This window comes from Tachysurus fulvidraco, chromosome 1 (genome assembly GCF_022655615.1).
Source record: "Tachysurus fulvidraco isolate hzauxx_2018 chromosome 1, HZAU_PFXX_2.0, whole genome shotgun sequence".
In the NCBI taxonomy this organism is placed as follows: domain Eukaryota; kingdom Metazoa; phylum Chordata; class Actinopteri; order Siluriformes; family Bagridae; genus Tachysurus; species Tachysurus fulvidraco.
In genome coordinates, this window is record NC_062518.1 from 35,215,615 (window position 1) to 35,287,501 (window position 71,887).

The 71,887-nt window shown below is 38.3% G+C and overlaps 5 protein-coding genes and 1 long non-coding RNA gene across 9 annotated transcripts in view; 3 read left to right on the forward strand and 3 right to left on the reverse strand.

Moving 5' to 3' along the window:
• The window catches only part of LOC113640340, a 12,316-nt gene extending 11,257 nt beyond the window's left edge, over positions 1-1,059 (forward strand). Inside the window, exon 6 of the long non-coding RNA XR_003440031.2 lies at positions 825-1,059. This is a non-coding gene — a long non-coding RNA (uncharacterized LOC113640340). The remainder of the gene's footprint in view (positions 1-824) is intronic.
• slc8a4b (solute carrier family 8 member 4b) overlaps positions 1-14,156 on the reverse strand; it is a 71,774-nt gene extending 57,618 nt beyond the window's left edge. Inside the window, exons 1-2 of one of the 2 annotated variants that reach the window (XM_027142797.2) lie at positions 13,656-14,155; positions 12,708-12,849 (exon numbers count right to left, since the gene is read on the reverse strand). The gene's annotated coding sequence lies outside the window, so the exon portion shown is untranslated. Of the gene's footprint in view, positions 1-12,707; positions 12,850-13,655 lie in introns of both variants that reach the window. The other variant, XM_027142799.2, reaches the window with a different exon arrangement.
• Positions 14,157-20,232: 6,076 nt separating this feature from the next.
• Positions 20,233-27,405, forward strand: cct7 (chaperonin containing TCP1, subunit 7 (eta)). Its single transcript, XM_027142775.2, has 11 exons — positions 20,233-20,378; positions 21,684-21,837; positions 21,971-22,077; positions 22,167-22,345; positions 22,533-22,704; positions 23,067-23,231; positions 23,405-23,593; positions 23,813-23,910; positions 24,517-24,649; positions 24,767-24,973; positions 26,765-27,405. Exons 1-11 carry the CDS (start codon positions 20,373-20,375, stop codon positions 26,987-26,989), a joined length of 1,635 nt encoding a protein of 544 aa, XP_026998576.1. The 5' UTR covers positions 20,233-20,372; the 3' UTR covers positions 26,990-27,405.
• Positions 27,406-27,582: 177 nt separating this feature from the next.
• Positions 27,583-43,181, reverse strand: hspa12b (heat shock protein 12B). The gene is made up of 13 exons (XM_027142774.2): positions 42,779-43,181; positions 41,613-41,681; positions 39,151-39,245; positions 38,453-38,577; positions 38,090-38,276; positions 37,786-37,890; positions 35,348-35,464; positions 34,607-34,784; positions 32,186-32,272; positions 30,089-30,193; positions 29,175-29,433; positions 28,752-28,855; positions 27,583-28,662 (listed from the first exon to the last, which is right to left on the reverse strand). The coding sequence occupies exons 2-13, from the start codon at positions 41,656-41,658 to the stop codon at positions 28,001-28,003; spliced, it is 2,070 nt and encodes a 689-aa protein (XP_026998575.1). The 5' UTR covers positions 41,659-41,681; positions 42,779-43,181; the 3' UTR covers positions 27,583-28,000.
• Positions 43,182-53,983: 10,802 nt separating this feature from the next.
• LOC113640321 (polyadenylate-binding protein-interacting protein 2B-like) lies at positions 53,984-64,713 on the forward strand. Its single transcript, XM_027142759.2, has 4 exons — positions 53,984-54,147; positions 63,078-63,238; positions 63,567-63,746; positions 63,976-64,713. Exons 1-4 carry the CDS (start codon positions 54,141-54,143, stop codon positions 64,030-64,032), a joined length of 405 nt encoding a protein of 134 aa, XP_026998560.1. The 5' UTR covers positions 53,984-54,140; the 3' UTR covers positions 64,033-64,713.
• A 1,157-nt stretch (positions 64,714-65,870) lies between these two features.
• nagk (N-acetylglucosamine kinase) lies at positions 65,871-69,716 on the reverse strand. Of its 3 annotated transcripts, none has more exons than XM_027142756.2 (10): positions 69,591-69,716; positions 69,213-69,297; positions 68,603-68,701; positions 68,325-68,466; positions 68,117-68,227; positions 67,907-68,019; positions 67,735-67,822; positions 67,520-67,617; positions 67,324-67,402; positions 65,871-66,568 (listed from the first exon to the last, which is right to left on the reverse strand). In XM_027142756.2, the coding sequence occupies exons 1-10, from the start codon at positions 69,617-69,619 to the stop codon at positions 66,375-66,377; spliced, it is 1,038 nt and encodes a 345-aa protein (XP_026998557.1). In that variant the 5' UTR covers positions 69,620-69,716; the 3' UTR covers positions 65,871-66,374. The 3 variants fall into 3 exon arrangements, with proteins under 3 accessions (XP_026998557.1, XP_026998559.1, XP_047672813.1); XM_027142758.2 differs by lacking the exon at positions 69,591-69,716 and adding an exon at positions 69,475-69,548; XM_047816857.1 differs by lacking the exon at positions 69,591-69,716 and adding an exon at positions 69,480-69,516.
• Positions 69,717-71,887: the final 2,171 nt, after the last annotated feature.

Consider the following 71,887-nt stretch of genomic DNA (forward strand, 5'->3'; position numbering starts at 1 on the left):
ATCGGGTACAGGGATTGCCGCCATGACAGGCACCGGAGATCGTTCCTCCCAATCACGCCCCTCCAAGTGTCACTGTCACTGCCCACTTGAGCATTGAAGTCCCCCAGTAGAACGACGGAGTCCCCGGTCAAAGCACTTTGCAGCACCCCTCCCAGAGATGCCAAGAAGGTCGGGTACTCTACACTGCCATTTGGCCCATAAGCACAAATAACTGTGAGAGACCTATCCCCGACCCGATGGCGCAGGGAAACGACCCTCTCATTCACCGGGGTAAACTCCAACACATGGTGGCTGAGCTGGGGGGCTATGAGCAAGCCCACACCAGCCCGCCTCCTCTCACCGTGGGCACCTCCAGAGTAGTAGAGAGTCCAGCCTCTCTCGAGGAGTTGGGTTCCAGAGCCCAAGCTGTGCGTGGAGGCGAGCCCAACTATCTCTAGTCGGTATCTCTCAGCCTCTCGCACCAGGTCAGGCTCCTTCCCCCCCAGCGAGGTGACATTCCATGTCCCTAGAGCCAGATTACGTGTCCGGGGATTGGGTTGCCGAGGCCCCCGCCTTCGACTGCAACCCAATCCACAATGCACCGGAACCTTGCGGTTCCTCCCGCAGGTGGTGGGCCCATGGGAGATCGGCCCCACATCGCTCCTTTGGGCTGAACCCGGCCGGGCCCTGTGGGGTAAGACCCGGCGTCCAGGCACGCGCATGCAAGCACCAACCCCGGACCTGGCTCCAGGGTGGGGCCCCGGTTGCGCCATACATACATATGTAAATACACAATTACCTTGCTACATGTACATGTCTTCATTGAATTGAAATTGTATCCACAGGACGCTCCTGCTATGCTGCTGTTTGATTCATGCTCAGTCTGGACCGCAAGATTGTGAACGATGACATCACTACTCTCATCGCTGCTGTTTGCCTAATGTTTGGCAGTTACTGCTGTTTCAACATTCAATACCCTTCTGAACTGCCGTCAGTGCTTGAATTCCCGCACAGGTATGTAAAGACATCAAGGTGTTTTTTCAACATCAATCCCGAAAAGGGCACAAAAGTTGTGGAAAAGAAGAACAAAAAGCGACTCCAAGTGAACCCAAGAGTCTTCACCCTAATCTCTGACCTTTCTGATCGTGAGTGGCAAGAGACTTTGTAAAGGTGGCCTGCAAATGGTTTCCAAGTTTAAACTTTATAAACATTGAAATGTTAATGACTTGAGTTTTAACCACAAGTTTAATGGTAACAATATACTATACTCTGTAAGCACTTTAGTTCTGTTCTGCTTTAGAAGTTCTTACTGTAAATGTTTATCTGAAACTTTACCTACACAGTTTAAAGTGGCATTTAGGTAGCAGAAATGTTTTCAGTTCTGAGTCAAAATTTTACTTCTGTAAACTTAACTGTATACTTCTGTTAAAATACAAGAACAGAAAAAAACTTTAATATTGTTTTAAATGCCTGCCCGTCTTAAAAAAATACATGGGACCACACTGATGTCTGAGTCTATTAATATATTTTGATGGGTTTTGATGATTTGATTTAGGTTTGTGTCCATCAATTAGAATGAAAATACTCTTAATAGTTTTTTAAAGGTATGATTATGAAAAATGGTTATGAACCGTAATTATTACAATTTAAACCCTGTAATTTGACAGGTATAAACTGCTTTTATAACAACATAAATATTGATTAGACAATTATGAACTGTAAACAAAAAAATTTAAATCCGTAAAATATACAGCACAATGGGTGAAATCCTGTACAACCAATAACGTTCCGGGCAATAAAAAAAGTTCAGGCAACCACAGCTGCCGTTTTTTACCGTAAATTGTACGGTCTACTTTTTACAGTGTACAGGTACATCAGCAGCCCATGATTACCAATTCTCAGTCTAGTTCTCAGGAACATTATACTACATCCCTGCTTCTTGTCTAGAGTGAGTGCAAAATTGTTCCAACACACTGACACAGAGACACACACTGTAGCAGACACGCTTATCCAGAGTGACTTACATTCCATCTCATTTTATACAACTGAGCAATTGAGGGTTAAGGGCCTTGCTCAAGGGCCCAGCATTGGCATCTTGATAGATGTGAGAAATGAACACACAACCTCCAAACAATAATCCAACACCTAAACCACTAGGCTGCCACATCCAATAGTAATGAGACTAGTATGTGAATAACTACCAAAAAAAATTCTAAAGCAGTTAATCATATGCTGTACTCACTATATAAAATGCCCATGCATGTGTGTATATGTGACTGAGATGATCTAGCCATAATATGTTGGATAATTAGTGTCCATTCAAATGGCTACATGATTTTGTAAGAGTATACATAATTCTGCATGTATATCTGTTATTGTCATATCCATAGTCTATGCATGAAAAACAATTTTTTGTGACATTTACAAATTATTTTACTTTTAACATGAAAAATAAATAAATTCTCTGAAGCCGGTGGCACTGACAAGATGATATGATATAGTCTTTTATTCCAGGCTTGAGCCAGATACAAGCCCAGGCCATGTGGCATACATAGCTATTGATTATTGATGTTGCAACAGCACTCTGACATGCTTCTTACTTTTTCACAAAACTAAAGGAAGTAGACATTATTATTGTTATTACATTGGAACTGTGAGAGAGATGTAGCCGTGATAGAGATGGACAGAGAGAGGAAGAGAGAAAGACCTGCCCACCAACATTTGACCATATATTGTAGATTGCTGTTTTAAGATGAATCTTTTTTAAGTAAAAGATGCATGTCTTCAGGCTCCATGGCATGAAACACTGAATTCCTATTTACAATTCATGTAAGTTAACACTTAGCGTGTTCATAATCCTTACAACAGCCTTGAAAATGGATAGGATTGCACAGACATGTTAATATTCAAATAGATGAGAAATGTAAGGGACAGAACAGAGATCAATTGAAAGGGCAGATGGATGAGTGGAAGAAGCACAAGTCATAACCCTAACCCCAACTTTAATTTTCCGTGTATTTTTAAGAGGGAAAGTAAAGGTTATGCATGTCTTCTGTCCTTCAAGTGAATGCACATGTTATTTTGTGTCTATCTCTCTTTTTGTTTTTCTTTCTAAAAGGAAAGGGCACATTATTGGAACCTGCTGAAAATGAAATGACTCACTGCCACCACTGGCTCACCAACATCCCGCAGTAAATCCGTTCCAGTACAGAACAATGCATATCACTCAGTCATTCACTCAGTAATCATATCAGAAAAGAGCTTAACACTAAGGCATTTTCTCAGTAATCACATCTCCCAAATTCAGAATTAGCTCTGAAAAACAACCGCACAACCATATCCTAGTGTACAACTGAAGCTTGATGCAATATTGTGCTGCGGATAATAAAATATTAGCTGTACAACACCAATAAAACAGCTTCATGCAACAGTAAACTTTATACTTCAAAATCTAATAAAATAATTTTAAAATCTTTATAGTTCAAATAATTTGAAGGGTGCAAGAGGTCAAACCAGAGGTTAAACGCACATCAGGCTGTCATTGCTTTTCTCATTTATATTAAACCCATCAAAATTACTCATTCTATATCCCCATAAAACTTCTCTACTGTTTTTAATAACATTCAGAAGTGAAGAAGTAAGATTTCGTATGTATTAATCTTGACCTCTGTATCATTTCCAACTAATTGATTTGTCCTAACTGATATATATCCGTGAGTGTGAGACCTTGCTGTCAAACAGTCTACAGTATATAATTAAGCAAAAAAGTAACACAAATGAATAAAACAAAAACAACACAGGAAATTGTTGGACCTGTCTTTAGCTGTCCAGCAAAACTGAAGTCACACTGTGTAATGTTCTTAAAATGAATTTACAGTAGTGGTTACATTCCCATGTGTAACGATAACTTAAGCAAATTAAACAAAATAGGCAGAAATCTCCTCTACACACAAAGCCTGCACATAACACAAGTGAATTTTTAAAGGCTCACACAAATTTCAGAAAACATTCCACCAAAAGAGCCACAGATACACAAAGGATAAAATGTGCTGTGTGTGGTTCTTTCACTTCTCCTGTCACTAACCATAAAATGATCCCTCTTGGCCACTTATAGTATCATTTCATGTGAGGTCAAATCAAGTATAATACAATTTAGAGTTGTGTGTTTTCCAGATTAGTCATATCCAGTCTCCTTTATTTTTTTCTGATTAATATACTGTATAAAATGCTTCAGACTGTAACCAAAGAAATGACCTACAGTCTTCTGCAAAGTGTAAGCCTACACATTATCATGGTAATTTATCCAAATGAAGAAATAAAAGCTGCAAAATAACCAAAATTATAACCATAAAAATGTGATTAAGGAAAGATGTTGGCTTTTCTTGCTATTCGGAACACATAATACATGTGTTCAGCCACTGGGCTGCAGTGGGAAAAAACAGAGAGAGAGACACTGAAAGCAACTTCCTCTTTGAAAGCTATAATTGGAGCTCCTGATTGTGGAGCTGCCGGTGATGTGATAGCAACACACAGCGCTAAACGCTGCCTTTGATCATGCTAACCCTTGCGTTTGAAGCTGAGAAGCTCCCATCTGACAATCACGCATGCACACACACACACACACACACACACACACACACACACACACACACACATACAGATACACCAGGAGTGTGCAGACATGATTGGTTTAGGCAAATAAAATTTAGATACTTTAATAAAAAAAAAATTTAGTATATGCTGCACAGTTTCAACAATTAATTGAAGGGGCATGGTTTAGGGCTAGGCACATTTAAATAGCCTCAAACTGAATTACAGCAGAGAAGAGTGTGTCACCTGGGATGATTAAAGAAATACTCAGTACATCGCATTTGAGGTGTATGTGCAATTACCATGAGCTGAAATTTTGGGGTTTTACTAAACAACAGAAAGCTTATCATTGGGACCTTTTGTGCAGTCTTTGAATTCGTTAGCACTTAATTTTGCCAAATCCTATGACTATTGCTGTGAGTATGATGCAACTGTTGCAGGGTTCAAAATTTATTCCACCCAGACACGTGAAGCCAACCTTCACTTTGTGTCACTGTGTCACTTTGCAGTGAAACACACTCACTAGAAAGCACGGTCTGCCTTCTTCCACATACATGAGCACAACTGGCTAGTAGAAAGAGAATATGCCTTTATTCTCAACCAATTGTTGCTCCTAATATTTACAAACTCGTGATCACCTGAAGATAGAATACAGAATTTTCAGTTGCACCATTCAGGAGTTTAGTGACGTGACATACGGCTAAGTATGGTGAACCATACTCAGAATTCGTTCTCTGCGTTTGACCCATCCAAAGTGCACACACACAGCAGTGAACACACACACACCGTGAACACACACCCGGAACAGTGGGCAGCCGTTTATGCTGCGGCGCCCGGGGAGCAGTTGGGGGGTTCGGTGCCTTGCTCAAGGGCAACTCAGTAGTGGCCGGCCGGAGACTCGAACCCACAACCTTAGGATTACGAGTCAGACTCTAACCATTAGGCCACGACTTGCCCCAATGTAAATGGATTTTCAGTTCTTTTCTCAGTACACGAAAACATGTGTATATTCAAAGTAATATACTGTATATTCAAAGATTTGTGGACACCTGGTCATCACACCCATATGTGGTTCTTCCCCATACTATTGCCACTGTTGCTGGAAGCACACACACAGGATTCCCTTGTATTCTGTAGCATTACAGTTTCTCTTCACTGGCACTAAAGGGCCAAACTTGTTCCAACATGACAACGCTCCTGTGCACAAAGCAATGCCAATGAAGACAGGGTTTTGGTGTGGAAGAACTTAAATGTCCTTCACAGATCCCAGAGGTCAACCCTATTGAACACCTTTTAGAATGAACTGGAAAGGTGACTGGGCCCCAGACTTCATCACTTATGCTCTTGTGGCTGATTGAGCACAACCAGATTCCAAAATCTAGTGGAAAACCTTCCGAGAGTGGAGCAAATTATAACAGAAAATGGGACCACATCTGGATTGAGATGTTTAACAAGTAAATATTGGTGTGACAATCATGGTCCACAAAGCTTTGGTCATTTAGTTTAGTGTATGCTACAGAATAGTTGGGTAGAGATTAAATTAAAAAACAATGATATTTATTTCTTTAAGTGGCTGTTAAGATTATGATGGTGATACATGATTAAGACTCTTTAAACCAGATTCAAATGTGTAAAATTTCCTAAAACACTAGTGCAAAAAGAGTATTTTGGAGGTAAATAGACAATAACATCTATATTCTCTTCTTTGCTTCCATTATCTTTTTTTGAATACAATTCTTTATTTATGATTTTTGTACTACATTGTGTCATAAATTTGAGTTGTATCTAGCTTATTTTAAGAAAGTCGTGTGAAAGCTGCCAGTCTTGGTTGCTAATATCTACTGCTTAATTTTAATAAATTTTTAAGACCCTGCCATGGCTTCCAATCATAACGTCATTGGCTAAAAGCCTCTAGTTTAGCAGACAGGGCTTATAGATCTGAGATGAAGCCCACCCGGACAATCATCAAGCTCACTCGGTTGTGGTTTTTTTCATCTAGCCGATGTATGTGTGCAGAGCTTCTATACTGCTTCACACTGTCATCATGACTGAGCAAGGAGCAAGAAGACTGGTCTGTCTGTCACTTATTCACACACACACACACACACACACGCACACACACACACACACACACACACACACACACACACATATGTACAAACACACACACGCACACACACATACATACAGGCCAAAGTGGCATTCAGCCAGGGGTACTCTGTGACACATGGGGGTTTTATCGCTGCAATAGTGTTTACAGACTGCTACTGTCAAAAAAAACATATGCTTTGGGGACTTAGAGTCTGTTTCTAATAACATCTCTCTCATTCTCTTACTGTGTCAACCCCATGGCTTAGAGCAGTTTAACAGGCAATGGAAATAAATTATCTCACTTTAACTACTGTGACAGTAGTTCTGGGGGGTATAATCGTGTGTGTGTGTGTGTGTGTGTGTGTGTGTGTGTGTGTGTGTGTGTGTGTGTGTGTGTGTGTGTGTGTGTGTGTGTGTGTGTGTGTGTGTGTGTGTGTGTGTGTGCACATGCCAGTCAGTCTAAACAATCTTGTCTCCACCACAGAGCTGTAAATGAGCATGACCTGAAAGTAGAAGAACACTGCACTTCAGCTACACACATCCTTGGACTAGTGTGAAATTAATTAAAAGACCAGACAGATATTCAGTGCAACCTAAATGAAGAACCCCTAGCAGAAACATCCATCCACCATCCTTCTTCTTTTACCTCACTGTATCCCTTAAAGTCTTTCCTCTTATCTCACTCAACATAGTCCCAGTTTAATTCTGGTGCTCTCCACTCTATCCGTCTCTACTCTTGCAGCCGTATAACCACTATACAAATCACACCCTTCCGTTTCTTGCCTCTGAAGGACTGCAGTTCCAAATTCTCTTCATCATCCACCCTCGCGCTCACATCCATTTAATCAATTCTCCCCTTCCTTTGCTCCCCTTCAACCTCCAATGGCAATCTTTTCCAGCTTTAATCATCAGTACTCCTTGCTCTATTGACCAGATATATTATTTAGATTGCAGTCAATATTACATTTCATTGATTGCAATAGATTTTAATTGTTTTTCTAAAAGTGCTTTGAAGCCACAGCAGCCCCTGATTGCTAGAATGATGTCAGGTACCAAAGTAGTTGAGCTGCAGGATTTAGATGAACAGTAGAATGAACAGTGAATATTTGATTCCACTCAGCTTGTTGCTTATTCAGTGTTATAATAAGCTGGTAATGTGTCATGTGTTCGAAATACAATTGTAAAGGTTTATCTTGTCTAAATAGGACATATTAACAGAAAAAAACATCAGCTGACATAAATCGAAAATTTGCTGATTTTTTTATTTGCTTAAAATCAGATGCATTGTCTCCTTCTCTGTGTAAATAGATAGATAGATAGATAGATAGATAGATAGATAGATAGATAGATAGATAGATAGATAGATAGATAGATAGATAGATAGATAGATAGATAGATAGATAGATAGATAGATAGATAGATAGATGGGTGGGTGGGTGGGTGGGTGGGTGGGTAGATAGATAGATAGATAGATAGATAGATAGATAGATAGATAGATAGATAGATAGATAGATAGATAGATAGATAGATAGATAGATAGATAGATAGATAGATAGATTGATTGATTGATTGATTGATTGATTGATTCTACAGGAACTACCTGTCCCTTGATTTAAAGGAAATATCTGCCCTGAAATTAAACACTTTTACATGTCTAAGCTTGCTATTTTGTTGGTTGGTGCTGTATGTTCACTATTTCCAAGAGCTTTTGTCCAGAATACAAAGCAGTTAACAGCATTTTCACACTTCCCTGAATAATTGTGTCTACACTCAAAAGCACTTCTAAGCTGTGATTGAAGCATTCCTTTCTGCAATTGAAGCTTGATTGCATGTTTCTATACATCACTTTTGTTCACTCAGGTTTGCAAAATGGTAGAGAATAGGTTCATCCTTTTGTTGTTTTTTTTTTTATTATTATTATTATTTTCCTGTTGTACCAGCACTTAAATAGTGAAGAACAGCACTTGTGACATTCAGGGCATGTGGATTGTGCAGAAACACCAGAAGTTTTTTAGTCATGTAGGCAGCAAACAACAGATTTTTTATGATGTTCTCTGTGAAAACACACAGACTAAAAATGTGCTCCGGTGCTATGAATGTCTGGTTTTAGCTATCAATAACCATAACAACCTTTTCCCTTGGCATCACAATAGTAAAAAATTGAGCTTGGATAGCTTCCACACATGATGGGAACTACACTGCGGTTTGGGAGAAGCAAGACCCAGACTGTTGACCAGGGATCTATTCTTTAGAAAAAAACATCCATACTTCACCGATTTAAAAAATTCTGGGCTTAAAAGTCCATGAGCCCCCAGAAAATGTGCGAAAACCACCTAGATGATGCAGTTGATGATGCACTCCACTAGTAGAGTGGTGATGGGATTAACATGAAAAATGAAGCCCAGAAACGTTATCTGTTTAAACCGAGCGATCAGATGAAGGGGTAAATCCCACTAGAATTACTATCAGAAATGAGCTGAACAACATTGTAGGCAATGTAGGATTCCACTAACCAAAGTGAACATAAATCCACATATTAATGAATCTAATAAAGTGATTAATCACAAGATACAAGATCACAAATCTTGTAGCTTACATGTTATTCTAAATATTCTAAAATTATTAAATCTAGCAACATAAAATCTAAATTGTAAAAATCTAATTATAAATAGTGTTATTCTGGATAGATTTTCCTTTACATGACAATATCCCATTGTATATTTACTCAAATTTTAAAGTGGCTCAGGGGCACGGGTGCAGAAATGTCTGCTTAGTTGTTAACCCCTCAGAATTTCAGTGAGTGGTAGAAAGTGACTGCTACCTCACACAATGCTCTCTTAGAATGCTGGCTATAGTGATCTCTGAATGATGACAGCTGCAGTCCTGACAATTCATTCTGTAATGCAAGCCTTCCTTTGCCAGGCTCCATTTCCTTCTACCATCTATTTTAATTACTCCTTTTTTACCCTACAGGCCAAATCAGAATGTGCATACATTTCCCGGCACACTTTCCATATTAATAAAACATTTGGCATTACTCTTAAATAAAGAGCTTAAGGTGGAGACATTTGTGGAGTGGTCCCAGTTCATTTCAAATCTAGCATGAAACATCCATCACCCAAAAGCAAGGCTTGTTTTGGTATACAATATAAAAATTAGATATTTAAAATAAAATAAAAAGAATGACAGAATCCACATCTTCAATAATTTTAATACAGTTAATACTTAATGGTTCAGTGTCATTAATTTTTATATTGGCATTTACATTTGTATTTGTTTGTACAGATCATCATGGTATCTTCTTTTGTCTGGAATTGGATTTGTGCCGATCCACAACTGTTTCTTACTGTATGTCTAAGCTGAGTTGCTTCAGAAAAAAAGATACTGCATGCATCCCAGTATGCATACTTACATGAGTCATGTGTTCACAGTGAAAATTCAAGAAGTGAATTCACAGTGAATTCACAGTGAAAGTTCAAGAAGTGCACATCAAGAACCCAAAACTAAGTATGGAACAAAATGCTTGCAGCTTTTCTTACATAGCAGAAGAAGGGCGGTGTTACCAGGTGCTGACACATCTTTACAAATGTCTTTTAAATAAGCTCACATTGTGTGATTTATTTTAAAAACATTATAAAATTGCACTGTATTTTTTAAAGCATCGTGTTTGTGGTTTGCCAACATCATTTGCCAACACCTGGGGAACGGCTTATAATTTCTGTTAGTAAATAAGCTTTTTGAGATGATTCTACTTTCCTAAAATTTACACACTAGAAAAGTACATAGTGTTAAAGTACATAGTGTAAGTGTATAGTGTGTAGTAGGTAATCTTTCGGTACACTCTCTTCACAAAAAGAGTACATACTTTTATAGACTAGAATAAGTACGTGTATTGGGACACATTAACTGCATCTTATGCTAGGCCATGCACATGTGCACAGTCCATGTACTAATTATAACATAACTTGCCAATCGGTAGCTTTGAAAAGGCATTACATTAATTTCTGCAATCTTCCAAATTAATGTTTAATGAAGCAGTCTGCCTGCTATATATAATTTTATCCCCCTGGTATTAAAGCTTAAATAAATCTATCTCTATTTGATTGTTTTTTATTACCGCTGATTTGATCTAACACAAAATGAAATGTATGGAATTTGTGTAGCTTTCATATGGCCTAACTTTGCTAGTTAATGTCACAATATTGACACTACAAACATAAACCTATTAATACTAAAACTCGTTATAAAAATTTCTCTAAAAAAGCAGTACTAATTGTAGCTAGCCGATTAGCTACATCGATATTAGCATGCTCCCAGCTTCTGACTCAAGTTATGCTATGAAGAAGCAAACAGAAAGTTTGGATAGATGTTAGCTGCTGTTTAAATGAGTTAACTTGTTACTCACACAAACTAGTTTTGTTAACAAATTAAGAATATTATGCTACCTGTACTGTAGCTACCTGTAGCTAGTAATTCCTATTTAAATGACCCAACTAAATAAATTTAATAGCATGGCATTAGCATACATAGAAATGCAGAGTGTGGTTTTACCAGAGTTTCAACAAACAAGTTGGTTTTACTAGAGTTTCAACAAACAAGTTTACAGAGAATTGTGAACCTATTTATTTACATATGACATCATGAATAAAGAAATTCAGCATTTCTGCATATGCAAAGTATTAGGCTGGAACCTACGTGAAGAAATACAACATGAAGAAGCAACCAAGGGCAGGGAAAGTTTTTATAGACTATCCTCTATGAAGGCTTTGAATTCTATCTTTTTCTGATCCCTCCATAATCCAGTCATTAAGAGGGGATCTACTTCAGGCACTACAGACCCACTGGCCCATACACACACACACACACACGCACCAGCACACACATCAGCGTGCATGGATGCATGTGTCTTCCTGATACCAGAGTCATCTGCGTAGCGTACTGAATATATTACATAATACAGGTCAGCCTTCAATTCCACTGTGGATTATGAAAATCTGAAGCGAGACACTGTGTAATAGAATGAGCGGAAAGGAAGCAAAGTTTGATAAAGGGAGTTTGGACAAACAAGCAGAAAGGTTTGAAATGGATTTAGGTCATCAAAGATTTTAACTCATGATTGAGATGTGTGAAACATGAAATAAATCCTTCAAATAAATCAAACTGTAGCCTATTACCAGAGCATCCAGCTGAATTATTCATATTCCCCCGAACACTCAGGCCTTTTACTGGTGCAAAGAAATATGGCTAATGGTCAGTATAAAACTCAAAATTAATTTCACACATGACAGCACAACGTTTTTGGGAAGTGAAAACATACACAGTGCAGTCCATTAATAATCGGACAGTGATAACTTGTAGCCCAGCACACTGTAAATGAACAAATCCAGATATAGAGCAGATGTAAGCTTAATTTGGAATTTGTGCACTTGATGGGCTCTTTTATACATAGTTTGCCCATTTCAAGGGACAAAATTTTTTGTACAAAATTGTAACATAATATTAAGTAAAATGTCAAGGCTGAGTACTTGATTGCAAAATCCCTTGCAATCATTGCCTTCCTGATGTCTGTGTTATTAAACTGTCACAGACATCACCAGACTCAGAGTGGTTTGCATGCTGATGCACTTCCAGTCCTATAATACAAGGGCTTTATATTTTTTGCAATGTTTTGTATCATTTTGTCCCTGGTACACTGTATAATTGCCCATGATTTGGCCCCATAGTGATTTCAGTAGTATTTTCCATACACCATCATGAAGGAGTAGAACTTTAATATATCTCTTCTCACATCAGAATCCACCCTACTGACAGTCACATTATTAATAAAAACTAACTGGTGGTATGCATTAGATTATAACCAGTTCCCTTTTTAAACCGGTGCTCATTTGTGTATAACTTAGATAATGACACACAATTAACATGAAAGACATGAAGTGTATAAAATGACTGTAATTTCTTTTCATATTCATATTATTTAACTTAACTTTTTATTTAAGTGTAAAAGTCATGTATTTGTTCATGTGCCTTGTAAAGTCAGTATGGCTTACCCACTGTTGGTCTGACAGGAATCAAAGATCCTCTAAGAGAGGTAATGGCAATGGTCTCTTCTGTGACTCAGGAAAAGAAAGCCGATGCTAGGCATTCACCATGGCTGGGATTTCTCCCTCACTAGGTTAGATTCCTCTTATCCTGCAGCATGCACAAATTAACAGCTTTGTTCTGTTATTTGTTCTATGAGAATAAAAGCCCTTATTTTCAGCTGTCATTAGGTCCATCAGATGACCTATTTATAACTTGTCTCAAGTGACTTAATGATGCATATTTCCTAAATTGCACACTTGATTATTTCTAACCTTTTTTATCATTTAGTTGTTTGGTGCCAAATCATGGAATCTGCAAATAGCTGTCATTGTCTTTTTAAAGATCACGTCAATGTACAAATCTACAAAGTGTCTATAGCTTTAAAGGATGATCTGAAAGTGCAGTCATGTGACAACAGGTCCATCAGAGCCATGACACCTAATTCCGTTTAAACACTGATAACACCATAACAATGGTCATGTTAACACTGAATTAAGTGAGTGACTGAATTAACTGGTATAGTCTTTCATTTACACCCACATAGTGCACAATAACACTAAAGAAAAAACACTAAACTACTAAATAATGCTTTCTTTGCTGTGCTAGTAAACTTTAGTGTACATCTTTTGTCAAGCCTTATAGTGCATATATGTTGGGTACCTTTCCAAACTGTGCACCATTGAGGGCACCACATCAGCCACATCACAATTAGTTGGTGCTGTTTGTTTTATTTTTTACATGAAAGTGTAACCAAAGGGAAAAGGAGTAGAATTATTCTCAGGATATGAACACTTGTTATTGCAAAAGGAGTGACTCTCAGTACTACTTCGTTTCCGAAAATATCCATAATACTATGGTGATGGCTGTAGTCTAACGCACAGATATTACACCAGTCCAGCAGTTTAATAACCTACCGACTGAATCGGGTCAGAGATCCACAGGAGAGATCCTCGGTGGTAGATCACCTGTCTGTCTGTCGGTCCGGTTCCTGATGTCTACCAGCGAGCTGGACCGTTAGAGGAAAAGAAAAGCGCGCTGCTGGGGTCCATGGCTGTTAGTTATGAATGATGCTTCTCTGTGCGATCTGTCGCTTCACGTAGAATGTGAGCAGCAAGGCAAGATGATTTCTTCTCCGCTGCAGGATCGATGCCCTCTCAATAACGCGTTCACCGGGTCTTCTTCATCAACAGCCGAGTGACAGAAAGCTCCTGTCGCCCTTTTAGAGCCGAATTTAACTTATGCAAATAACTGTGTGCCTTGTGAAGAAGAGCTTGAAGCTCAGAGGAGTAGGAAGCAGGACACTGAAACTGAAGAGAGTGGGAACTGAATCTGTGTGTGTGAGAGAGAAAGAGAGAGAGAGGGGGGGAGAGAGAGAGAGAAAGAGAGAGAGATAGTGTGTGTGTGTGTGTGTGTGTGTGTGTGTGTGTGTGTGTGTGTGTGTGTGTGTGTGTGTGTGTGTGTGTGTGTGAGAGAGAGAGAGAGAGAGAGAGAGAGAGAGAGAGAGACAGAGACAGAGAGATTGTGTGTGTGTGTGTGTGTCTGTGTGTCTGTGTGTGTGTGTCCTTAATCTTTTATTTCTTTACACAGACGAAAAAAAGACGAAAAAAAATAATAGTTTATAACAACTGCAAGCAAATGTTAATTAATGAATACGTTTATTAAAATAAACGTTAATAAATACCATACAGCACTGTAGATCCTCACTGGTTTCACTCTGGTACTAAACATTTTGACATCTGTGGTCAACAAACTCTGTACATTCTTGGTTTTAATCTGATATTTAATGGTGATTATTTTTAATTAACTGCTTTATAATCAGTGACTGCTTTATCTTGGGCAGCTTTGGGCTGAATCTGGAGCCTGGGATTGATGTGGGATCACAAACTGTATGCAAGACCATACAAACACATTCACACACCTTTTCGCATCTAGATAGAAGTAATAAAGTTACCAACAGACTGACCAGTTTCTAGGAGGTGGAAGGAAACCAAAGAACCTGGAGGAAACCCATCAGCATCATTTACACCATTACATAACTTTATTTATTTATTTATTTATTTATTTATTTATTTATTTATTTATTTATTATTCAATAAATAAATAAATAAATAAATAAATAAATAGTAAGTGTATATACATGTATATGTTTACGTTGTCACTTAGTTAGTTAATGTTGTCTAGCTATTCAGCCATGTCACCTAAGCTGTATTGTTTGTATTGATCTATTGTTACCACCTGAAACAGAGGCAATTAATACTATAGCTGTAGACTTTACACAAACAATTCTTTAGTCACATACAACCATACTCTATAAGAAACTGAAATAATAAGTGTTGTAGGTGATATGCCCTCTTATTTAGTTTGCCAGTATGTGTTTTGGGTGTTGCCAAAATGAATATAGCAGATCCAGGCTACAACATGGCAGCTTGACTCTGTTGGGCATGTTTCCTGACCCTCTGATTTGAGTTGGCTTTTATGGCTCCATCCAGCTGAGAAACATAATGCAGACAAGTGGCCGCAACCTCATGGGATATTAGATCAGTGACAACCTGCTCCTGTAGACTGAATAACCAGTCAAATATTAACAAAGCTATTAGATCAGTGACACTCATCCAAATGAAGTCCTTAACATTCACTTTTCACTGTTTTAGTACTGGATTATTGGACCAGTAGAATAAAGTTGCTGAATGTGTAATTATCATCTGTTATATTTTAATTATTGAAAAATTAACCACCCACAACAACTAGCGCTCAAAATGTGACTCAAATTACAGTTTCAGCACCAATACAGTTTTATGTTCCAACTTTCATAAGGTGCTGTGTTTTATAATAGCTGCTGAAACATCTGTTCTGTGGCCACACAAATTGTGCTGATCCCAAAGCAGCAGTCAAGATGCCCTTGTTAAGAGAATATCATCAGGTTTGTCAAGTTGCACGTTTAATTGTAAAGTGTGACCCTTGTTGATGGGATGAATGATCTGGTTAAATCTATAACGTTCTGCCTGGAACGTGCTTGTATCATCAAATTACTTCTAAGGTAATGGCTTCAGTGATTAATGGATAACAATTATTGGCACTTCAACACTCTTTTACTCATTTTCCCACACATACACACACATAAAAACACACACAATCAAGGTGTTTCTAGTCATTCTAGATTCAAGTCTTTATACACATACACACATAAAGTAATGTAAAATCTTAATACACATACACATTCACTCTGCTCTTTATAGAATGAGTGTAATGATATGACAATTTACATTGATAACTACTGAATATAATTACATAAAAAAAAGGTGATTTGTTTAATAGTCTGTAGTCTCTACATCATTATCATTCACAAATGAACAGCAGGTATACCACAGATTCTGAGCAAAGTTGGTCGATTACATGGTATCACCAAAAACAAATCACTGCCTTATGACTAGAAATCATATTATACTGTGTGGATGCTTACACACCGACAGTGATGTGTATATCATCATGTAATAATGATATCAAATGTACAAATGATATCTGATATCATTGTGGTTATATGACCAAGTACAATAAAATGTCCATGCTTTTCCTTCCCATTTTATGTCATCTAAGTATGACAGAGAAAAAAATGCACTCAAGGATTTTTCTGCATACAAAAGTCCTGCTACCTTGTCTGTGTGTGTATGTGTGTATGTGTATGTGTGTGTGTGTGTGTGTGTGTGTGTGTGTGTGTGTGTGTGTGTGTGTGTGTGTGTGTGTGTGTGTGTGTGTGTACATGCAAATCCACCTGCCCCACAGGACAGCTTGTATCACTACATTTTCTCCGGGTGACTAAATATAGTATACCATCAGATACACATAGCATCCGTGATGGTGAAATAACTCCCATCTAGTGATAAACACGCCCTTTCATTACTGCTGGATGTGATACCTAAACACACTCCATTGCACATGGGCCACATGTGAAGATATGAAACCACACTACCACATTTAAGGACACACCAAGGAAGGGGGAAATGGAAATGGAAATAGGGGAGGTAATGACATAGGCTAAGACAGAAAGACAGAGAGAGCTCTGAGAGATCTCCCTGTAATTTTATAAGAACAGGGATGGAGGTCCTACAGGGTGGAACCTTCAAGAACAAGAATTTGCAGCCTAGAATTTCAAACAAGCAGTGTAGTATATAGTGCGCCTAGTGTGTGGGGTCTTATTATGGGTTAGCTTTAAAATGAATGAATTAGTTATATCAAGTGATTAATGTTAGCCTCAAATGCATGTCTTATATAATTCCATAATAGGGATCTTTTGATGCGTTCAACATCCAACTTGACACACATTGAATGCAGCTTGACAGTTTTCTGTGCTAAGTGCTTGCCCTTCACTCACAGAATGGAGCAAGTCAGATTTCTCAGCTAACGTAAGCTTGGACTCAGCAGTAGGTGGGTCGTCTGCCAATATATCCAGAAATATCTACGTTAAAGGCTACCCTCTGAAAGGGCGAGGCAGGCTGCGTATGTTTATAAATGCCTGATAATTGTATGTGTCTAAATGCAGTGAACATTGCAAGCTTTGCACTCAACCACAGACTGTAGACACATGAGAGAGAGGAGAGTGTTCCACCTCTACATCTCAAGCTACATTAACTAACCACAAAAACTAAAGTCTGTAGTTACACAGAAGAAAATAAGCTGTCTCAGCTTAGACATGGGGCAGAGATTTGCAGAAGAATATGAAGTGTACAGCCAAGGACATGAATAGAAAGTGTTTTATGTCTTTATGAGTCAAGAAAGTAAGTTCTCTTTTCACATTGTTATGATGAGTTGCATATTGTAAAGCAAAACTATATTCATTTTTTCCCAAAGGAGCAGTTGTGTTTATTCATCTATGAGGGAAAATACAATAAAATTTTATTCAACAAAAAACAATGTAGTGGGGAAATAAATGAAGGATTAATGAAGGGGGAGAAAATAAAAAATAAATAAATAAGGGGGTAAAGAAAAAAAATGTAAGTAGTCTGGTCCATATGAGGATAAAGACATATACAGTATGAACTGAGTAGATATGATATTTTTGCCCTTGTCAGATAGGGACACCAAGTGGACACTCAGGAAATTGGGAAAGATTTTTTACCTTAGTCATTGAGTAAAGTTCCCTAAATTCTCAGTACAGATATTAGACCAATTTTATCCCATCCATATAAATGTGCTAGTAGTTCATCTTTCTGGAAGATAATCTACAACTTTCTAATTACTTAATTAATATGTTTGAACTACATACAGTATTTTTTGATTCTAAAAAGTGGTGGAGACCCTGAACCCATCGCAGTGCACAATCACACACACTAACACACCCTTTCACACACTATGGACTATTTAGAGATACCAATCAGCCTACAGAGGACGTCTATGGAAACCAGAGTACACAGGGCATGCAAACATGCTAATCTATAAGCCATAATGTCCACAACTGTGTTGTTTTCTTTTCTTTCTTTCTTTCTTTCTTTCTTTCTTTCTTTTTTTAATAAAGAAAAGCATCTACAATAAGTTAGAAATCGTTTTCCTTTTTATCAGTTTGCCAGCTAGTAGCTGATCAGACTGATATTTGCAGGGCTGTCAAGTGTCACACAATGAGAGTGATCGTCACTCATGTCGGTATTTTATCACGTTCTCCCGCCACACGTCGTATTTCTCACGTAGAAAAACATATTGACTATTTATCATATATTTAATTTGACGCAGGGCCAAAATTGTATCAGTCCGCACCACTGTCTCTATGGGAACGGGCAGGAATAAGCGCGTTTCCTTTTTAGTCGAGCCTGACACTTAACAGCCAATCAAAAAAAAAGAAGCTACACAATGGCCAATCAGAAAATAGCACTATTGTATATGGGTAAGATTTAACGCAACAACCAATGGAAAAAAAGCAAATCCTGGAATTCAGCATCATCCTCGTTCACCCACAGAGAAAACCACTGGAGCTGCGAGCATCACTTCGAGCACAGAATAAGTCATGATCTCCTGCTGTAATGTTACAACAAATTCACAACTTGTTTGACACAAACAATGACATTTTGACTGCTGTTAGAGATGTTTCCCAGATAATCGGCATGAGTTTTTCAGAAGTGTCTGTAACTTAGCCAAAATTTTACAGCCTGTTCACTGACAACACCTGCTCAGAACAAGTAGTCTATTGCCAGTGGTTCTTAAACTGGGGCCCTGAGATGGTGCCAGGGGCCCCGGCTTAAATGAGAACACCCGCTCAGAACAGGCAGTCTAGGTTTTAGTGCTTCCACATTCTAATGCTGATGCCCAGAGGGTATTTTCGATGGTCAGTTTGAACAAAACCTCGACACGAAACAGCTTGTCTCTGGACGGGACATTGTCCTCAATCGTGACCCTAAAAATGGCTGGGCTTGAGCCGAATTGTTTTATATGGGAGAAACATTACAAATGATAAAGGCAACAAACACTTACAATAAACAAACCCGGTCATAATCTCTCTCTCTCTCTCTCTCTCTCTCTCTCTCTCACACACACACACACACACACACACACACACACAAATTAATAAATGGAAATTAAACAAATACTTTGTATTTGGTTAAATCATGGTCAGTGACCCTTACCAAACACAACTCCCCCATTATTGTTTATTGTTGTTTTTTTGTTGTTGTTGTTTTTGTTTTTTTGTTTTTTTTTGGGGGGGGGGGATTTGTATTTGCTTTTGCCCTGTATTTGTTTTTGTTTTTTTTACTTTGTGGTTAACTTTTGGGATGGATCTAAATCCAGTATGTACAAAAAGAAACCAAACTCGTGGTCAAATGTTAAGCCCATATTTACAGTCTATAAAAAAGCCATTTTAGAATAGTAGTTTCTATGCTGTTAAATGTTGTACTATTTTAACAGAGGTTACAGTTTGGTTAGTAGCCATTGTGGAAGGCCTGACTAATACTGTGTGACTGATATCACTTTAGATGATAAATGTTTTTTCAGACCATATTAAATGATATCTTCAACATCTCTGAGAAGGCAGTTGTCTACATAGATTCGCTGGTTACAATAAAAAATAAAAAACTTTCATGCTAATATTATAATATTAAATCATCGTGATCTTTGAGTCCAATACTATTACATATGATTTCTCGTCATTTCCCCCACCTTGTGTCCGTAGTCCCCTAAAAGAGGCTCCAGGTTCTACACGATTCTATGTAGGGATACAGAAAATGGATGGATGTCTGGACTATGCCACTAAATCACTGGAATACGGTGAAAGAGAAAATAAGCGTGTGCACTTGTTTTTAGGATCTAACAGCAAAACCTGAAAGTGTGTGTGAGATAGTGTGTTTGAGTGTTAGCGCGTGTGTGTGTGTGTGTGTGTTAAATCAGTGTTGTAACCAGGGAAATGAGGATATATTATGTGTTATATTTTGTACTATATTCTGCTAGTTAGTGGGAACAAAGCCGCTGAAAAGAAAATAGTTTACTTGTTATTTATATTTTATTGTAGTAACTGACTCGTCCAGTAGGTGGCTACGCTACACTAAGGTTTGCCAAACGACGACGACGAAGAAGAAGCCGCCGTTCTAGAGAGTTCCAAGTGCATTGTGGGAGCGTCACCCGGCACCGGTCTTCCTGTCTATTCTGCCAAAATGATGGTAAGTGCACCATCACGTCTATTTTATCTGCTAATCTTCCTCCATCCTCGCTGAGAGCAGCCCGTAACCCGTCTGTCCGTCACTATGTAGTGAAAAGACGTTATGTTCCCGACACCAGTGTGTTTATTTCCTGCACGTTGGACTGTATTTGTGTGTTTGTTGTAGTTTAAATGGCGCTCGCGCTGCGGCCGTTAGCTACAGCTTAACGGTTTGTCGCTTGCTGGCACGCACGTGCGCATGTTTGGCTCAATGTTTGTTTGTGTGCGACGTTTATAATAGTCCGAGTCTGTCGTAGAAAGAAAGAATATTGGAGTAACGGTGGGATAATTGTGTGTTTCTAAGCTGATGCTGTGATGTGAGAGAAAAGCCCCACCTCTTTATATAGCTACATGCTAACAGTGAATGGGTTGCTAACGGCTAATAGAAACACTGTCAGTTTCTGGGGTCATTGTTTTGTTGTTGTTATTACTGTTTACATTATACTTATACTTTGAGTTTAGTTGTTATGCATGTAAATAACACACACACACACACACACACTAGTACTTTTAAGTTATTTCTAAACTGCGCATTATGTCACATTACCATCTCATTATCTCACATCATTATCTCACATTATTCTCTCACATTATTGCAGGGGTTTTAAGTCTCTATTTTAGTGTAATGAAAGTATATATAAAGGTTTTGAATTGTTTTCTTGTCAAATCGTTGCCAAACTCACTTAACTGTCATATTATGATCATATTACACATCTTTTGTACCCAACATTCTCACACACGCCTGTTTTCATTCCTTATACAAAAGAGTAAAGCTTTTAAAATATTCCTAAACATTTAAAATGGTATGCTGTGGTCTTTCTGAAGTGTTCGTTCTTCTTACAACACAGCGATTGTGTGCTTTGGTTTTTTATTTGGTGAAATGTAAAAGAGACACAATCTGTCACTTACACTAGAGAAGATATAAAGTCGTCCCAGTTTCATCACTTTCTGCTTTTTCTCCCTGCAATCAATCCTGAAGAAGAGAAATTATTCTTGTCATTTTACAAACAAGCTTCGAAGCATAAACTTGTCTCTCTTGAAAACCTTTCTATTTAAAGCTTTTGACCATGGAGACTCGTTTCCTAAATGTTAACACTTCCTTACAAATTGCTTCAGCATATTAACTTTTTTCTTTGTTTTCAAACCTTTTTTATTAGTTGTAATAAAATTATGTGGAGTGTATACCGTACAAGTTACAAATTTCAGCATTTTGTCTCTCTCCCTTGCTGTTTCTATTGCTAATTTGTTTATTTTTTCCTCTCCACAGCCCACACCGGTAATCCTGCTGAAAGAGGGGACAGACACCTCCCAGGGTGTCCCCCAGCTTGTCAGCAACATCAACGCCTGTCAGGTGGTTGCCGAGGCCGTGCGCACCACGCTGGGTCCCCGTGGCATGGACAAGCTCATTGTGGACAACAGAGGTGAGAATGAGATGAGGGGAGACAATTTATTTTCGCTTGCCATTGACAGAAGAGTATCCAGAGTATTGTGACTTATCTTCAGCTAGTACTAAGGCAATGATGATGGGAGTGCTGAAGTTCTGTGTGTTTACAGGTAAGGCCACCATCTCTAACGATGGAGCTACCATTCTGAAGCTGTTGGATGTGGTTCATCCTGCAGCCAAAACCCTGGTGGACATTGCCAGGTCTCAGGATGCTGAGGTGCGGATTAAATGGGATTAAAATCTTTAAAAAATGTCTTATGATGTCAGGAAATGTTCAAGCTTGTGTATTTGGATGTGTGTCTTCAGGTTGGCGATGGCACCACGTCTGTGACGCTAATTGCAGCAGAGTTTCTGAAGCAGCTGAAGCCATTCGTAGAGGAGGGGCTCCACCCGCAGACCATCATTCGAGCTTTCCGTGCTGCCACACAGCTCGCCATCAACAAGATTAAAGAAGTTGCTGTCACCATCAAAAAGGACGACAAGAAGTAAGTTTGAACCCAGCGCTTTTATTTTGCAGACTTTTTGTCATGGAGCTGTAATATGGACGTGTAGAGGCATCACATTTGGACTTTAACACTGTTTTCTTTTAGTAAGCTGTTATATTGAAGATGTTTAATTAGTGTCAGAATGACTACTATTAGCAAGATATTTCTCGCTTTCTATGTCTCTCAGTGAGCAGAGGCTTTTGTTGGAGAAGTGTGCTGCCACAGCACTGAACTCAAAGCTGATTGCCAACCAGAAGGACTTCTTCTCTAAGATGGTGGTGGATGCAGTGATGATGCTGGATGAGCTGCTGTCACTCAAGATGATTGGCATGAAGAAAGTTCAGGGTGGAGCTTTGGAGGTGAGAACTCAGGCTCTGTACGAGTTGTAAATGCCAAGCAAATGCACATCAGTTTGTTTTCTCACTACGTGGTGCTATCAGATGTGCTTTTGTTAATGTCTGTGTCCAGTAACTAGTGTAATATAAATTCAATACATTAATACAAATGGACTTTCAGTTAAAAGTCCAATTAAGCATGTTCAACGACCACTTACTCTAAGATTGATGGAACTAAATCTATATGTAATGTTCAATTTAGTTTTTCTAGATGTTAAATTTCATGCATGTATTTTCATTTTAGTGTAGATGAATTTTGGTTGTTTTAATAGTTCTATATCTAAGTTCATATACATTTTAAGTAACTGTACTGTTTGTTTCTGCAGGAGTCTCAGCTGGTGGCTGGAGTGGCCTTTAAAAAGACCTTCTCCTATGCTGGCTTTGAGATGCAACCTAAACGTTACGAGAACCCTAAGATTGCCCTCCTCAACATCGAGCTGGAGCTGAAGGCAGAGAAGGACAATGCTGAAGTTCGCGTCAGCAATGTTGAGGTCGGTTTCGGTGCTTTCTGTATAGTCTGCTACACCAAGCTACCATTGTGCTTAGATATTTTGTGCCATCCATCTTTTATGTATTTATTTTTTGTATATACTTAAAGTGCCGTTTAAGTATATTTAATATAAAACACTGTCCAAATTACATTTGTGTGCACACTTTTTTTCAGGACTATCAAGCCATTGTGGATGCTGAATGGAACATCCTATATGATAAGCTGGAGAAGGTCTATAAGTCTGGAGCCAAAGTGGTGCTCTCCAAACTGCCTATCGGGGATGTTGCTACACAGTACTTTGCTGATAGGGATTTGTTCTGTGCTGGTCGTGTCCAGGAGGAGGATCTGAAGAGAACCATGATGGTATGGAAGATCTTGTTGTTCGTGTGTGTATAAAAATTGTATTTTTTAGTATTGTACTTATTTAACAAAAAAATCCGGTTATAACTTTGGTGAGGATTGTCATTGTTAAACAAATGTACTTGTATTTATTAATGCAATAATTGGTGCATTTGTATATTTTGGCTATTGATCATGCATTCTGAGTAACGTAAAGTTGAGTGACTACGGTGTCTCCTCCAGGCCTGCGGAGGCTCTATCCAGACAAGTGCTGGCGCTCTCACTGATGATGTACTGGGTCGCTGTGAGCTCTTTGAGGAGGTGCAGGTTGGAGGAGAGAGGTAAAGATGGTTCATTCACATTTTGTGATAAGCTCTTGTCCACATGAGTAAAAGTGCACATCTATAACAATCACATTAGGCCATCCTTAAAAATATTCTTGTTTGCCGTAACCCGACCGACCCTGTCAATTTAGGACTCTTGGTTTTTTTTTTTTGTTTGTTTTTTTTTGTTTTTTTTTTTTTTTGCTTTAAGTCCAACCGACTTGCTGGTTGTAAATTTGCGTGAAGACTGAACTTTTTTTTTTAACTCTTCAAACAACTAATACAAAAGCAATAAAATAATATTAACGGGTTTGGGCACCATAATGCATCTAAAAAAAATCATTAAAACAGCTCAACACTGCTTTAACTTGGCATGAAGTTCTGTAAAAACTGTGCCCAGCATCAAAATAAGGTTTGCAATGATGCGCCCGAAGGCACGGGTTGAAGACCCAGTCAGTGACGTCACAATATGCTAATTTGTTTAGTCATACCTATTGAAACATGAAAAAATATATATATAGACCTACCTACCGACTTTTTTTTTTTTTTAAACTTACTGCAAATCAAAATATTTTTAAGGATGGCCTAACATAACTATAAAAATGTTTATTTGCACTTTTCTAGGTACAACATCTTCAAAGGCTGTCCCAAGGCCAAGACATGCACCATCATCCTGAGGGGTGGAGCTGAGCAATTTATGGAGGAGACCGAGCGATCGCTGCATGATGCCATTATGATTGTCCGCAGAGCCATCAAGGTGTGTTACCAGTCACTGAAGAATATTTTAATAGATTTAAAAAATCTTATTTATTGCACACAGTTTTGTCATTAAAACTGCCTACTTAGCCCCAATCTTTTAATTTCTTAATTATAGAATGATTCAATTGTGGCTGGAGGTGGAGCTATAGAGATGGAGTTGTCCAAATATTTGAGGGACTATTCCAGGACCATCCCAGGCAAGCAGCAGCTACTGATAGGAGCCTACGCAAAAGCACTGGAGGTCATTCCCAGACAGCTGTGTGACAATGCTGGCTTTGATGCAACTAATATTCTTAACAAGCTCAGAGCCAAACATGCTCAGGTAAGAATACTGATAATGTTTTGCTATTGTTATCTCTAGGAAAATATCGATACACGTGAGTATCGTGATATTTTGTTTGGTGATACTGTATCGATTCTCAAAAACAAAATAGCGATATTTAGAAAAAATAAAAATTATACAGATTCATGGCAGTTTCATTTTGTTCCGTTTATATCCCAACCTCTAGATCGCAGTCTTCTTATCTCTGAACTTAAACAGTGACAGGAAGTTAATGGAGATTTAGGATAGCTCCTCAAGGTTAGGCCCGCAAAAATAAGGACGGAGAACTCACAAAAACGTTTCACTCACAACGTAATAACGTGTTACTAAAACAAAAATACTCATTAGTATGAGAAAATGAAAATAAAAGAGAATATCGGTTGCAGCATCATTCTTCCACACACATGTGGTGTTATAACTGAAGCGTGCACACACTTGCGTATGCGCACATCCTACTAGTATAACAATAATAAAGCAACGGCACATTGCTCTTAAAGGGGTAGCACCACTCCACTCGTTACAAAGTACTAGCATAACGGCGCGCTACTAATGTTAACGTTAAAATAGTTCGCTATATATATGAAGATGCGCATAGAAGTGCCCTGACATTTGAGCATATTGACCATCATATCTTTCTTCATAAAAACTTGACATTAAATAAAAAGACAAATATAAATACAAATCAAAGAAACCTGTAAAATCCAAGTTTAAAGGTTCTGAGAATGTTCAACATCTGTAAATATTTTATTGTTTATATTTTTGTTTTCTTCAGGAATCCTGCAAGCACTTTATTTTTTCATTGATATTAAGCAGATATAATTCTTTTGTTCAGATCAAAATGTTAGGACACTGCATGCTACAATTGTAAACTGAAACTGCGAAGCTTTAAAGGCAGGGTCTAAAAATATATTTAATTTAACACATTTAATACATTTAAGAAATCCTGCAAGCACTTTATTTTTCCCCCTTTATTCATACTGCACATAAAGTGGTTCAATCATATTGAATGTTACAGGGTCCAATGAATGCAAATGCAGTTCCCACTGTGTTCTGGTTAAATAACCTTATCAAAAAAAAATCCTTTTTTGCTAAGGTTTGCATATGGTGGCGTTCTTGACAGCTTCCCTAAAACTTTATCCTATAATTAAAATAAGAAATATCCCAATATATCGCAATGTATCGCAACATATCGTATCGCAACCCTGTATCAATATCGCCAGATTCTTGCCAATAGGGCTGTGGCCCTAGTTATCTCTCACACACAATACCAGTCTGGCGAATTAGGCCAACTGAAACTATAAGCTACTAATTTGACACATTACTATAAATATTTGTAATTAGACTGGCCTGCTTTCTTCGACAGAGACCATTTGACTGACATTACCAACAGGATACAAGAATGTGTCTGGTTGGTCATCTTCAAAAACTGCAGTATATTGGTGGCTCAAAATGATTTAAGAGTGTTTTAACTGTATCTTGCTTACTTGATGTTGAAACATGACATGTTCTGTTCGGGACGGCGCTGAAGTGCATAAAGAAAGAAAATCAGATTTGTGCCAAAAAAGCGAATAAAAGATTACATACTGTTAGACCATGGCAGAGCATCTGATACTGATCTGTAATTAATCACTGTTTTACACTGTATTTGCGTATTTGGCTGTTAGGAACCATTTTTATTTGTCAGATCTATTTTCACTGCCACTGGCCAGGACAGGATGACTGGATAGATTTTTTTTTTTTTTTGAATGATTTTAAGTGTATTAATGCATTCACAAATTGTGTGTATATTAGGGTGGAATGTGGTACGGTGTGGACGTAAACAATGAGGACATCGCAGATAATTTCCAGGCATGTGTGTGGGAGCCAGCCGTTGTGCGCATCAACGCTCTGACTGCTGCATCTGAAGCCGCCTGCCTCATCCTCTCTGTGGATGAGACGATCAAAAATCCCCGTGCTGAAACCGGTCAAGCACCTGGTGGTAGAGGCAGAGGTCGTGGAAGGCCCCACGCCCATTAGAATGCCACACGCCACAACCCTGGGCACATCATTTCTCTATATGTGTAGCCTCTGGACTGATAGTTCACAAAGATGCAGTTTTGCTCTTATTTTACTTACTAACCTGATACTGAATGCCTGAAACATTATTAGCTGTTTTGTGTGTTGGCTACCAGCCACAGAGTCAAAAAAAAAAGCTTGCATTGTTAAATGCCTAACTAGTGCTTATGTGTAAGGTTATGTAAGTAAAGTGGGACATTGGCTGCTACATAGTGGCTGCTTGTTTTTGTTATAGTCTAATCACACACAAAGGACATTCTGGTTTGTGAAATTGTAGAAGCACTGATCCTGGCCTTTAAGCCAGACTGCAGGATGTTCCCATGTTGTCATTCAGTGGAACTATTTATTGGACCATTAAAATCTGTACTTTCACATTTTTTCTGCTGTCTTGTTTGTATTTTTTTTATTCAAATGCTGCTGCTCAAAAAATATTTAGCAGCATTTTTGCTGCCATGTTCATGTACCACTTTAAATGGACTGTTTGTGTATGGATCTTTACTATAGTGTTTATAACAACTCCATATATTGGTACAAAAAGATGAATACTAAATATGTGGTGTTCATAGTGTGTATTAGGTATATATTCAAAGTTAATGCATAACCACAAAAAAAAACTTTAGAGAATAACGTAAGAACATTGTGTACATTTGTAATGATTTCTCGTATATGAAGTCCTTGTAATGTATTAGTATTTCAGCCACTAGGTGGCACTGTTGTAAAGAAAAAGGGAACATGTTTTGGTCTGTAACAATTTTGATCATAAAAAAGAAACACAGTAAAAACTGGACAGTAAAATCTCCGCAATAGTACATACAAAAATAAAGTTTTTAAGTAGTTTCTTACAATGAAATAGCTTGAGAAACAGAAAATGTGCCAAAATATTTCAGGATCCAGATAAATGGATTCTGAATTAGTCTTTTGAGTTGTTTATATACTTTATTATCTGGCCCTTAAAACAATGATAATTTTTGGTTAGTTAGACAGGAAGTCAATAGCAGACTTAACCTGTCTCCCTGTGGCCATGTCAATAGCAGTCACTTTAATTTCAGTGTCTCCAAACTGCATGGTGGCTTGTATCTCCCTGCGCTCAAGCACTGCTCCATTTGTGCCTTTGCTGATGGCACCTGTTTCCCCCTCAGGCAGATCCAGTGTTATGGTACCACACTTCCTAACTCCAGCATCTGTAATGTACACTACATCATCACTAGTGCAACAGTAAATATTTATTATAATCTTCCTTTGGCCCACTCTGGCTGGAGTGTAGCTCCGCCTGACCACCTCTCCCAAGGCCACTGACTGGTCAGTAGAAACAAAGCGATCCAGGATGTCTGTGCACCACTGCCGGCCATCTTTTATGAGAAGTTTCTCATGTGGATGACGACCCTCAATAAAGCGGTTTAGGACACCAACACCATATGTTAAAGGGCAGCGGCGGACTCGGACCACTGTGGGGTCTAAGCCAAACAGCACTGCCCCCTTAAGGATGGTAAGACCCACATCCTGAGGGATAATGATGCGGCAGCGATGGCCCAGTGCATTCTGGACTGCACGCTGGAGCATTGGAGACTCAGCAAAGCCACCCACCAAGAACAGAAAGCGCACATTTTTAACTTCCTCCTTCTCCATCAGGTCCTCTATTACAGAAGAGGAAAATAAAAGAATTTACTAAGCTGTTTTTAAGGGTTTTTTCCCGAACTGTGTGAGTAGAGATGTTATACCTTACCAATGTGTTTGATGAGCTTGCTGATGGTGGGCTGGAAAAGCTCATTTGTAGCCTCTGCTGTAAGCCTTAGCATCCCTTGAGAAGACCATTTTACTATGCTCATACTGAAATACATAAAAAAAATGGATAATTTTCCACCAGAAAGTAAAAGTGCACATTTTGATAAGCTCTGTTATCCTCGTCAGTAGAGAATCTCATGTTCATTCTTCTGTGTTTCAAAACAATGGCAATCATTTTCCATTACCAGATCATATCATATATATATTATATTTCATATATAATTACTCTTTAATTCTTAGTTCTATATTGTCTTTTGTAGCTCTGTGTCTTTATTTAGTACCATGGTCCTGGAAGAACAATTTTACTTTTACTTTTTTCAGTTTTTCCTCCTACTATAACCTTGACCAGTTTGAACAGCCATACTTGCTCTTGCGTAGTGCTGTCTCCACGCTTTGGCCACAGTGTCTCTTGTAGAAGTCAATGAAGGAAAAGGGCAGTGAGATATTGAGTGCACTTGTTCTGCTTGGGGCTGCTGTGCGTTTGCGGGCCTCAAAGGCGATGGTCAGGTCCACCCAGGCAGCCGGACGTTTGGCTTTAAATGTTTCAACAAAGTCTGTGCTGAATATCTTACACAGCATGGCCTCAAAAGCAAGGTCTACGCCTACCGCACCATGGGGACCTCCTGAAAAACAGAATGTAGTCTCTTGAGTGCTCACTGCACTGTGTATCAGTAAAAATTGTAAAGTAAAAAAAAAGTGGAGTGGGAAGGGAAGGGAAGGGATGGGATGGGATGGGATGGGAAAGGAAAGGAGAGAAAAGGAAAAAGGAAAGGAAAGGAAAAGTCTGTACTAAGAAAAGAATAAAAACCTGTATTAAAAGTGAGGTTGTTGGATCGATAAACAGTCAAGCAACAAGAAAATGTGAAAAGCTTTCAGGAATTCTTCAATCGAAGGCAAATTAAGCTCTTGTAAGGCAATGGAAAATTATTTCAGTGGGGAAATATTTGTGGTTATGCTTCTGGCTATTTATTTTCCTTCTGATGGTGCATGGATACCACAAAACTTTAAGGAAGGTTTAAGTAAGGAGAAAGAGTGTTTTACTGATTACTGTAGACTGCCTTTTGTCAGTGCAGAGAATTTACATATTTTTACTATCGTAATAAGTTTGAGATTAGATCAAAAAATAATAAGGAACAGCTATATCAACAAATCAGAAGTACTGCATTTAAAACGTTCAGATACTAGATTCTGTATCATTTCTAAAACTCTGTATAGTAGTATAGTATAACATCCCATCAGACACATTTAACTGGCTGCATCTTCCACTTCTGCACTCACCTGATGCTTTGTACAACTCCTTCAGTGTTCCTTGAGGCTGTTCAATCTGATGTACTGTAAGATCCACCGTCCCGCCTCCACAGTCTGCCACTATGTACTTATCACCTACAATAACACACACAAGTTTGCAAGGGGTCATTCCTCTGTGGTAAAGCACGAAGCTTTATTGAGCATAGAAATTGCGTTTAGGGCAAATTTAAACATGTCTGTAAAAGGGCTTCAATGTTAGTTACTCTAGAGAAAGCTCTGGTGGGGGGGAGTATAAAGAGTGTGAAAAGGAAATAGCCTGAGGGCATAAAGCATGGAAAGAAGAGAGGGAGCATGCTTCCTCTTATTTATTTAAATGTATCTAAATCCTTTCTTTGAAGTTTCTCTGAATTTCAAATTAGCTCACTCACTCACTCACTCTCACTCACTTTCTACCGCTTATCCGAACTACCTCGGGTCACGGGGAGCCTGTGCCTATCTCAGGCGTCATCGGGCATCAAGGCAGGATACACCCTGGACGGAGTGCCAAACCATCACAGGGCACACACACACTCTCATTCACTCACACAATCACACACTACGGACACTTATCCAGAGATGCCAATCAACCTACCATGCATGTCTTTGGACCGGGGGAAGAAACCCAGAGGAAACCCCTGAGACACGGGGAGAACATGCAAACTCCAAAAACACAAGGCAGAGGTGGGAATCGAACCCCCAACCCTGGAGGTGTGAGGCAAACGTGCTAACCACTAAGCCACTTTTCCCACCCACACCCCTCTTACTACAGTAGAAAAAGTATCACCCAGCGCCCCAGCCAAAGTGATCACTAACATCAGCAATATATATTTTTTGGGTTTTATATGAGTAGTTAGCACATATTCTATATTTCTCTCTGTGTGTTCTCTCTCTCTGTTCTGCTCTCTTGCATGCTCGTTCCTCCTCTCTCTTGGCAGGAAACATCTGGACCCTGAAGAACTGATTATTTTGACCTGGACCTCCCGAGCTTGCCTGGCAAGGAATAGCATGCTTTAAAATACACCCCCCCCCCCCCACACACACACACACAAAGCACCTCCATACAGTCTATGAAGCCACAGCCAGAAATAACATACGCATGATTACCAGCACATTCGAATATAGGTTTGGAATTACAGCAGAAAAATATGTAATTGTAGAGGTCCAAAACAAGAGGCATTGCTTCTCTGTCCTACAGATTAAATTGTACTAAACTTTAGGTAAAGGAAATAAGAAAAACGTTAGTGGCTTTTTGTATAATAGACTGATATGGTGTACCACAAGGATACCGTGCCTTTCTCAGGAAATGAAAAGCCATGTGTGTTTGTGTATGGGTTTTGTTTGGCTGGTATTATATGTTGAAATAGTTACGGTTGAGAAGTCTGATTTGTGTTTGTTGTATCAATATCAAACAGTTCTGCTCATTCACTAATAAGCCAATCCATTCCATCTATAAATGCAGCTTGCCTTATTGAACTGCTGCAAATTTCTTTCACAACATATCCATCTTTAAGGCTGTGCTTGCAGATGTGGACACGTGAGTACCTCATTCACTTAATGACATTTTTATAATTATGTCGTCATTGATTAATGTGTAGAAACATCACATGATAACATTACACCTGTTTGTCTGAGTTTTACTTCTCATAAAGGTGATTACAGAAAAAAAAATTACAGTAAAAGATATATAAAGGGCTACCATTTTATTTAACACTGAATTTTCAAAAAATAGTATAACATCTGTATTTATGTTCAGTTACTGCTTTATCTTTATTAGTGGATACAGTTCCAATCTTGGAATACATCCTGTCTCAGGGCACCATACACACACTCACACCTAGGAGTAATTGATGTTGCAATTCACTTGGAAGGTGAGACTGGAGAAAACTAGAGCACTCAGAGAAAACCCACACAAACATGTGAAACTCAAACACAGATAGTATCAAGCTAAATCCTGGAGCTGTGAGATGAAAAGTATCTGCTGCACCGCATCCTACAACCAATAACGTGGCCTATCCTTCATATGATTTTTTAAGAAAAAATCAACAACTTTTCATTCTCAACCTAAATATATTGTGTTATGTTTCTTACCCGTCTGCATCTCAGACCAGAATTCCCCAGTTCCACTCTCCACGAGGAACGTTCGGCTGTGTCTGGCCCTGCGAAGCTGTTCACGTGCTGTAAAACACAAACATAGATTTCACTCTGTAATCTGTGAACCGTTGTTACTAATCAGCAGCACATGGCCTTCATTAGCAAAAACCACTTTACAACAAGAAGAAAGGCATGGGGGGTTGGAGTGGAGGTTCAAAACAATAACAACACCCACATTTTTCATGAACATGAGTTTTTTCTTTAACACATACTGTTCTCGATGTTTCACAACTATGTGCTTTTGTGTAGCGTATGAGGTGCAGCAAAAGTTACAGTACATCTTAAAAATAACCTACTGAAGGAGGAACGATCTCTGATTCTCTTTCTGGCTGAAGTGCCTGTATTCCAGGGGGAATGTTTTAATTGTTGTTGTAAAACACAGCGTTTCCTCACTTATCACTCATATCAACTGTGACCCTTCATTTCAGCCAGTGCATTAAAGTTGCATTTGATTCAGCTGTACAATGCAAGCACTTTTATGGCTTGCATGATGCAGTTGACAGCCATGGAAGTAATTTGCAGGAATCACAAAAAAAAAGTATACATTTACAACTTATAGAAACTTATACCCTTAAAAAGAGCGCGTTGCAGAGATGCTTTATAGTTTCTATCAAAAGATAGGTCAGCGTCCAAGAATATCAAACTAAACCCAGTCAGAGAGGAATTAGCATGATTAGGAAGAGCAACAAAATTATTATGTCAAGTATTTGCTGATAGTGCTTTTAAAGTGCTTAGTAAAGACCGTGACTCAGCTGTTCAGACATTAGGCGTAACTTTATTCCATCATTTGGTGCCAGGACAGAAAACAGATTTAACAAACACTACTGTATATGGATAAAAGCGTATGGACACCTGACTAATCACAATCATGTGCTTGATGAGCATCACATTCCATATTTAGTCACCTCCACTCTTCTAGGAAGGGTTTCCACTGGAGTGTGGCTCAGTGCTCATTCAGCTACAAGCGCAGGTCAGGAATTGACGCTTGGTTTTGGGCCTCTAAGCTTCAGTGAAGCGAGATTGTAATACTACAGTATACAGAGACATTTTTTGTGTAAATGAATACAATCAAGTCCTTACAAATTCTTTGTATGTTTCAGGATTTCAGAACTGGGGTGCTTTTAGTTCAGCACTGAACTTTAATCATGGTCTGGAAACCATTCACAGTATGGAACAACATTAAAGAAGAAATGAAAGATGAGAAAAGAAAAGAAAACTAAAAATTACATTTGGAAAGTAATGACTTCCAATCCTGGCTGACATCATTGCAGCCAAAATTTAATTCAGATTTGTCAGTTTCCCTATACAAGGTCAGCCTGAGTACGTAATATGAGAATCTGAGTGTGTCTACGTTTGTATTACGGTAATCAATAATGAGAATCATTCTACATCTTGGTATACATGTGTGCAATCAAACTGAGTGGCATGCTTTCATCAAGTACATGTTTCTACACAGTTGCTAAACCTTTTATGCGATTGTGCTTGGCATAGTCAGTGATGGGCAGCTCCAGAGAAGCTCTTTTCAAACTTGAGAGAGAAAGAGATGGAAGAAAGGAGAGAAGAAGCAGTAGGGTATACACAAACCTGGAACAATTTCAATGTCAACTGGGACTGAGAGACCAGGGAGTCGTTATTCAAACACTGGATTTTACAGAAAAAAAACAAAGGGGCAGGGGTTTGAAGGAAAGGGCGGGTATAGAGAGTAAATGTGAAATGTTTGACTGAACAGACTAAAAGAGGCTGAGATCATGGTCCAACAGCACCTTGTTCCAATTATGTGTGGTGTGTGTGTGTGCGTATATGTGTGTGTGTGTGTATAAAGGGGGGGTTGTGGTGCTAAAAGTTTTTGCCTGTATACTATGAGTTTGTATATTTTTATGCAAGGGAGAAAGCTGAAAAAACTAATAGCTTGTTTAGAAATGGCTGCTGTAAACAATAGGGGGTCTTATTGTTTTATGATAGATGCTGTGGGTGTTTTATTTGAGGGACACCAGATTTTAAAGGGAGAATGACAGTCCTGGCCCCCAGATTGTCCCTCTTACTCTCTTAATATAAACCACATGCTGTTTTGCCATACCCCTCTGACTGAACCACCCCCAAGCGCTTTATTTGATCCTACATTTACCCTGACACACACCACAGAAGAACACAATATTTTCCCTAATAGACCACAACCCCACCAAGGGATGAAAGCCCATCTTGATTTCCCAAACCCCGGAGATGTTTTGCATCCCATGTTAATGCAGCAGCGTGATCTGCTTTGTTGTGCTGGAGCTTTGCCTGTAGTGTTCTTTGTACGATCATGATTATCATTGAATGAAACATTTAAAAAAGGAGAAATGTTAAGAGGTCCAATACCTTGCCTAAAACTAGAGTCAAGGGGGCGGGACCCATCCACATCCAAGCCATTTGTCATTGGTCTCTGGCTGAGGTCAATGACCTGGTGGAGGCGGAGCTTTCTACAATAGATTGAAGCGGCTTCAGGTTCAAGAGCAATGAGTAGCTGCTCAACAGAGTCTCTAGCCACAAGGCCGGCCTATAGAAAAAGAACAAAAAGAGATTGAAGAATAGATGTAGAAATTGAAATACAAGCCTTAGTATCTAAAGCCTTAGCTACACAAGCACAATGAAAAGCTGTTAAGAATAAGCCACAATAATGTATTAAGTGATTTGTTTTTCTGTTTTTCTCCATCCGTCTCTCCCCTTTCTCCCTCTCTATCTCTCTGTCTTTCTCATGTTGGCCGGGGCAGGTGTGGTTTCCTGTATTTGTGCACCCTTCTCATGTATTGTTCAAACTGAGAGCCACCACCAGGAGGAAACTACGCCCCTCTCGAACCCTCAGAACCGAGGAGAGCAGAAAGGCAGTGCGGGTCATTGAGGCTGTCTCAACACACTCCTATTCGTGCATGCATTCCTTTTTTTATACACACAAAACTAAAGACTAGACTCTCTGTGGTTAACGTCATCTGTATGTGTGCGCATGTGTGTGTCAGACAGAGTAAGAAACAAGCAGAAAGGCATGTCAGTGAGTTTGAGTGTTCCTGGCATTGATGAATGCCCTGTGGTTATACACAGATATTCTGAGTTCCAGTGGATTACCAGGTAAGCAGCCTCTCTCATGAACTGCTTGGCTGGTTGTCTCCACACAGCAGGAACAGTGATGACCCATCGCACTTCATCACTTTCCAGTACAGATGAACACTGGTCCTTCACCTCCTACACACACCACACACAAACACAGGCAGGTGTAGGTTAACTTTAATATATTGTTCTGCTTTAGAGAAAGCTACAAAAACAAACAACTAATGATACAAGGATACAAAGGTTTTCAAAAGTAATATACAGTCAGGTAAATAAAAATATTTGACTGAAATAACATCAATCAGACATTTCTTGTAGCCATCATCTACTAGTGCTGACATTGACTAGAAGAAAGTTTTCCACACTCCTCAATGCAGGTTTTTTTAACAGCTGTGTGATGTTTGAGTGGTTTCTTGCATGCACAGTCAATTTCAAATCACCCGACAGAATCTCAATAGGTTTTAGATCTGGGCTTTGACATTTCTGAATTCTCAGTTTTTTACTTTTCAGCGAGTATTTTGTGGATTTACTGGTATATTTTTGTCATGTTGCAAGGTCCAGTTCTTCTTCAGCTTCAATTTTTTGACAGATGGTCTCTCATGTTCCTCAAGCACCTTCTGACACAATGTAGAATTCATAGTGGATTCCACAAACCATAACACTTCCACCTCCATGTTTCACAATTAATATGAGGTTCTTTTGCTGAAATGGTTTGGTTTATTCCAAACATGCCCTCTGTTATGGTAATATGTTATATGTAAATAATAAAATTTAGACTCATCTGCCCAAAGCACATTATTCCAGAAGTCCTGGCCTTTGTCTCTGTGTTTTCGCAAACTTTAGTCTTGCCTTCATGTTTTTCTGAGACACACCTCCCATGGTAATTAAAGTTTTGCAGTCTCTTTCTTATTGTAGATTCATGCACTTTGACATCAACTGTAGCAAGAGCTTGCTGTAGGTCCCATGATGATATTTTAGAGTTTTTGGAGACTTCTTTAAGCATCTTGGGGTGAATTTGCTTGGATGTCCTGACCCAGCCATGTTGGCAGTTGTTTTAAATGTTCTCCACTTGCAAATGATTTTCAAACAGTGGAATGGCTCATTACAACTTCTTTTGAGATCTTTTTAGATCCCTTAACAGACTCAACATCAACAAACAATAATAAGCATCGACAATCTTCTTTCTGAAGACCCCTTTGGATCTCACCATGGTGATACCTCTCACTTCGACAGTTAAGAGCAATCCAAGCTAAATGTCTGAGGTTTAAATAATGCAAGACTCCTTAAAGTGCTATGTAACAATGTTTAAATAATTTGCACCTGATGTGATACACCTTTAGGTGATATTAACCATTTTCAAAACAAATAAATGTGGGGTGTCCATATTTTTTCCTTACAAGAAATTAGATTATTTATTTTTTTTAAATATTACAGATCATTTAAAAAAGACCTGTCTTTGGTTTTATTTGTTTAGTTATAATCACATAAATCTTCCAATATTGTAAAAATTAAGATAAAATGCCCATATGTTTAACTATTTATCAAAAAATAAATAAAACACAGGTTTTCATAGGGTATCCTAATTTTTTCACATGACCATATAAGCATTCACAGCCTGAAAGCCTAGATTTGTAAAAATGCTAAATAGATCTATGTCTTATCCCAAATATTGTATGAAAAGGTAAGTCTTTGGATCTTTGAGGAAGGACTAGAGAAGAACGAGCTATATATTTGTATATACGTATAATTTCAGGGACCTGTGCAGGGATAATCTTTTAGTTATTATAATCTCGATTTTGTAATTTCATATTTACCTCAAACAGTCTACACTGCTCCATATGATAAAGAAGTCTACCTTACATTAATGGAAATCTGGATCACATTAAGCAGCACATATGCTAAACTGATAACAAATCGATCTGATCAGATTTGATACTTAAATTTATTCAAAGGGTCCAGAACGTAAGAGGAGAATGGATAAGATAAGATAAAACAACACAGTGTTTACTGTGTTTACACCATCTTAACTCTCACAACCACTTCTAGCCTTTCTTTAATATTCTTTTTACATGCATTAATTCCCACTCTGAGCATTTTAGTGCAGGTACTGAATGAATGATAATTGTCTGAGACTATACAGTATATGTCTGGCATGTGTGAGATGTGGGAAACTAGCACTTTCCTTATCCTTTGCATTTAAAAAAAAAAAAAAAAAAAAAAAAACTTTGACACTTTTTCATTGTAACTTTGAACAAATGTTTTAAACTTGTGGTATCTTAAGTATGTAACCTAGTGAACCAGCACTAATGTATTCAGTGTTAGAGATTTAAGCACTTATGTACGTCGCTCTGGATAAGGGCGTCTGCCAAATGCTGTAAATGTAAATGTAAATGGATGTGACAATGGCAGGTTTTGGTGTGAAACTGATTGAAAGAAACACTGGTTTTATGCTTTACCTTTAAGGCATGCTCCCGGAAGAATCTTAAAGCATGTGCAAAAACCTCAATAGCCCGAACTCTTCTTCCACTCACTGACTCCAACTCTGTCACCATGGTGAGGTCCTACAAAACAGGACAAAATTCTGCAAAATGTTTTTAACTTCACATTCCTTATTCAGACACTCTTTTATATAAACTTTATTTTATTTTCATAATGCTAACCAAAGCACAGACATCCTTTTTTTTTTACATAATTTTATGTAATTCCATCACAAATATCGACCAGATATTATGTTTATTTGTTGAATGCCTGCTTTCTTACACTAGTGCTATGGATCTTCATTTTGAATTTATCAAAGTAGAGCCAGTGTCTAGCTTCCTCAGGATCCAAGTCATGATAGCTGTCTCGTGCTGCAAAGCCAAAACTGTGGAAGCGCAGTTCAGGGGTCAGCAGCAAACATGTCGGGCTCTTCTGATTGGCCACACCTGGATCGCCACCCTCCCATCGCCTGTGGAGATTGGAAGGATGATGCTGTTAAGACATAGAATAAGCATTTGGTAGAGATTGTGCCTAACCAGGATGCGAGATACCAGTCTTGTCTCTGGTTCTGATTTAATACATGATTTTTCAGTGGAGTGCTGGTTGAAACTTAGTAGTGCCAGAAATCCTGGTGTGATCAGTTACCTCATCATATGGATGACCTCTGGGTCCTCTGTGAAACTGAAGGCATAGCCACTGGAGGTGGTGCCAAAATCAATAGCCACCACTACAGAAAATGGACGTGCTACACGTGGCCTCAGCTCAGTCCTCTGCAAAGAGGGATGGAGATACCATTTAAAAAGGTTTAGTAATGGAAGGAACAGGATAAAACATTTAACCAAAAAAATTTGGTCTATGTCCAGTGAGAAAGAGAAAACAGGAGCCTCTCCATCCTTTGCCGTAACCTTTTTTCAAGACGTTGTGGTTATCAGATCTGCAGCTCTGCCTGGCTCTGCCTGGTACTGATATAAACAGCCTCCTTTCTATCTCACCTTTCATTCCTCTTTCTGACCCTTTTAAAAACTACATTTAAGAAAAACTGCACATTCCAGACTTGGTTTCATATTACAAGGAGTGTGTCATGGCTGAATATCTTCTTAATGTTTCCTGAAGGTAGACTCTGGATTAAAGTGTCTTAGAGTCTACCACAGTGTGTATGAAGAATGTAGGATTAAGCCTCATACAGTCCTAGAAACATATAAAAGCATAATTGCAGACATTGCAAATGCAGCTTCTTGCTTTACTGTTCCTGGGCTTTAAAGCAGTAGTGGTCTGCACTATTATGGTTAACAACAAAAATGTGGATGTGGCACATGATCTGAGATTAGTATGTGGCATCATACCGGAGAGGGTGAGGGAGTGAGAGGAGCGATACTGCAGTCATTCCTGGAGGTAGAGGGGGAGCTGCTTGGAGATGTAGACCTGCAACTGTCCTCATCTTTAGGAGAAGAGACAGAATGATTAATGTTCAAAACCCAGATTATTTTAATTTACCTTTAGAGCTGATGACCTTTAGGTAGGATATTCAAATTATACACAAAGTGTCTAGGTCCCTTTCAAGGTCCTTTTGATTCCCATTTTGTCACATACCTCAGAGTGATGGTCCTGTCTCTATTACTTTGTATTAAGACAGTTCAGCATTGGTATTTGGTAATAAAGTAATAATAAGAATTTCAATTAATAGCTATAAGCAAACAAAATTCCACGTGTAATGCTTACATGTGCTTCTAAACCATAAATAATATATGACTATTATTTATATAACATTTCAAACCATAGAGAAAGTTTGATGTTCAAATTAGCTATGTAAGAGATCTTGCTAGATTATTTTTCTTCTTCTGATTACATTTGTCTTGCTCATGAAGTTTGTTTCACCCTTATTTACATTGTCATTCACCACACAAGCATGAAAGTGCCTCTGAAATAAAAAGCCTCTGCCGCTTAAAAGCTAGTATGTTTCTAGGTGTATCACAATTTATGAAAATATTTCTAGTGTATAAAGGCTTTTCACATATTCATATCGGCAAACCAGGACTTCTCTCTCATTTCCTTCTAAACGTTTTAAAAGGCTGAATCTGTTTTCAGATAAGTGCTGATGAGATTACCTGAGGTTTCCAATGATACGTGAATTAACTTGAAAGGCTGCATCACCTTATGCCTTCATTATAATGACTTACAAATCACTCTATCTTAAAAAACTACTATATACAGTATGTTCCCACAAATGCATACATGTCCAAACCGGCACACACACAAGATGAATAACTCACTCATGAGAATGACAGGAATGTTATCACACGGAAACACACACATATCACAGAGGGGATGTTAAATAAGGATATGCCACACCTATGTGAACCACAGTACTACTACCAGAATCTGTTCTATTTACAAATTATATTTCATTAGAATCTCTTTACAATCATTGAATACTATGTACACCATACTTTAATAATATTAGTCAACTTCAAAGTTAAAAATCGAGTGTTACTGAGGGATGCAAGCATTAATATTGTGTTAGGTCGGTATTAAATGAAATACATGGTCTCCAAATCTTTAAAATATGAGCCGAATGATGACAAAAAAAATTCTCAGCCTTACATATTATTGGTATATTTTAATAGGTATAAAATGAGTAATATTTTGTACTATAGGAGGATCAGGAATGCTAATGGTAAATGTAAACTCTGACTTGTGCAAAAACAAATAAAACATCTACAGCCTGCGACTTGAGAATGCTTTCATAATTTCCATTAGCAAAAAATGGAATTTAAATTGTACCAATCACTTTATTAGGAACATGTCCTCCCTTGTTCATTCATATAACTATCCAATCAGCCAATCATGTGGACGCATCACAATGCATAAAATCACACAGATACAGATCAAAAGCTTCAGTTAATGTTCACATTAAACAACAGAAAGAGGAAAAGTTGTGATCGTTTCTATGGTCATTTTGAACATGGCATGGATGTTGGTGGAAGACAGGCTGGTTTAAGGGATTTTATCCCATCTCCTGGGATATTTACATGAAGCAGCCATGAAAGTGAAAAAAAAAATCCAGTGACTAACAGTTCTGTCAGGACCACTTTGTCACGAAGGAAATTTATTAGATGATATGCATACAGTTAGTGTTGGCGGTATGGTTCTGTTCTGGGCAAGAATCCACGCACCCGTCCGGGCGCATGCATGGACAGAGCGGGGATAGCAGCAACTAGAAAATAGAATATACCTCCCGTTTAACAGAACCACTAAGCATGCATAGTATTGATATGCTCGCTTATGCGTTTTTGGAAAGTAATAAATGAATGGATAGATAGATAATTAAATAATGAGAGAAAGGGAGAGAGGGAGAAAAATATGTGGAGATTTATGACGTAAACTGGTACAGCGAACACGGGTTCCGGCATGGTGGAGTCGGGGTTTTAGGAGGGAGTTTAGATCGCGGCAGCAGCGAAGCGCTAGAACAGCTCTATGAATGGGAATTTAAATGGTCGGGTATTATGGATGTCATAACTGGATTGGTGCACGTCGTGGACAGCTGATTTAACAGCTGATGCACGCTTGACGACGTGGCCTGCCAGAACTAACGCGATGCTTGATTTCTGAATATGGAAACACTTTGTTCTTGAGAGAGGGCCGAAGAAATTGACCAGACTGTATTCAACCTTTAGGAACATTACAATAATAAAGCAACCAGTCTCTACACTTGTGGTGAGTAGAAAAGCATCCCAGAATGCACAACACACTGAACATTGAGGCTGATGGGCAACAAGAGCAGAAGACCATGTAATACAAATTATACCTGGAACCTGGAGACTGTTAGTGGTGGGCTGCAGTTCTGCCATCATGGAGGAGACAGGGCTATCACAGCCTGAGTAGGGCAGAAATATTATCAATAGATCAGTAGAATCAATAGTATATTGACTGTATTTAACAATTCATATATTAGTTTATATCTATTGAACAGCAAAACTAAACAAAGAACTATTTTATTTCTACTCCAGCATGTTCTTATCTGCTTAGTTCCTGGATTCTTATGGTACCTGTTTATATCCTTTCTTTATGGTTTAGAGAGAGAGAGAGAGAGAGAGAGAGAGAGAGAGAGAGAGAGAGAGAGAGAGAGAGAGAGAGAGAGAGAGAGACCCTTTAACTTTGTTTGTATATTTTACTGTCGAGGTGAAACTCACAGCCACTTTTCTCCACCATTAACACCAGCTGCCTCTATGTCCACCCTCACAGGCACGATACTATTTTTTTTTTATTTGTTTATTTTGCTGTTTAGGTGTTAGTACAAAGTTTTGTGCAGCCCTGTAACAATAGTGTATAGCATTTTCATGTTTTAAGTACTCTATTATTTTTACTGAATTGTCCCTCCAAGTGGGGCTTTCCCAAAATCCAGACAGTTTGGAGTGGCATCACTCCAGAGCAAGGGAAAAGCTATTAACAATGTCCTCCAAAACCTTCAAAAGATACTAAATTTAGCCTAGCTCACAGGACATAAATAATATGAGCTATTGGTGGAAGTGCTACACCTTAGTGTCTCTCAATTCTACTACTATCTTTTATATTCCCATTCTTCTCTACAACAAACCAAAAACAAGAAGAAACAATAGACACTAAATCAAGCATAGGATGCCCATCTTTGAGCCTCCATTAAAACATTATATGGGACATGGAAACACTAATATACAAAATCAACACAAAATTACAGTAGACACATTGGAATTGTGTGTACTGTAATTGCAGTTGGCCCAGAACATTCTAGTGTTGTTCTAACACACCTGATCAACTCACACACAACTCTTGCAGGGGTTTAGTGTATTGTATAGAGAGAGTAACAGTTTCTCTTCTGGAACTCAGCACATGCTTTAGAGAATTGAAGTGCATGGTTACTATAAGACCAGTCATGCAAAACACATTACTGTTCTATACAAAAGCTAGTTTCTGCAAGAAAATATATCAACTCACCCCTTCGATTGATGAACCAGTTCTCTGATCTTTGTGCCCAATCACTCGATCTGTTTAAATCCACAGCTAGAGAAAATGCTTTGTGATGCTTCTGATTCTCTTTATTGATGAAATGTTCAGATAGAGAAATCAAGAAATCAGAAAAAATAAAGGCACAATTAGACTGTGCTCAAAGTTCGATCTGGTGGACAATATCCAAACACTTTTTAGTCTACAGCCCAGAGAAGAGATTTCCCTTTCACTCCCTCGCAGTGTGTTGCCTCCTGTGTCTGTATCCAGGCACTCAATCCCTCAACTGCACTGGAATGTCAGAGAGGAAAGGGTGATAGAGAGAGAGCCACACATACACATAAGTTTTAGTTGGCTCTGGAGGGTCTCATAGTGCAGAAGAGAGGGGAGGGGGAAGTGACTTCATAGGGGATCATATTCAATGACCATGTGCAAGCGTGTGTGTGCGTGTGTGTGTGTGGAGGGAGGAGAGTGTTTAGAGTGGCAGTACAGAGTGATTAAGTCATCTGCTCCCCCTTTCCACGTCTTCCTCTCTCCACACCCCCTGCATCAAACCCTCTGTTTTTCCTCCCATCCCAGCTCCCCCTGTCTTGCCTCGACTTTCTTCCTGTCTTCTTCTCATTCACTTTTATCTTTTGCCCTCTACACATCCTCATCCTAGCCCATCTGTTTCTTTCTCCATATGAAGTCTCATGTTGCAGTACGTTTACAGCCTTCACAGGCAGAATAAGAATGTAGAGTGTGACTGTACCATTTGTGCTCAAAATGGTTCTAAACTCTTTTCATATTTTGGGAGACATGATGTAAATTGATTTGTTGTAGTGATTGTCAGCTCCAGAGTGTCAGTATATGTGCTATGAGTTTAGTGGCAAGTCAAGAATACTGCAAATAGTAGGAATATGCAATAATTATCATTGCTGAATTTATACTGTATGTTACTGTATCCAATACATATGAGCCATTATCTTTATAAAAAAGCTTTAAGCTTTTAAATGACTATTAAAGGAAGTTTCCACACCTGTTACTCATTGTAATTGTAATTATTGCCTGTGTATAAATAGCCAGTGAGTCTCTCAGCTCATGAGATGATGCACTGACTTGGCTGGATACTGCACCATTGGGAAAACAAAATGAACTGCCAATGGACTGCATAATAAGGTAGTAGGAAAAGGATAAAAAAAAAGATTTCTCAACACTTGGAATTGTCAGTCAGTACTTTTCAAACTCTGATAAAGAGGTGGAAAATAAGCGGTTCTGTTGATACTAAGCCACCGTCAGATGGACCAACAAAGATTTCACCCAGTACTACTAGAAGAATTGTTTGGGATGCAGGAAAAAACCCACACACAACTTCGACAGAAATACAGGCTGCTCTGGATCTGGTGTTGTTGATCCAAGAAGCACAATAAGGAGGTACTTGAACACAAATGACCTGCAGGGTTGCCAGGAGAAACCCCATGTGCCCATGCCACAAAAAGACCCGCCTTCAGTATACCAGACAGCACATAGACAACAGCTTCTGGAGCAGAGTCATTTGGAGCGATGACTTTAAAATTGAACTTTATAGTCACAAACATAAATGCTATGTTTGGAGAGGAGTCAACAAGGCCAATGGTGAAAAGTACACCATCTCCAATGTAAAGCATAGTGTTGCATCTCTTATGCTTTAGGGCTGTGTGAACTCTAGTGGTTCAGGGAAGTTGGTAGAAATTGATGGCAAGATGAATGCAGCATGTTATCAGAAAATACTGGCAGACAATTTCCTATCTACAGCACAAAAGCTGCGTATGGGATGCTTTCGGATGTTCCAACATGACAATGATCCAAAACACAAGGCAAGGTTGACACTTCAATGGCTACAGCAGAAAAAGGTGAAGGTTCTGGAGTGACAATCACAGTCTCCTGACCTCAATATCATTGAGCCACTTTGGGGAGATCTCCTTATTACTATTTGCAAGCAGGTCTTCGGCTGCAAAATCAATGTATTGATCTGGAGACCATTACTAATGCCACTGTGAGAGGCCCAGTTGAGGGGACTCATTCAAATCACAGTTCAACAAATCATACTTATTTATTTTAAACCACATCCAGACTTCACACACACACACAGATTATATATATGCACACAGATTAGCGAACATTAAAACCACATGCCTAATATTGTGTAGGTCCCCAGTATGCTGAAAAAACTGAAACAGCTCTGATCCATAAAGACTTCACAAGACCTCTGAAGGTGTGCTGTGGTATGTGGCACCTAGACATAAGCAGCAGATCCTTTAAGTTTTGCAAGTCCTGAATTTGGGCTTTAGTAGGCCACGTCATCACCTTGAACTATTTGTCTTGTTCCCCAAATCATTCCTGAACAACATTTGCAGTATACCAACTGTCCTTCTAAAAGGGACAACTGGCATTAAGGAATTGAATTATTATGAAGGGCTGTACTTGGTATGCATCAATGTTTAGGTAGGTGGTACCCAGAGCATCACCCTACCTCTGTCAGATAGCCTTCACATAGTGCATCAGAGTAGGTCAACATGTATGGTTCATTATATTGCATGCACATTTACTGCATGATCATAAAGAGCCCCATGATACACCAATTTTATAGTGCATCTGCTGTCTGCATTTCTCATGTCTGTGAAAGAGCCATAGTCAACAATCAAAGCCATAATCAACAGCTTAACACATACTGCAGCAGCCCTCTCCCTTCTGTTTTATCAATCTACATCTATCAGCATGCAGACTTGGGATCTCCCACCTTAGACTCAGACAGGAGGTCAGTGAGTCAACTGATGGGAAGTGCACCATATAGACTTACTGCAAAATTGTTTGTTCTGCTCAAACCAGGAAGTGATTTGTCTCTAAACCCCAAACCTTTCCTGTATTGTTTGCCACCCTTCCGCTTTCTAATGGCCAACACCCAAAGGCAGAGTGAGAGTTGTCTGGGACATGATGTCCACAGTCTCCATCAACAAAGTGAAATAATTTGTTATTTCGAGCAGTTAACTCCACACTGACAGTGCTTTTACAGTTGCAGAAACCACAAAAGTCTAAATATCTTTTTCCACCCTCTAGTGTTCCTTCCTGACCAAACTGGCCTATACATTATGCTGTAATCCTATAAGCATGTGAGTGATTGTATACACATGTGTAGTGTATTTTGTTCTTCCACCCTTGGCTTTCCTGTGACTTACTTCCACCTTTCATGCATGCACACCCATAGAAACATGCACGTACACATGCACAACACAGACTCATAATTTTCCCCTTAACTCAAGCTGTCAAAAAGAAATGGCTTGCTGAATGATCAAATCCAGTTTCACACTGATTGTGAGTGTGGCAGCGCTTAGGTTTTTTGTGCATTTTGGTGGAGTGTACAATTGTGTGGATGGCGAAGTACGGTAAACGACTATAATAAATAGCCCCAATGAGCATGCACCTAGTTCTTCACCAGGCCTTTTCAGAATGAGGCTTTAAAGGAGTGGAAGAACAGGGGAGCAGAGAATATGAAGCTTGCCATTTTACTCTTGTGCAATCTGGGCCCCCTCAGCGGAGACAGAATAAATCAGCACAACACTGCTTTTCCTACCACACTGAGAAACACCAAGAACTCTGGTGCAATTACAGCTGAGGTTTTACAGCAGATTCCAGAAACTTCTGCATCAAATCTCTGAGACTGCTTGTGCGTTACAGCAACAAATTATATTTACATGTGGATCATGCCTGAAGCATTTTTACATTGTGGATGCCCTGGTTTACCCCTTAAAGACACTCAAATTATCATCAGAAAACATCAGGATGCAAATAAGACATCTGAGGACAAACAGTGATTTTCAGTGTGTGGTGTTGTTGAGGCCTGGCTGAGTTCCTAGACATTCTCCATTATCTACAGACACATTTGTAGGAGAGCAGAACTTTGATTATGTATGTCCTTTCCATATTGATGAAGGTTTCTCATGGTTACAGACTATTTTTTAAGAATATATGGAGAACTCAGCTAGCTCTGAGGTGTATCAAATGAGGGACAATTATTTAATATAACTTAATAATACTGTATGTTTGATTACTTTAAAAGTAATGTGGCTTTCTGTTTTGTACATTTACTCTACACATTGAATTGCTAGTTTTGTACAGTATTTAAAGGTGTAGTCTGTTATTTTGTTGGTAGTGGTTCAACCTCTCAAAACTCAAAATCCAAACACAAAAACAGGTGAATGCTAGTACAAGAAGAGGAGCTGAATTTGCTCAAATGATCTCTAGTATCAAGAACCACTGACTATAGTGCTGCATCTGACTGTTTGTACACTGGCCACAACATTCAGAAACGTGTTGCCTGGAACTGTAGTCTGCACTTCTTTTTTCTTTTTTTTACACCCTTTCATTGTAATAGTTGTTGCTTGTGTTCTGTTTGCTTCTTAACATGGATGGGTCACACAAATGACCCTACAATTATCCAGGTGGTGGTGCAGTGGTATAGTGAATTAAACAGCTCCAGGGTACCTTTACATTTTCAGCAGATGCCCTTATCCAGAGCAACTTACATTATCTTATTTTTCAGTACAACTGAGCAATTAAGGGTTAAAGGCCTAGCCCTCAGGGGCAAAAGAGTGGCAGCTTGTTGGACCTGGGATTGAACCCACAACCTTCTAATTGTTAGCCCAACACCTTAAACACTAGGCTCTTAACCATCCTGAGCTCAGGTTTGTGTCTGTGTGGAGTTTCTTCCCAACTCCCAAAAACATAAGATATAAAAGATAAATTCTCCCTAGGATATTTTATCAGTTGAGTGAATCACGCCCAGTGTTCTCCAGACCCACCATGTCCCTGACCAGGCTAAACTGGTCACTAAATGTGAGTGAGTGAGTAATTATAAAAAGCATGTTTGTCCTATATCAGGGTTTATTATAGAAATGTATTTTGTTTTTAATTCTACTTGAAATGAAACTTATAATTTTACGTTTTAACCATTCGTTTTGACCCGAACAGAACCCTGGCGATAAAAGTAAGAGAACATTTATCTGCTCTGGAAGAGGGAAAGTGAGAGAAGGTGTTGATAATGTACAAGATCAGTGTGCGCAGTGCGCCACCTGCAGGACACGAAGAGAAACGCGCAATGAACATCATAACTTCAGGGGTTGTGTATTTTAGATGTGTCTTATATATCTTTGTACTACGCTAGAATAATCCAAACTAATCGATTAACTCTGGTTTCGTTCCAGATGCGATTTCATTGTGAATTTATGACAAATTACGATAAAAATAAATCCCAATTGTTTCCAATAATTGTTCAGGATTCTAATATCCGTTACCATGGCATCGAAAAAGCAAATAGCATACGTCAAGTGAGAAATGGACACGATATAAATATTTATTAGTTAATATGTAACAAATAATTAACATTTCATAAATATTTTATATCTGTTAAAAACTATTTATTTATTAGTTTTCACTGCTTCCGGTACAGACCGGAAGTCAATTATTTTTTAGTGGAGAGTCGCGGCAAAGGAAATTCCTCCTGAGAGGAAATTCAACCCTGGGACGGGAATTAGAAATTAAAATTTTTAATTCCAGGCAACGTCTTCAAATCATCTTTAAAAAAAAATCAGTTCTGTGTTTGTTAGGTAGCTAGTTAGCAAAGTAACACTTGGGCTCTCCACAAAGCAACTATCTACTGTACACTGTGGCCTATTTGTCCATTTACTTTGTTTATTGTTTTAATCTCACATGTAACGTAGACCTCAATACATCTGTGGCCGCCGTCAGTATTTTTGCACAAATTTTCATTTGTGAATCATTTAGCACGTTTATATTTGTAGAAGCCACGACAACGTAACTGATTTAACCCAAAAAAAAAAATACCTCCTTTTGTTCCAGAAGTAAACAACTGCAAATGAGTGAATGCATGGGAAAGTGTTTAAGGCTCTAAGTCATTCTAAATCTTTATTACTCAACTGCTCAGTTATCCTGTTTCAGCTTTAACCGCTGTCTCCATTCAAGTCACTTTGGATAAAAGCATCAGCCAGTTGAGCACATGTAAATGTGTGTAAATTTCCATAAGCTTTTTTAAATAATTGGCACTCGTTTGAAAAAGACCTCGAAACATTCAGTCTTTTGCAACAAGAAGCATTTATAGTTGGCATTTATATGTGAAAATCAAAGCATTTCTGGTTTTGATTTGTTTATATCGTTAACACTTATCTACAGGTGAATCTCAGTAAACTAGAACGTCGTGGAAAAGTTCATTTATTTCAGTAATTCAACTCAAAGAGTGAAATTTGTGTATTATATAAATTCAGTACACACAGACTGAAATAGTTTAAGTCTTTGGTTCTTTGAATTGTGATGATTTTGGCTCAAATTGAACAAAAACCCACCAATTCACTATATCAAAAAAATGGAAAACTTTATAACATTTATAAAAAATAAAAACTTTTTTTTGTAAATTGTTGGCCTTCTGGAAAGTATGTTTATTTACTGTATATGTACTCGATACTTGGTTGGGGCTCCTTTTGCTTTAGTTACTACCTCAATTTGGCATGGCATAGAGTTGATCAGTCTGTGGCACTGCTGAGGTGGTATGGAAGCCCAGGATTCTTTGACAGGGGCCTTCAGCTCATCTGCATTTTTTGGGCTCTTGTTCCTCATTTTTCCTCTTTACAATTCTCTGTGGGGTTCAGGTCTGGTGAGTTTGCTAGTCAGTTAAGCACACCAACACCAGTCATTTTTGACAGTGTGGACAGGTGCCAAACCTTGCTGGAAAATGAAATCTTTAAAAAGCTGTTCAGCAGAAGGAAGCATGAAAAGCTCTAAAATTTCTTGATAAGCAGGTGCAGTGACTTTGGTTTTCAAAAAACACAGTGGACCAACACCAGCAGATCACCAACATCACAGACTGAAAACTTAACACCAGACTTCAAGCAACTTGGGCTAGGAGCTTCTCCACCCTTCCTCCAGACTCCAGGACTGTGGTTGCCAAATGAAATACAAAAACTTGCTCTCATCTGAAAAGAGGACTTTGGACCTTCTTCTCCTTTTCCCAGCTAAGATGCCTCTGATGTTGTCTGTGGTTCAGGAGTGGCTTAAAAAGAAGAAAAACAACTGTAGCCAAATTCCTTAACATGTCTGTGTGTGGTGGCTCTTGATGCCTTGACCCCAGCCTCAGTCCATTCCTTGTGAAGTTCACCCAAATTCTTGAATGGATTTTGCTTGACAAGCCTCTCGAGGCTGCAGTTCTCTCGGTTAGTGTGCATATTTTTCTTCCACACTTTTTCCTTCCACTCGACTATCTGCTAACATGCTTGGTTGGATACAGCACTCTGTGAACAGCCAGCTTCTTTGGCAATGAATGTTTGTGGCTTAACCTCCTTGTGAAGGGTGTCATTTATTGTCTTCTGAACAACTGTCAGATCAGAAGTCTTCCCCATGATTGTGTAGCCTAGTGAACCAAATTGAGAGACCATTTTGATAGCTCAGGAAACCTTTGCAGGTGTTTTGAGTTAATTAGCTGATTGGCATGTCACCATATTCTATTTTTTTGTGAATTGGTGTTTTTTTTTTTTTTCAATGTGATCCAAAATCATCACAATTAAAAGAACCAAAAGAACCAAAGACTTAAACTACTTCAGTCTGTGTGTACTGAATTTATATAATACTTTATAAAAAAAAGTTTCACTCTTTGAGTTGAATTACTGAACTTTTCCATGATGTTCTAGATTATCAGAATCAGAATCAGAAAGGTCTTTATTGCCAAGTATGTTTTCACATACGAGGAATTTGTTTTAGTACAGGAGCTCCACAGTGTAAACAGAATGGCAATGATAAGAAATGAACACATACAATAGACAGCTGTATGTACAGTGAAAAAAAATGTGCAAATTGAAATATAGATGTGCAAATTGAAATATAAATGAGTACGTGTAAACAATGTAAGAATAGGGTTTGTTCTGTGTATGTTAGGTGTTCATCAGATGTATGTTAAGTGTTCATCAGATGGATTGCCTGAGGGAAGAAACTGTTCCTATATCTGGTCGTTCTGGTGCTCAGGGCTCTGTAGCGTCGACCAGATGGCAACAGTTCAAAGAGTGAGTGTGCTGGATGTGAGGGGTCCAGAGTGATTTTCTTTGCCCTTTTGCTCACTCTGGAGATGTACAGGTCTTGGAGAGTGGGGAGAGTGGTGCCAATGATTCACTCAGCAGCCCGGACTACCCTCTGTAGTCTCCTGAGGTCGGATTGGTTAGCTGAGCTGAGATGGGGGAGAGCAGGGGGGTTTCTCCTGAAGTCCACTATCATCTCCACTGTCTTGAGCGTGTTCAGCTCCAGGTTGTTAAGACTGCACCAGACAGCCAGCTGTTCAACCTCCAGTCTGTAAGCAGACTCGTCACTGTCCTGGATGAGGAGCTTGGCAGAGGGGACATTAAGTGCAGTCATTTGTGTACAGAGAGAAGAGCAGTGGGGAGACGACACAACCCTGAGGAACGCCAGTACTGATGGTGCAGGTCCTGGATTTGAGTTTTCCCAGTCGCACTAGCTGCTGCCTGTCTGTCAGAAAGCTGGTGATCCACTGACAGACAGAGGAGGGTGCAGAGAGCTGGGTTAATTTGGGCTGAAGGAGTGATGGGATGATGGTGTTAAAGGCAGAGCTGAAGTCCACAAACAGGATCCTCACATAAGTCCCTGGTCTGTCCAGATGCTGCAGAACATAATGCAGTCCCATATTGACCGCATCATTCACAGACCTGTTTGCTCTGTAGGCAAACTGCAGAGGGTCCAGTAAGGGTCCCGTGATGTCCTTCAGATAAGCCAAAACCAGTCTTTCAAATGATTTTATGACCACAGATGTTAGGGCCACAGGTATATAGTCATTAAGTCAGGTAATTTTGGATTTCTTTGGGACGGGAATGATGGTGGAGCTTTTGAAGCATGAGGGGACTTCACACAGCTCAAGTGACGTGTTGAATATCCGTTTGAAGATGGGGGCCAGTAATTCCACTGGGGTTGATTAGTGTAAGGCGGAGGCAAATACTTGTACTTCTACATCGCTTTTTGCTCTAATAACAATGAAGCTACCATTCTCTCCCTCTAAATACTCATCAAGCCAGTTGTACAGTACGTTCCACACTTAAAATATGGTCACAGTTTAGACAAAGGCATAAACTCAGCAACTCTTCTATGCTAAGCCCTCTCTGTAATAACCATTTGTTTCCGGCTGGTAAAATAGAACACATGTATGCACAATGGCAGAGGATAGGCTTGGCCAGGTGTAGTGATTTTTATATAAACAACACATTTGCCATATTTAATGACCTTTCAGAGAAATTCCAACTGTCACAGTCCAACCTATTCCGTTACTTTCAAGTACGACATTTCATTCAATCTCAGAGCTCAACTTTTCCTGACTTACCACCTACTTCACTATTGGATAAAATTCTACCATCTCCTACTTCTCTTCAAGGTCAAATTGCAGCAATATATAAGACGGTTATGTCCTCAAATGATTTTTTAATTGACAGAATAAAAGGTGAGTGGGTAAAGGACATAGGAAGCGAAATACCTGACGAAATTTGGGATGAGGCTCTTAATAGAGTAAATGGATCAACCTTCTGTGCACGCCTCAGCCTTATACAACATAAAGTCCTCCATCGTGCCTACTACACAAAATGTAGACTTTCACAAATTTACCCAAATGTTGACGATTTATGTGATCGATGTAAAGGTGACAAGGAAGACCATTTTCATATGTTTTGGGCTTGTGAAAAGTTGAGTGACTATTGGACATGCATATTCAAAATATTAAATGAGGCCTTTAGTTTGAATATAAAACCCAGTGTTGAAGTTGCTATTTTTGGAGTACCAGAACACGGAGTATTACTGACAAATAAAGTAAAAAATGTTATTGCTTTTGCCACCTTATTAGTGAGAAGAAGAATATTATTGGAGTGGAAGTCAACAAGCTCGCCTAAAGCCTCAATGTGGTTATGTGATCTAGTATCATACTTAAAATTAGAGAAAATTAAATATTTAATGAAAAGATCTGTCCAAAATTTTTATAAGACATGGCAACCCATGATTACATATTTTGAGAAGACGAAGACTCTCCCACTCATTGATCAATGTTAAATATTATCACCAATCGGAGTTTTGTTTTATAATTGTGTACAGACCACGAACATGTCAGGAAACTTTTATTATTGGCTATGTATTTGTGTATCTATCTATCTATCTATCTATCTATCTATCTATCTATCTATCTATCTATCTATCTATCTATCTATCTATCTATCTATTTATTTTTATGGTTATTATTAGTATAATTATTGTGTTAACTTTTATGTGATGTATGGTTAATTTTTTTGGCGGAAAGGGCTATAAAGGGGGGGGGGAGCTATAACTGAAACTGTATCAAACTTTTTGTTAATGCTTTGAAAAAGTTTATAAATAAATGTTTAAAAAAAAAAAAGATGGGGGCCAGTTGATCAGCACAGGTTTTCAGACAGGATGGTGAAATGCTGTCTGGGCCTGGTGCTTTTCTTCTTTTGTTCTTCTTGAAGACCTGACACACCTCATCTTCACTGAACTGAATTTTAGGTGTGTTGGAGTCGGAGGTTACAGGAGTTGTTGATTCACCACAGTGCTGGGGGATGGTGTCGTGTAGTTGGTGATGGCTTTCAGACCTTTCCACACTGAAGCTGAGTCGGTAAAGGAAAACAGAGTCCGTAGCTTTTCAGAATAGTTTCTCTTTGCCACTCTGATCTCCTTTTTCAGTGTGTATTTGGCCTTTTTGTACAAGACCCTATCCCCATTCCTATTCTTATTATCAGATGCACCTGTATATGTATATGATATCTATGTATTTGTTGATCTTTGCAGTATTTCAATGTCAAAGATAAAAATGAAAATTAATAGAAATAAACAGAAAAAACAATCATGTCTTGTCATGAAAAAGCTCACTTTTGTAAATTTATACATATACATATAAACAGACATTATTCATGCAATGTTTAGTTTGTTTCTATAATTGAAATATTTATATATTTTGAAAGTGTTGGAAAAGCCTGTCATAATTACTGAGGTGCCATGAGGTGTAGTGCTGGGGGAAGAACAAGGGGAATCACTTGAGATTAAACCTCCTATTCGAGGCGCTAGTAAGCCTGCCTATGTGTTGCGCATGCGCAGTTTGGAGAAGGAGGGGGCTGCGTGTTTGTTTAAGCACAGACCACATGACCATCGCGTCCCGAATGCTTTTAGTCAACAGCAGTTTGCTACTCAACTACACTCAGAGTGAAGGAATTACCCCTGTGCTGTTTGTGCGGAATTAAGTCTCTTTGGTGGATTTGTACAGACTATAGCGGACGCCATGCCAGGTATATTATTCTAAACCGTTTGCTTGTTAATTTGTTGTGTTGAATTTTTTTTGAGTCAGTTTTAATCTTGAGCTGATTGTGTGCTTTGACTCGGACATTAGTAACTCGGGCTTTGGACACGTTTCACGCATTTTTCACACTACAAAAGCGGAGACTGTAGTGAACACACATTTGTGCAAACATGCGCGCGCGAGCGCACGTTGTAGCGCGCTTTCACACACACACACACATACTAGTGTTTATTAAACTAACGCACGGATGTAAGCGTGTAAAGAACGTGTTCGGAGAGACACGATTTCTTGTCGTCTGTTATTTTAATATTATTGCGAGCGAAACTCGCTGTAATTTTGCTCAAACGGCTCTTCGTGGACGTTTTTAGTTCATTTGACTCGACCTTTTGTGGGTTCACCTTTTAGACCAACAAAATGTGCGTCGACTTTTTATTCACGGGGTTCAACGAAAGGCTCGATAATTAGCTCCATAATCCCACTATCAGCCAGAGAGAGAGAGAGAGAGAGAGTATGTGTGTGTGTGTGTTTTAATGGTAAACGGGTTTCACATAACGGCAACAGCGTCCTTCAGACGTTAAACACTACAACACAAACATTAGCCTGTTAGCATGCTCTTTGTTTTGACCAGACATGTTTTCACCAAGCAAAACTACACATCAAACCGCCTGCCGTTTATCTGTTTTTGTTTATAAAAACACCCCTAGATATGTGTGTGTTGTTTATTTATAATATATTATAATATCTTTTTGTTCACGGTATTTAAATATCGTGAACGTTTTGTTCCCTTCAGTCGGCCTACACGCTCTGTGGTTCGTTAGCATTCACTGCTACATGAGCTTCATTCGTCCATATGTGAGCATGTCGACATCCTGTTTCAGAGGCATATCACTAGATGATGGACAGCAGTTTGGTGCAAATGGCTTCTTGATGACATAATGCTACACTAGCATGTAGTTTAGCTTGATTAGAAGCAAGTCTGAAGAGTATAATTTATTAGTTTAACTCCCATGTTTTGTTTTGCCTTCCTCTGACCCCTAGCATCACTGTTCCCAAAACTAAAACAAACTCGTATGTCTTAAAACTAATCAAATAGCATTTAAAACATTATTTTTCACAGTATTTCCCAGGTACAGATGCGCACACGTTAATGAATTAAAGCTTTTTAGCAGGTTTTGGCCCTCGATGGTGTCTTTGAAACCACGTTTTGTTAGCAGTCTCTAATCTAATATATGCTTTACAAAATCATAAAGCGTTTTCAAAAGGGTTATTTCTGTTCTAGTCATGTTAGCATATGTTGTTAGGAATGTTAAAACACATTTTTCGGGTCTGTTTACAATTCATAAAAATACTGAACGTTCCTTTAATAGAATACAAACCCAGATGCATTTCTTCAGCTGTGAGAGGAACCTGGACAAAGCAAATCGTTTATATGGTGATACAACGACTCCTGTCAGCTCCACTCAGCTACTATTCGACTGTTTATTGTTTTTTTTAATTTATTTTTAATACAATAGACCATTCAGGTGTGTGTTAGTGTTTAAACCGAGTCATTATTACTTTTCTTTTATCATGCTGATGTTGACCGTGTAAACACGCTGAAGGACGAGTTTCATCTTGTTCACGTTTGTTATTGATTTCTTAGAATATTGCAATTTGCTCTTAGAAACTTTCGCAATCTGTCTCACAACATAAATGCCTTGTTCCACGTGGCTCTTCCATATAAGAAACCAAAATTAAGCCCAAGCGTAGACTTTCCGTTATCCTTTATTCATTTTAAAGACTTATTTCACTGTGACATTTTCCCCTTTTGATGAACAAATTAGTTTAAAAAAGCATTTTATATTTAACCCATGTGGTATGAAGCCTGTCCCATTGAGATCAGCATATTGCAGATATATTTCTACACTTTGACTAAATATATTGCAAGGCATTGCAGAACGTAAAGGTGATGGTTTCCTATGAATCATGCCAATGATGTGAGTTACACCCACAGAAACCTTATCTGGAATCTGAGGCTAGTGTGGCTTGTTGGTGTATGTATATTTTAGGCTTGGGTACTATCAGTATTGTAAGTCTAACATGTTACCAACAACATAGTGGCCTCCACAACACTAATGAAGACCTAATTAAATGATTAGTCTGTAGTGTGTAAGTGATTTGAGGATTTATGTCCAAAGAATTTACTACGTTTCGTCAATGAATCGATTGTTTTTCCACCTGAAATCAGTGACTCTTTAATGTTATTAATATTTTTACTGTGTTATTGTATTGTGCAATGCAAACACCTTTATTACCCAGTCAGCAATGATCTTGTCGTTATTAGTCAGAGAGAATTGCTTGATGTAAACCCACTGATGATATTTGCAGTATTGAAGAATTCGGTACTACAATATCATTGGAATTCTCCAGCTATTGACACAATACCATTTAAAATTTTATCAATTGCATCAAACACATGAACTCCACTACGTGGCCATTAAATTACTGCTCTTTAGGATAGGTTTTCTAGCACTTTTTAGCCTTTTTGAGCCTAAATCCTTTTTGAATTTCTTATGGCCAGAAAATTAGCTAGGTGGTCGCCTCTTTATTGACTTCTTTTGGTGAATAGGTCCAGACACCAAGAGATTCTTGGCAGGAACAAGCTCATTGTTAATGACCAAGAGTTCTGCCAGATAGTCTGGTACAACGGACAGATTGACATGAATAACTGTGTCCAGCGCTTCATTGGCAATGCACAAGATCCCCCTGAGAGAGAACTCTCCAGACTGTTTTTTTTGTTCTCTCCAGATTTAAGAAGTATAATTGGTTCTTATTTATTTCTAAATGTCAGACCACTCTTTTTCCCTGAGGTGTGTGCTATATAATAGCAAGTCACACTGGTAGCCATCAAATGGTGTTTTCTTTTTAAGTTATTTATTTATTTTAATTTGCTTGTTTGTTGTCTGTGTCAAATCATGCACTCATGATAAACTGTACATTGTTCAGGCTTTAGTGAGAAACAACTTGTAACAAAATGCTTTTACTTGTATTTTAGTCTTTTTTTTTTATTCTTTAAGACATTTGCCTATGATGTACATGTTATCTTTGCTGTTTTGTTGTTATAAGCCAGGAGCATCTAATCTCAACTACACTTTTAGCACATATTTGTGTAATAACCACCAGAGAGTGATGGGGCTTTTTGAAGGGAAAAAGCTGATAATACCTGCTTTAAGTCTATCTGGAGCCAGGAAATGGCACCGGGAAAGCAATTAGCACAGGCTCAAAGTGTCTTCATCCTGAATGTGGAAATGAGGTCGTGTTCACACATCTGATCTTCTGTAAGATGACAACTAATCTTCAAGCAGTCAGGCTGGTCGTGTACTTCCTGAGGGAGTTGTTTTTAAATCTGGAGATATGACACTTGTAGCATGTGGCTTGAGGACGTTCATTATACTGTACAGTATGTTTCATGGTCTACACACTACCAACAAAACAATAGTTGAATTTAAAAAGACGGAGAGGAAAAAAATTAGTAACTAACCCTAGTCAAAATTATCTAATATATTTATAATTGTAAAGATTAAATACAATATTTTAAGCTCAAATCATTTGTTTATTCAGTGTTTGTAACTGTTAATTTAAATTATTAAAAAGGAAATAAGAGAACCTTTTAATAACTCAGAAAACTTTATGGCGACATACTTGATCACAATATTGATATTAAGTTGTGATACGGCTTTTTTTTAACAATGAGGTTGTTTTGTTGTTAATACTGGTTGGTTGTTGGATTAATGCAACATCAACAGTAATTACATGGAAACAAATAATAGCCTAATATGGAGTAGGAAATTGATGTTCCCAGAGTAGGTTAGTTCAGTGTCACTGTAGAAGGTAGTTCCAGTGTCATTGTTAGTCATGCTGTATGACTAGACCTCACTGTTGACTTTTTCAAAATGCAGTTTAATGTGTGTGTTTTTTTTTTGTTTTTGTTTTTTGTAGTATCTTAATTTTTTTTTTCTGAAACAAAAAACCCCATGGATAAGTCTGATTAGGAAATAAACAACGATATCCCATTTTTAGTTAATTTGTCGTGTCAACTGATTACTACTAAAATGTCAACAAGAAGTCTGTTATGTAATGTTTGCTTCACTCGGATAAGCTGGTTTGAAATTCTTACTTAGTGACATCAAGGAAATACATCTTTTTAATGTAATTCATTACAATACATTGTAAAAAATAAAGTGGAATAAGCTGTACAAGGAAAAATACAGACATTGTAGGAAAATTTGTCTTTCTTCACATTTGTTAATAATACCATGATGAAAAATTATACAGTCTCTGCCTATATTATACTATACAATAACTTGAGTGGGATTCCAGTGTTATTCACATAATTGAAACCAAATATTAATGAGAAGAATATTCTTATAGCTCAAACAATTGAAATACCATGTATCCATCACCTTTCACATAAGGATATTGTTACACTGCTTATTATACATTCGAGTTACCCTTCCATACGTGAACAATAATCTGCCTTTGATGCATGAAGCCATTGGTTACTCGGTAGCTGTGATTAATCCCTGTGATGATTTCTGCCCCTGATGAGCTGGATTGGCTTTGAGTTTCAGACTTCACATTTATTTTAGATATGCACTGTCTGATGGCACGATGATTGATTCTTTTGTACATTGAAAGAAGATATGATCCTAGGGCTAAGTCAGCACTTGCTTACTTTGAAACGGTTTGTGTTTTGATTGGATGCATGTCAGGTTATGGTGAGGAGAACACTGTAAAAGCTTAGATGGGGATCGTGTAAGTATGAGTGTTTTTGTGTGTGTGTGTTTTTACGTGATGGATAGAAACTGTTCAGATTAGAAATTTAGAAAAGACAAGTATTAGGTTGTTATTCAGTCTTAGTTTGTGAGTGACATTAACTTTTAATTCAAGCCAGTTAAAACATTTTGTTGGTGCATGTTGTTTGCCTTGGCTCTTAAGAGTGCATGGATCCCGTTGTATAATTTTTTTTTTACTTTCATCTAGCTCTTTTATAACTAAAGCCACAGAAATGATCCAAAAGTAGAAGGAATCAAATAAAGCCCTCCTTCAACTTTCATTACTTATTTGTGTTTGATTTTAATAAACTGATTTTGTATTGATCTGAAACTGTGCTGTAAAGTTTGTTCATCAGAAAATATAATTCGATAAGCAAAACTGAATGCATATCCTTAGATTCCAGACACACATCTATGTTGTTTCTTTACATCCACAATTGAGTATTTACCCAAGACAGGTTGGGCTGCAGTGGATTTGGCATCCCGTCCATGACGTATACTTTCCTCGCATCCACTGATCCTGGGATAAGCTTCGGATCCAGCCTGATGCAGATAAAGTGGCTACTGAAGATGAATAAGTGAATGAGTTCCTGCTGTTATTCTCTGCCATTATATTCTACCCTTTCCTTATGCCAAAACAAATATACCATATATATATATATATGCTTTTTAAAGAAATCAGTTGGCGAAAGAGATTTTTTTTTTTACTCCTCATACTGATATATATTTACTCCTCATAGATATGTTTGCAATGAAGCTAGAGCAATATAACTAATTTGTAAGTTATGTGTATATTCACTTAATTAGTGCTGTATTAACTTATTAGCATGTGTTAATCAGACCAAACATAATCTGGCAAAAGACTAGACTCAGAGCCTCAATAGATGTGGCTGTTTTGATAGAAACGGTACATAGGACCTTGGCATCTCTGTGTGATTGAGAGACGCACACTCTGTCAAACTGAGACGTGAACAATTTAACATGGTTTGCTTTAAAAAGCAGCCAAAACAATCCCCAGAATCCATTCCCTGCAAACCACGTAGGCTAATCTTTCACGTCTAGCATTACCAAATGAAAAATGCAGTTTCCTCATTGACATGTTATGAAGTCCGCTGTGCTCACAAAACTATCCTGTGTCCCTGGCTCTTGGAGCACTTTTTAGTGTATTGACAGATAACTGTTTGTTTGCCAAATGTTCCTTTTCATTTAAATCAATTCAATTTATTTGTATAGTGCTTTTAATAATTCACATTTTTGCAAAGCAGCTTTAGAGAATTATAGAGAATGGAAAAAAATGTAAAGTTTAAAATTAAGGTACTATATATCTCTTACATCTATCCCTAATGAGCAAGCCGGAGGTGATGGTGGCAAGGAAATTATTATTATTATTTTTAAATTAAATTAATTTATTTTATATAAATAAATAAATACCACGAGTTAATCTCTCAAGACATTGTCTAATAAAGTAATGCTCTCTCTTCAGCAGTGTCCAATCTTATCCACAAAGGGATTTCATTCCATCCAAGCAGAAGCCACACCTGATTCCACCTGTTTAAATCAGTCGTTCTTGGCTTTTAGTAGACTCTGGTGTGGCTTCTGCTTGGTTGGAATGAAAACCTGCACCCACACCGACCCTTTCAGGATAAGATTGGACATGGCTGCTTTACAAAAACCGTTTAAAGTAAGACAAACACAAAGTATGTCTGTGTCTATTGATTTCTTTTGGAAAAATCACATTGAAAATGATATATAATTTTTTTTTTTTAAAGTGCTTTAAATTAATAGGCAACAGTAGGCTGTCAAGTCTTTTTAATACATTTTTCATGTATGGGAAGGAATGGGTAAGTTATATCTATAACTTATCTATAACAGGCTGTGTATAGTGTTGATCTATGGTATTCATTAGTGACTGAAACTGTTCTAATTCTAGTGGAGCTGTGTAATGTATTAAAGGATGGATGGCTGTTGTTTCCTAAATGGGTACTTTAAAAATACATGGATATCATCCACCCTTAAAAAATTTTAAACTGAAGTGGTGACAGGAGGAATGCCAATTGTATTAGCCCATTACACCTGTATCCATACTGACAATCCATCATGTATACTTAAATGTAATTTGCATATTCAAAAAAAAATTAGTGATTCAGAGGGTGATGAGCAACATTATATTCACTCACTAGCCACTTTAAAGGAAAATCTGTATGCCCGCTGATTTATGCAGTTAGCCAATCACAGGACAGCAGTGCAATACATATAATTATGCAGCTGCAGGTCATTTAGTGTTCTATTTGTATTCAAATCTTCACACATTAAAATAGAGAAACATGCCTTCAACAATGGCCTGGTAGATGGTGCCAGATGGGCTGGTTGAACTATTTCAGAAACTGTTGATTCCTGATACAGAATGGCACAAAAACATATCTAGTGAGCTGCTGAAACGCTTTGCTAATAAGAGCGGTTTAGTGGAAGCCTCACTTTAATTTCTCTAACCACACATGTGTAATTAATTTTATTTGAGCATGAGCACATGGCTGCCTACAGTACACTACAATGCACTGAAGTATTATATTTTAATTATGCATATAATAATGGTTTCTGTTGTGTCAGTGAGGGTATCCTGTGCCGTGCTTTTTCCATGCGTATGCATGTGCTCCGTCTCGTTAACTGATGAATCTCAGGCAAATATGGCTCAGTGGAAGTTGTAGATGTCCTTTGTGTGCCGTGCGTCCACCACACTAGCAGGTCACAATGACCTGGGTCTTCAAGCAGGGCACAAATCTAGCGCAAACAGGTGTTTTTTTTTTTTTGTTTTGTTTTTTTTTACTGATATTAACCCAATATGGATGATACATCTTCGGTCATTCAGTAAAATCCAGGTGGTTGTGTGTAATTTTTGACTACATAGCCTAACTTGCTTTGACTTAATTGTGCGTTGAAGAATCCTGTAAGTCCTGCTTTGTGCTTATCTGTGTGTGCAGTCTGTTCTGGTTTATTTAATCTGTCTGCTAATGCAACAAGCAGTACTTAGGACTCATGAGCTGGAGGTGTGTGTGTGTGTGTGTGTGTGTGTGTGTCACAATTTTGACCCTGGTTTTGACTAAATTTGGCAAATAACTGCCAGGCTCTGCACTCCTGTATCTGCCTCTTTTTTTTTTTTTTTTTCTCTCGTTTCTCAGTCCGAGTTGTTACGGAGGTGCCCTCATTCATGATATCAGAATCATGAATTTAGCATGTCATCCATCTATATTATATGGCCAGAAGTAACTGGGCACCTAAAAGGGTCACCCATATCTTTCCTAAAATGTTGCGCCAAAACTGAAAGTGCACAGTTGTCTTTATATCATATCTTCTAAACCTATTCCAGCATCACAAAGCAAACTGTGTGTACATGGATCTCACTTTGTGCACAGGAGCAAATTTTAATGTAGAAGAATTCTGGTTTCCTTGACTTTAACAACACTGAACACCTTTAGGATGAACTAACTGCACCCCAGGCCTCAGCCAAGATCAGCACTTTACTTCAGTAATGCTCTTCTAGCTCAATGAGCTCAAATCCCCACAGCCATACTCTGAAATCTGTGAAGGTTAGACCCAGAAATGGGATGTTCAATTAGCACAAAGGGGTTTGAGGGATTTTGGCCATATAGTATGTGTGTGAGATAAAGTGAGGGTTAAATATAAACACGGTCATAACACTTTTATAATAAGTTATTGAGCATGACACACCTACATGATTTTTAGGAATACCAAAATAAAATAAAACATGACACGATCCTGGAGTCACGCATTATAAAAATAGCCGTGCTCTACACACTATGCCTCCAGTCCTTGCCGAACAATCTTTAAAGCCTGTGTTTCCCCAGCCAATGATTACCAGCTTTTGTAGATTTGCTATAGAGCTGTATTTTGGGATCAGGCACGCTTATCTGTGAACATGGAACATTTAGTGTTTGTGTGCCTCATCTGATATTTATTACTGTTGTTTTGGACATTTTAACTGCACGACACTGCTTTGTTCAAATCCTAGGCACTACAAGTCTTTTTTTTTTCTTTCTTTCTTTTTTCTCTTTCCATTTTAATATTAGACGCCTTTTGTCTTTCACAGAGCCGACAGATCTGAACGGGCCTGATCTAGCGAAGACACTGGGAGGTGGCGCTCCAGGGAAAGATGGAAAAGAAGCCGTAACCAATGGACATACAGAGGGAGAGGCTAACCCATTTGCAGAGTACATGTGGATGGAGAACGAGGAGGAATATAACCGCCAGGTCTGCACAAACACGCACAGAAGCCCCATTGTCTGGTAGTCTGTGTTCTAATGGTAGATGTGTGATTGTTGCAGGGCTGATTTTTGCTCTAGTTCTCCTGCTTTCTGTCTTCAACACATATTGGTTTACTTGACCAACTCTGTGCTCCATGTGTTGACAAGTAGTGGCCTGTCTCTAATATCCTATCCCTCATATCCTCATTTTTAAAAACAAACACGCCCGTGTGAGTGTAGAGGGTGGAGGTTTTGCCGCTAATCCTTTTGTGAATCAGTAACACTTTCTTTCCTTCTTTCTTTCTTTCTTTCCTTCCTTCCTTCCTATTTCTCAGGTAGAGGAAGAGCTCTTGGAACAAGAGTTTCTGGAGCGCTGCTTCCAGGAGATGTTGGATGAGGAGGATCAGGATTGGTTTATTCCAGCAAGAGACCTTCCTCCAGGAATGGGACAGATTCAGCAGCAGTTTAACGGCCTGTCAGTCAGTGACAGCAACAGCAACACAGAGGAGATTGTGGTAAGACAAGTCTGTTTTCGCCTTTTGCGCTTTGTGTCAGCATGTTCTACTGCACAAATGCTTAGCTTGACTTGAAATTCTTGTTAGTTGAGCCAGTTGGCAGAAGACTTTCAGTATATATTTGATCATGAAGCCCATATTTACTATTAACGAACAGTATTTCCTATGTAAATCACGCAGGGAAATAACATGCTGTAATCTGACTTCTCTCTTCCTTTTCTTTTCTCAGCGCAAGAGCAGCTTAAACCCTGAAGCCAAGGAGTTCGTCCCAGGAGTGAAATACTAGGGATCATCCTCACCCTCTGGAGTGGAGTCCTCTCACACGCACACACAGAGACTTTTTTGGCTGGAATTGCCCCAGCCATGTACACGCTCTCATAAATAAGTACACACACAGCTGTGAGGGGCTGGAGGAGGAGGGTGAGGGTTTTTTGAGGGGGGTGGAGGGAGGAGGGTTTATCTATAAGCTTTTTATTTTTCCATTTGTTACATGTAAACCAAGGGAAGGGAGCATAGACGCAGCCTCTAGGAGGAGCCATGGCAGCCTAACCTTGTACTCGAAAACAGAGCCGTTTTATTTCTTTCTATCGATAAGCCAAGAAGACAGATCACCCCAGCTCTCACGTAGAAGACCGTGCCTGACTATATATTTACTTTCTCCTTGCCTGATTTGTTTGTCTCTTTTGTTTTCTGTTTTGTTCTCTTTTAAAAAAATAAGGGAGGTTTATGTCTGGCTGGGATAGTCATGCCTCATAACTGTGGGTTCGGAGGAACAGCTTGGGGTGTGACTGGATGTTAAATGGTTCACTTCATCATGGGCCAGTTTGAGTAGAATGGCAAGAAAAATCTGTGGAGGTTTTCACATGAAAACATTATTTGATTTTGAGTAGAAATTCTTACATGCAAGAATGCAATTATTTGAAACAAAAAGAAGAAAAAAATTAAATAAAATTTAAAAATGTTGGTATTTTGCAGAGTTTCTCATGATTATTTATTTTTAGTTCACTCAGACTTTTTGTGATATGTTTGTGGAATTTTGTTGTTTACTGAAGTCATTGCCTTATGTTCTCCCTAACAAGTTATTTTACTGAGCAATTCATAAACATGCTGAGCATTAAGATTTAGGTGACTGTATAAAATGCATAATGTGTTGTATTGAATATGAGAAGCTTTCAGTGAGCTGGAGTTTTCAGATTTTCTGTCTGCTTCAATTTGTTGCTGTGTCACCAGTGAACCTGACTGGGCTTTCAATATCTCCAGGGTCATCAGAGCCCAGCAGTGGGCTGTGGTCTTTCAGCTGGACAATAGCACTGCACACTATGGTCATATGGTTATATCAAAATGGACATGTCTGATTTTTTTTTTCCCCAAAATGATTTAATGTAATAAGAAATTTATAGCAGGAAAAAAAAATTGAGATTAAAAAACAGCAGGGTAAAGTTTGGGTACACAAGATAATTTAGTGTATTTATTCTACACTGTACACTCACCAGACACTCGTTTCAAATTTCTAGTCAAAATTTGTGCAATACAAAAAAGCTGCTTCAAGTTACAAGGTTCAGTTCATGTTTGAATCAAACATCAGCACAACAGTGTCTACACAGAATGTTACAAAGACACAAAATGTGAGCGGCTGTTTTGTGGCAGAAATTTCTAGTGTATTAGAGAAGTCAGTAGAACAGTCAGACAAGTTTGAACTGACAGGAAGGATACAGTAAATATAACTATTCTTTAGAATTATGGTGAGCTGAAAAGCATCTCAGAATGTACAACACACCAAACCTTGAGATACACCGGATACAATGGCAGAAGACTGCATTAGGTTTTATTCTTATCAGCTATAAACAGGAATCTTAAGGCTAAAGACCATACAATGTTTTCCCCCCCTCAAATCTTCAATCATCAAGTTGTTGTCTTATTGCATAAGAACTGACAGGTGAAACAAAGGTGCTCCTTGCGGCTTTAGGTCACTGCCAAAGCTTTAAGAGAGTCATAGCATTTCCATTCTGCCATGTGCATGTTTTTTTTTTTCTTTTTTCTAAGTATTCTGTAAAATGTTCAACATATTTTTACTGTGAAAGGTGATAAGAAAATACATAAAATTAATTCAAGGCAAGACTTTGATGCTTTAGCATTTGGGATAAGAGCGTCCCATTTTCTTTTTATTCATGATTTTTAAAACCAACATTTTTATTCAGGTCTTAGGTCACTTACACATGATCTTGCAATTTTTAGTTTTATGACAAGTCATATGACAGATACTGTATAAAAAATATTAAAATTAACTACAATAAAAAGAAATTTTCACATAGTGCACAATAGGACAGCTTGATTTGAGAAAAGCATATTTTAAAATGATCAAAGTGGTGTAGAAGTAATTAAAGGAGTTTTTTTTTTTTTTAATTTAATGAATTAAAGAATAATAAGCTCCAGCACTCCCAGTAACTTCACATACTCCCTTTCACTGGGTTACTGACCATATTGCTGCTGAAGTGCCACTGTAAACTGAATGATTTATACAGAGGTGTACAGCTCACATGAAATACTATTTCAAAATGTCCAGTGGAAGCTGAGGGATCTAAGACAAGCAACAGTGTTTCCAGCTTGATTGGTCTTCATTAGTGTTGTTTACTGCTCAGTGAACGAGTGGCTGAAGAACACACTGGCACTGGTGGCGTAGTCCAGACGCAAAGTGGCACCTGCATCTTGAGCTCCCAGCTTGGCACCGCCTATAGCGGACGACTGGCGTAGGGTGAGAAGGCTATACTTCTGAAAATGAGAGTAACCGGTCTGTTTGGCCTGGGAGAGGACCTGAGTGAAACCTGCAAGACAATAACAGAATCAACACAGTGTATTTTGTTTAGCTGAGTGTAGTTTTCACAGAGCTGATGCAGAAGCCATGATCATGATAATCAGCAGAAAAGTAAAATAATAATAATAATTAAAAAGGTCATAGGATGCAATACAAGTGTCTAAAAATACAGCAGGTAGACCACCCCCATAACTAATATTGAATAAAACAGTAGTAAAACAAATATTATTCACAGGAATAATGGAACATATTCATGATGAATCTCTATCCCACTATAATTTTTGTCACTGAAAGTCATATATATAATGCAATGCAATAAACCAACATTCTATATAAAAGGTTTTGTAAATTGTATTAAAATATTTTAGAATTCTATCGTATATTTTATCCATTGCATTGTTTGAGTATTCTGGAAATTGCTGAGCACACAGGCTTTAAGTTAATAAGCGATAAAAGCAATATGGGTGACCCCCATATATATATATATATATATATATATATATATATATATATATATATATATATATATATATATACACACACACACAGTGGAGCAAAGCTGCCTCTGATAGGTTCTTATACAAAAACACTGCATCCTCATTTGCTCAGCTGTATACTGTCTCAGCTGTAAATCACTTTGAATAAAAGGGTCAACCAAATGAGATCTATGCAAAGCTATTTAAATGTCTTGTATCATAGACAAGTATTTAAAATACACACAAAAAAAAGATGGCTAATATTGTGATCTGTTTAAACCAAACTCACCATCCTTCATCAGCTCCCAGCTTAACCACACAGATCCAACACACAAAATAGGCAAGCCAAGTTCACCCAAGAACAGCTTCTGGACACATAATAGGACAGATGGAAAGTAAATAGAGACCGAATGTGAAGTGCATGTCATATTTATGTATAGTAATGTTCATTCATTGATTGGAAAAAAAAAAGCAATGTGTCAAACCTGGTGAACGTTGGGCAACACTGCTACAATGTGGTGTGCTAGGACTTTACCAGCCTGGGTAAACACATATCGACAGAAAGCATCACCTCCATTAGCACCTAAAACACAAATATTTGAAGCATGAATACAGACAGCAGCCCATGCACTGTAACACAAGCTCATAGGAGAATGATTGAGACAATCAGCCAAATTCCTTCCTTAATTCTTCACAGTACCTTCAGCCAGTTTTCTGCAGAAACCAGCAAAATATGATTTCTGGAAGTTTCTGTACAGGTGAGGGAGCATGCCCATTAGATCTGACACCTACAGGTGGATACAAGGGAATCAATCATAAAACAAAAATAACTATTTGAGGAACATCACTGAACAAGGACAGTGACAGCTAACCTCAAAGTAGTCCTCCATGGCTTTTTTAACATAAGTGATATCATGTGGAGGCGTGACAAGGTTATCTTTGGCATCAAATACTGCTTTTACAGCAAGGTGAGAGATCCAAAATGCTAAAGAGAACGGGAATTATAGATAAGCGTACACATATTAAGCATGGTAACAATTGTGTATATAAACAATTTAAGGTGTATAAGTACTGGTGGTTACCTGAGCCTTCATCCCCCATCATGTGACCCCATCCTCCACAGCCCACCTGAGTGCCATCAGGGTTCACCAGCTTACAGTTTGAACCAGTTCCTGATATCAGTACTATACCACCTGCAAGTAAAAAGAGTCTACATATAAATATAAGCTGATTTAACAAATTATTTAATATATACAGACATCATTATTGCTATCACACAAGATATAGTACCATGGTCACTTGCTGTTGCCATAGCACCAATAGCATCTGTGGTTATATAATAACTCTGGCTTAGTTTAGGAAATTTTTCCTTCATCTCATCAATCAGTTTCTGAATGGCATGTTTCTGCTCTCCACCACTCAGCGACATGCCCTATATACAAACACACACATTCTTTTGGTCATAACCATTTAAAAAATTTACAACACTATAAAGATTCTGCTCATTGGTTGGTTTAACTGTAAGTGCATGCTATCATGCTGAACATCATATTGAAATACAGACTCACCAGAGAATAAATGGGTGTGTCAGGATCCAGCCCTGCACTGATCTTTGCCTTCTGGACCATATCGTTAATGCCCTCGATACACTTATCAACACCAACCAACTAAGGAACAGAGATAACTTGTTTGAAAAAAACACACTCTTAATGGCTCCTAACTGGACAAGTGGCACACTAAACTGGGTGTCATGCAGTGTTTATATTTGACAAAGGGAAGACAGATTTTCAGCATTTGTGTTCATTTTACAGAAATGTATAAACATGATATGAGAGTATCACATTCAACATTTGCCCGGTGATTAGTACACGCTTCCCTCGCCCGGTGATTAGTACACGCTTCCCTCGCCCGGTGATTAGTACACGCTTCCCTCGCCCGGTGATTAGTACACGCTTCCCTCGCCCGGTGATTAGTACACGCTTCCCTCGCCCGGTGATTAGTACACGCTTCCCTCGCCCGGTGATTAGTACACGCTTCCCTCGCCCGGTGATTAGTACACGCTTCTCTCGCCCGGTGATTAGTACACGCTTCCCTCGCCCGGTGATTAGTACACGCTTCCCTCGCCCGGTGATTAGTACACGCTTCCCTCGCCCGGTGATTAGTACACGCTTTCCTTACCCAGTGATTAGTACAAGGTCCATCTGTCTCGGCGATGATCTCCCCTGCAGCAGAGAGCAGCACTGCTTTGGAGTGAGTTCCACCCCTGACAAGTAAAAGCCAATTAATAAATAGATAGACAGACAAATAAATGAATAAATAAATAAACAAAGTTAGATAGACAGACAGAAAAAAATAAAATAAGACAGACAGACAGACAGACAGACAGACAGAAGTGTTATACAGGATTCGACGTAAACAAATACAAATTGAAAGGATTAACCTTACTAAACACATTACACATGAGCGCACACTGTGCCATAAATGTATAGTGTCATGTGCCTTAAACGAAATTAAAGCTGCATTAATAGTTTGTGTTGTTTTAAATCAGAACCTCACCCTTCTACACCTCCAAACACCGCACTCATTTCTATCGCTTCCTGTTTCCTCCTCGTGACAAGCAGATGACGTCTTAACCCATTCTCTTTTCCACCAATCAGAGTATAGCTCGAGCCCTGCCGTAAACGTGGACTTTATCACGCTGTTATCTACTTATTATAGCTCACATCATTACAGTCTGATTTCTGTGCAGTGATATAGATAATTGTTCCACCCATGCATGTTCTTTTCTATATTTTTCTCGCCAGGCAGATTATCTTTATTTAGTTAGTTTGGTTGATTCGTTGCTTGTTTCTTTTTCAATATATTTTCTATATACACCACAGCCCATATATAGCACAGCACATATATACCACAGCACATATATAGCACAGCACATATATATATATATACCACAGCCTATATACACCACAGCACATATATACCCCAAACTATATAAAACCACAGCACATATATATATATACCACAGCCTATATACACCACAGCACATATATACCCCAAACTATATAAAACCACAGCACATATATACCCCAAACTATATACACCACAGCACATATATACCACAGCCTATATATACCACAGCCCATATATACTACAGCACATATATACCACAGCCTATATATACACCAGAGCCTATATATACCACAGCCCATATGTACCACAGCCCATATATATCACAGCCCATATATACTACAGCACACCACAGCCCATCCATAGCACATATATACCACAGCACATATATGACACAGCACATGTATACCAAAGCCCATAGATGACACAGCACATATATAACACAACACACCTTCAGAGGTCTTGTGTAGTCCTTTTGCCTGGACGCACAGAGGACACAATATTAGGCAGGTGGTTTTAATGTTATAGCTGATCAGTGTATATGCGGTATACACTCAAATCAAAACATTGCTCCACATACATAAAAATTAATTCATAAATGTAAATACTACAACAAATATATATAAAACACATGCTCAATTGTAAATGCAGTGTATCTAGTATTTAAAATGTTTTCCATTTACCAGAAGATGGCAGTATGTCTTTTCTTATTTCTCTTCATTAAGGAGTGAAGGCCTTTTATTGCACAGCATTTGCACATATATTGTACATTATGAAACGTATAAATTGTATTTACTTATACATACGTGTGTAATTTGTAATGCAATGAATAAGCATTGATCAGTTAGATATTTTAATACTTTGTTCTTAAGTTCAGTTGGAATGAAAGAATAATTGAAAAAGTGATGACATTGTGTGCAGCGATTATATGTGAAAAAATGTTAGTCCTGTCAAGTAGGTCTTAAGTCTGTAAGCTGTTACTGCACTTGATGTGTGATTGATATGGTATTAATCTGGTGGTTTCCTACCACCCACCTCTGCATATTGGCCCACCCTGAATGTGTGAATGCTATTCAGATGTGTGGCAATGAAAGGAGAATCTTTTTCCATCAGCACAGTGAAGAACTGCTTTCAGTATGAATGTTGAAATTTACAATCTTATCTTCAATCCAAATGTTATCTAGAATCTGACTGTATTTCTGTTTTGGTCTTAAAGATATAAAGAGGTGACTTCTAATCTGATAAGATATGGTTTGCATTTTCTGACATTCATGGTGATGATATGAGCTAAGGAACTATGAGCACATCAACAGTGTATCAGTCCACTGATAAACTTGCGATCGAGGTTATAGTCATAAATAACCAGCAGGCCTAAGAATCCATCACCTAAAAAAGTTTTATCTTGAACAGTGTAACCCAAACTAGCACGAATAATGTCAAATTTTTAATATCACTTTGAAAAACGGTAATATGATTCTACATGTTTGAAAAATATATTACTGGTTGTGGGAAGAGGGTTTGGTGGTTACTTTCTCCTCTTGGGCTGAGAGTTTGATAATTGCCTTTACCCTGTGTGTATAGAGCAAGCTATATGTAGGATAAGCAGTACAGAAAATTGGTGGATTTTATATATATATATATATATATATATATATATATATATATATATATATATATATATATATATATATAATTTCAGTAATAACAATCTCTTGCCTTGTCACCTGGTCTAAAATGCATAAAATTATAAATTAGGTTATACTCATTAAATATATTTGTGCCTCAATCACTTGCTGCATTTTGTGCAAGATGAGTGGGAGTGATGGGGAGAATGGTTTTCTATCAACTGTGAAAGCTGCACTGAAAGTTCTGAAGGTTTCTGTGTTAAAGAAACCGAGACGTCTTTTAATCAGGTAATATTTGGTTTGCATTTGCAAACATTCTTG

Excerpts from the sequence above, each read along its gene's own strand:
- cct7 (XM_027142775.2), top strand. Across the intron at positions 23,594-23,812 it reads ATCTGAAGAGAACCATGATG|GCCTGCGGAGGCTCTATCCA; the intron begins GTATGGAAGATC and ends TGTCTCCTCCAG. Across the intron at positions 24,974-26,764 it reads TCAGAGCCAAACATGCTCAG|GGTGGAATGTGGTACGGTGT; the intron begins GTAAGAATACTG and ends TGTGTATATTAG.
- hspa12b (XM_027142774.2), bottom strand. The coding sequence starts at position 41,658 with ATGATGGCAGAACTGCAGCCCACCACTAACAGTCTCCAGGTTCCAG. Across the intron at positions 39,246-41,612 it reads TAACAGTCTCCAGGTTCCAG|ATGAGGACAGTTGCAGGTCT; the intron begins GTATAATTTGTA and ends CTTCTCCTAAAG. Across the intron at positions 37,891-38,089 it reads TGAAGATCCATAGCACTAGT|GACCTCACCATGGTGACAGA; the intron begins GTAAGAAAGCAG and ends CCTGTTTTGTAG.
- LOC113640321 (XM_027142759.2), top strand. Across the intron at positions 63,239-63,566 it reads AGGAGGAATATAACCGCCAG|GTAGAGGAAGAGCTCTTGGA; the intron begins GTCTGCACAAAC and ends CCTATTTCTCAG. Across the intron at positions 63,747-63,975 it reads GCAACACAGAGGAGATTGTG|CGCAAGAGCAGCTTAAACCC; the intron begins GTAAGACAAGTC and ends TTCTTTTCTCAG.
- nagk (XM_027142756.2), bottom strand. The coding sequence starts at position 69,619 with ATGAGTGCGGTGTTTGGAGGTGTAGAAGG. Across the intron at positions 68,228-68,324 it reads GGCAACAGCAAGTGACCATG|GTGGTATAGTACTGATATCA; the intron begins GTACTATATCTT and ends TTTTACTTGCAG. Across the intron at positions 67,403-67,519 it reads TGTTGCCCAACGTTCACCAG|AAGCTGTTCTTGGGTGAACT; the intron begins GTTTGACACATT and ends TTATGTGTCCAG.